Source organism: Urocampus carinirostris, chromosome 20 (assembly GCF_059441175.1).
Source record: "Urocampus carinirostris isolate Australia breed hairy pipefish chromosome 20, RoL_Ucar_1.0, whole genome shotgun sequence".
Taxonomy (NCBI): Eukaryota; Metazoa; Chordata; class Actinopteri; order Syngnathiformes; family Syngnathidae; genus Urocampus; species Urocampus carinirostris.
The window spans coordinates 23,451,048-23,509,675 of NC_142368.1; the positions used below are offsets into that span (position 1 = coordinate 23,451,048).

Here is a 58,628-nt window from a genome sequence, read left to right on the forward strand (position 1 = left end):
AGTAATACTACAGAAAATACTGCATATATACTATAAATAATACTATGGATATACTACAAAAAATATATCAGCAGAAATATTACAAAAATACTATAAAAATAAAACTACTGTAATACTTTAAGACTACAGAAATACTACAAAAATACAAATGAACCATTGTAAGGCAGAGTATTTCCGACGCTGTGTTGTTCATATTTTTGCTTCTAAAAAACTATTGAGCTTTTTTTATAATATGAAGGAAAAGGGAGTTTTATAAATGCTATAATTTAGTGGGATGCTTGGGTTTGATTTTAGGGTGCAAAATGAAGCTGGTGATGCCTATCGTTTTACTTTTATATTTTTAATCTAGCATTTTTCATCATATTTTAGCTGATCTTGTCTTTCATTAATGGAAATAGTTTTGAAAATTCTATAATATCCTGGTGGATTTAATTTGGGGGGTCCTTGAGCACCCCCCAAAATGGGCTGATTACACCCATGGACTGAACTATTTTGTTCTGTTTTCCTTTTTTTAACGCAGCCTTTTCAAAATAATTTTAGCCTATCTTTGTTCTTTATTAAGGAACATAGGGTTCCAAAAATGCTAACATTTTTGGGGCGTACTTGGGTTGAATTTGGGGGTGCTTAAGCACCCCCAAATACGGGCTGGCTACACCGATACGGTTTATAATCATACTTAAAAATGTGAAATGAGAAATACTGGACATAACATTAGGGACACATAAGCCATCCCTATGGTGGTGACGATTCAGTACGTATGCATTTAACTCTGATTCCCTTAACCCCGAGGGTCGTACGGGCACCATTTCCCGTGGCGCGTCTTGGGCAGGTACAACCTGGTGTCGCCCATCCCTCTCCAGGCCAACAAATGTTTCCACCCGATCTACTGGTAGTAAAAGTACAGTACTCATACTTGTGAAGCACTAGCGGCTCCTACTGTCTCAAACCTTACCTACTCATTTCAACCTTCTGTAAAAACATCGGCGAAAACTATTCTCCAACACTGAGACCTTGAACACACCTTTATACAAATATCTCAATTTCGTAACTATGACAAGTCGTGAGGTATACGTTACAAATTAGATGATCGTCGAAAATTGCAGTTGTTTGGTTGGAAAAATAGAGAAAGAAAACGCAAAATCCACATAACCCCCACCCCCACCCCGGCCGCAATGGCGCAGCGGTCACCATAGCAACAAAACAACCTCTGCTCTCCATTACCCGCCCCGTTCCTAATTTGGTCTCCGGACGCGGAACGCTGCTAACTCTGTGACGTCAGCGCTGCTGAAGTTGTCTAGAAAGCACAAAAATGCGATGTAATTGAGCTCCCACTCGTTTTTTCTTTTATTTCCTCATATCACCTGGCAGGGGAGATACCATGTCACCTGCAGTTCAAGATTGTGTACTAACTAGATTGTGTCCTAACTGTGATTCTGTCTATGAAGTAAACTACTTGGCCAAATTGCAGCAATGCTGTGCTGTAAGTTTGATTTTTGCAATCGGGAGATGGAATAAGAGCTTGCTCTGTCCACTCCACGCATCGGCCCGGTATTGCAGTACCTCCGGGAACGGTGCATTCGCAATGATCGCTGCATGGCTCTGTGGCTAGGACCTTGACTCAGCCTCTTGGCTGAGAGCAAGTGTCTCGGCCCCTTGGCTTTGTAGCGTATTATGATTTGACCGATAACGGATAATGGATAATTGATGAAGAATATAGAATAATAAACCTTACAAAATCCCCCCCCCCCCCCCCCCAAATAATTTAACACAAAACTATAAATATGACAAAGACCACTTCACGTGAAGTAGATTTCCATAAATCTTACATATATAATTCCATCCATCCATCCATTATCTGTACCGCTTTTCCTCAGTAGGGTCGCGGGGGTGCTGGAGCCCATCCCAGCCATATTCGAGCAGTAGGCAGGGGACACCCTGAACCGGCCAGTCAGGCATGCCAGCCAGTTGCTGGGCACACAGAGACATACTACAACTCACTCGCTCATTCACACCTAGGAGCAATTTGGACAAGCTAATTAACCTGACATGCATGTTTTTGGAATATGGGAGGAAACCGTAGGGTCGGAGGAAACCCACGCAAGCATGGGGAAAACATGCAAACTCAACACACGGTTAGTACGGTTTGATCTCATGACCTCAGAACTGTGCCGCACACGCTCTAACCACTGCGCTGCCGTGCTGCCTCGCATATAATTCGTATTTCTTTATTACATTAAATAGGTAATTATATTAGATATGAGTATTTTCATTCTCTACTAATTAAACTTTTTGTTTCGTGTATTTAAACACATTGCTTAAAGAGGGTATTTAATGTCCTTTATCTAAAAGAATACAATTTAAAAGTAGTCATAAGAATTATTATTTTAAAACAAACTATTTAACATAGTTAATCAGCATATTTTAAGCTTCTTTGCTTTTAACTCCATACACAAACAACCTGTTTTACATATCCTTAAACTAGAATATACAGATATTTAAAATTACACGTAAATAATGTGTTCATATAAACTATTTTGAATTGACATTAAATCATTGTGTTTTTTTTATCCCGAATAAACATATGAAATGTTATATACCCATCCATCCATCATCGGCACTGTTCATCCTCAGTAGGGTCGCAGGGGTGCTGGAGCACATCCCAGCTATCACGGGCAGTGGGCAGGGGACACCATGAACTGGTTGGCAGCCAGTCGCATGGCACACAGACACAGACAACTCACTTGCTCATTCACACCTAGGACAAATTGGACTGGTAAATAAACCTGATTTGCATGTTTTTGGAATGTGGGAGGAAACCGGAGTGCCCGAAGGAAACCCACGCAAGCACGGGGAGAACATTCAAACTCCACACAGGAAGGCTGTTGGATGACGTTGTTGCAGGAGGTCACAACATGATATGCTTTGGCAGCATGGGCAGGTGACCTTCACGAGATATCTCAACTTGATTTGAGGACACTATAATGATCTATGTTGAACGTCCCGAATGCAATGAAAAGCGTTCCCTTTTTGCGATATCTCCTCTCTGCGTATAGTTTGGGGCGACGCCCAACGACGTTCTCTCCAAAATAGATGCCTACATACTTATCATTAGTTATTTCCACGTTCCACAACAGTAGCTGGATTTAAAACCTTGACCTCAGAACTGTGCCGCGGACATGCTAACCAATCAGCTGCCGTGCCGTCGAATGTTATGTACATTCTAATTACAAATAATTGCTCTAGAAGGCCTTTTCAAATAAAAAAGGAGTTTTTATATATTTCCATATATATATATATATATATATATATATATATATATATATATATATATATATATATATATATATATATATATATATATATATATATATATATATACATTTTTTGCTTTCACATCTACAAACAGATTGACCGCCAGAACAATGAAATGCTTCAACAACATGTCACTTTTATTTCTTGCCCTTTGCATCAGAATACTTTTCCTGTATGTAAAAAAATAGACTATGTCATAAAATATGTCCCAGTAAAATAGAGATGGTGCAACATTCACATGGAAAAGTGACATCACATTACATTGCAAACGAAGCACTTTACACACATAAATGCTACATGTCTGTTACCCTGCTGTATTTTCGTATTCGTTACATCACAAGTTTGTGGACGGCAAATTACACAAACAGGTCCAGCATTACATTACAGTTAGAGGATACAACACAATTGCTATAAGTGAATTGCATGCATGTTATTTTGAAGTTCTCGTTTTGAAAAATAAAAATAAATGAATGGAAGAACTCAGCCCTGCTATATTGAATAGATATTTTATATATGCAACACAAATACATCACTAAAAACACAAAAGAACAGCGAACCTCAGATAAATCAGTTTTTCATGTTTAATGCATAATTACAGTATATATTTTGGAATACGATATACTATATAGTACAGAAAATAACTATATATTGTATAGCATATATAAGTACTCAACTTTTTCACAAATCAATGTGATTGGTTGGCGGATGTCGTCGATTTTCTTCCAAACAATTAAGTATTGAAAATAGTGAACAAAGGGATCAAATTCCCAACTGTATGAGAAGTATCATAAAACTCTTTTTTTTCATCTGTAGGGGCCATGCAGCATTACATCCCCTCAAGATTCAAAGTCCAGATGTGTGTTTTACAGTATAGCAATTGAAAAACAAGTCAGCTACATTTGGGTACGTCCGGTTTATTCAAAAGGTCTTTGTACAGCAAGCGCATGCAGATATCTTCCTACCTACTGATTCATCAGGTACGATTGATTATGCCTGCAAAAACATGGAGTTTGGAAAAATTACATAAAGGCTTTTTGATTGGGCAAGTGTGATATTTCAAACCATTAATGGGTTACATACATACTCATAGAGTGTGTGTTATTCGACTACTAGATGCCACTGTATTGTGTAGTGCAACAGAATACGAGTGTTAAAAAACACGAGTAGGAATCCAGACTATACAGACTCAAAGGTTCCAAACGGCACCATTTTTCTTCTTAATTTTTTGCCTAGTTTAACGCAATGTTCTTGGTAATTAAGGGTACCCATATGCAAAATGGCAGAAAATGATGTCAGCGAGGTGAGGCTCATGTTATGTAAAATGAATGCCAATTTCTGCGTGTAAAAATATTTCAAGAAAAAACATTGTACTCATAGGTGTTCAAATATGCATTGTTCAAATATGCATTACAGTAATCCCTCGGTTATCGCGGTTAATGGGGACCAAAACCACCCGCAAAAAGTGAAAATCCGCGAACTAGCGAAGCTCTGAAACCGTGAACGTGGAACCACGAAGTAGCGACGCCCCTTCAAAAATGCATTTTTTTTTTTATTATTTTATTTTATTTTATTATTATTAGCTTTTAGACCCGCAAACCTCTGAACCCGCGAACGTTGAACCGCAAAGTAGCAAGGTCCCACTGTATACAAATAGGCAATTGTGCATTCACATTTGATTTATCAGTCAGTTTTACAGGCTTTGATGAACGGCTTGAAGCAAACACTCTGCATCTCCCTTTTAGTGAACTGTGTGATCGATAAAGTGAAAACAGCCTCTGGTGATTAATTAAAAAAGTATTTTTGTGCATTTAAATAGGGCTTGAAGCGTTTGTAAAGTGTACTTTTTTCAAACATTATTTTCTCTGTGATCAAGGTTGTGAGTGGTCTGAAATAACCCTTCCCAACAATAGACTTAAGTGAACTGCATTTGAGAGTATTACCCAAGGGGGATTCTTTGCATAACATCTTTTATTTTTTCCGAATTTTGGATTCACAATTCCAGGAGCGTTGGCGAGTTCAGGCTGTCTTCCAAGTCGCTCCGGCCAACCTCTGCCATTGCGTCCATGTCAACCAAGTTGAAGGAAAAGATACCGTTGCGATAGTTGGTGCCGCACGAAGGGCTGGAAGATGTGGCCAGACAATCCAGGTCATCGGCCACTGACTTGTACAAGGTTTCCCAATCGGTTAGGCCAAGAGACCTGTCCAGGTCTGCGATGTCTGGGACGAAGGCCCCAGCCATCGCCTCACCGTGCCCCGACGTTTCAGCCTCCATCTCCAGACTGGGGACCAAATCGTCCAGCTCGTCCTTCAGGTCCTGCTCTCTGTCCTCTTCCATGCTGGCGCAAAGGAGGATGTTGGAGTTACCGAAGATGGCGGTGGTGGCGGCCGGCAGGCTAGGATCTTCAGCCATGGCGGGGCTCTCAGGCGACAGCATCGGGACCTCCTCATCTTCCTCACTGTCTTCTTTGTCTTCTTTGGCCAGTTTACATAAAGGCTCGTGGGAGGATAAAACCTGCTCCAGTCGCTGCTTCTCTTTCAGAAGCTCCTCGATCTCCGATTGCAAGTTGGACTTTTCTTCTTCCAGCTGGTCAGTTTCCTAGTGGAAAGACAGGGAAAAAAAATGCATTACCCATTTGCTCTGAAGGTTAATTTTCTTGCCCTCGCCCTTACAGCTTGCAGGGTGTCAATAAGCTCCCTCCGCCTGTTCCGGCACTTTGCCGCAGCTATTTTGTTCCGCTCCCGACGAACCCTCCTTCTCTCATCCTCTTCTTTGGAAGGCTGTAAATAATTTGACAAATGAAAACATTTGAATGGCCTCCATTCAACCTGTTATCAATGTACTTGAGTAGTTCTTAATACCAATACAGCAAGTCAATGTATATTTATTCTTAAAAAAGATGGCAGGTAACTTAGAACATGCCAATGTAACATAATTGATTTTGAATTTATATTCCTCTAGTTCAAGGAGCTTAAAGAGAAATAAGCCAACCCTTCTTTTGACAAACATTTTGAGTATACATATACCTTAAAAAAATGTCTGGTTATCGGCCCATTATCGACATATAGGATTGACACTCTCTCAAAACGTATGCAATTTTATTCAAGACAATGTAACATTCAAAAATCGAAAAAAGGTGTACTGGTTACCAATTTCCAGACTAACTTAATTTTAAGTGAGCCGTTCTAGCACGTTTTAAACACGTACAGGCGAAACATGCATTGAAAATCTGCCTTAATAAGAATATTGTTTCCTGCATTTACATAATATGCAAACAAAGATAACGTGAGCCCAAATACTTGGACTGTGTCTAATTTATCGTCCTCCCTTCCCTTTGGTTATTGGTAGTTAGAAAACCAACTAGATTGTGCATTAGCGCTACCAACCGATATTTGCAAGAAAATCGACGTCCTTTAAGGTGACCATTTGTTAGGCAGTCTTTTTTTGCCATCTAGCGGCGGGATTCTAAAGTGCACGCAGTTCTAATCGGGCTCTTATTCCCTGTCAGCAATTGACGGCCTGGATAGCTAATAGGATGATTTCATTAAATTGTAATGTTTTGAGACGAAAATGCCGTTATTGATTTTATATTGACTGCCCAAAAATGATTACACTTTTTCCAGGATTTTTAGGAGAAAGAGAACATTCAGTCCACGTCGTGAATGCTGATGTGAAGACGCTGCAGAGGAGGAGGATGCGTGCATGCACCACGTGCATTATCATGTACACGCTGTGCTTTACAGATATATTCCACATGTGTTTTAATCCCTCGCCTATACCTTATCTTTGTGGGGTTTCCTGCAGCTGGGGGCCTTTGTCTTATTGTTGGAAGGCACCTGGCCCTTGCCTTTGGGGGACGACGCGAGGGCCACCACGCGAGGCTTCCGCGCCAGCCTCCGAGCCGGTGACAGGGCAGGTGTGCTGGGGACGAGGCAGTCTGAAGCACCGCTGTCCGCGTTCTGAGAAAAAGGGAGGGTATTTTTATGATTAATTAATATCAACTATGATAATAATTGTGTGTGCATCTCTTTTTACCTGTTCATCGTCATTGACTGGTGACAGAGGATGCAGGCTGCAGACAAGGGTCTCCCCACAATGCGATGCTGTGCTACAGCTGGATGATGACGAGTCCGAGGAGTAATCCGGGTACATTTTTGTGTCTATCTGTATCTATAAAAAAAAATAGTCGTAAAACAAGAAACAATTCAAATAGTGCACCAAATGCTCACTTATCTTCCATTTGCCAGCCTTGATGGATGGTACAAAGTGCATCGAGTGGCGAGGAGGACCCGCGTTTTATAGTGAGCTGGATTTTTATGAATGAAGCGTGCGAGAGCGAACCATTCTGGGTGGTGGGGACAAACGCAACGGTGTTGATGTTTTTCTTTCCTTATTTTACATCTAATCTACCCAACATCCATTTTCATTAAATCTAATGAAAACACATACTTAAAAAGGCACACACTGGACGTAGAAAATGCTAATTTAAGACGGCACCCCCATATCTCCACATGAAAAGGGTGCCCCCATCGTCATGAATGAACGACGTCATTTCATGCGTGCAGATTCTGCATTGAACTTGCAACGTGACCAGTGCACTGTTTTTAGAATTGAAGTCATGCCTTGGTAAATATCAAGAATTTACAGAAAGGAGGAAATATAAAAAGGGGAAAAAATTCTTAGCACAGTCATTTTGTGCTATTGTCATTTTTCTTTTTTTGTTCTTGTGCGTTATGCAATAATGCACGGCAGTGTCGCATTTTTATCATTTAGAAAAATATTTTATTTTGATTTTTTAAAATAAAAAATTATACTCCATTTTTGTTTCTGATTACATCTACATGTATGAAAGAGCTATAAATACCCGAGCAAAAATGGGTCTTTCGCCCATATATGGCATTTCCGCTGAAGGGGCGCACAAACGCAGGCAGGGGGCGCTTGAGACGTCTCCAGACGCAACAATAGGCAGTGGGGAGAAACGGGGAGCATCTGGTTTTAATAATAACATCTTTAATTGGCTATATTGGTCCTGCATTTGGGTTTTGCGCACTAAATAAACACATATATAAATAGAAAACTGCAACCACAATTAAACAATTGGTGCAAGTTGGAGACAGAATGTACCGTTAAAATTTAATCATTGCTTTATAAAAGCAAAAAGTTTACAGCAAGGTATTTTCACAACAGTAAAGTCAAGTCAAAATTCAGGTTTCAGATTAGGGGATGTAGTCTGATTAATCAGTGTAAAAAACAAATCTGAGGCTTCAAATTCACAACTTGATATTGATATATATGTTGATATAAGATCTTCAAAAAGTTCGACCTCCGACAAAAGTTTGATTTTTTTTCGGTATGATATGAATATAACACTGTAAAAAATGTTGTGTATTATTTGACCACTAGATAATGGCTCCCTAGAGATATTTCAGAAATGTTTGAAAGTGGAAAAAGATAGGCGAGGGACATGTATATGTATGTTTCTGGTGATGATTTTCTTTAGGGCAGCACGGCAGCGCAGTGGTTAGTGCGGCACAGTTCTGAGGTTATGAGATCGAACCTTCCTGTGCGGAGTTTGCATGTTCTCCCCATGCTTGCGTGGGTTTCCTCCGGGCTCTACGGTTTCCTCCCACATTCCAAAAACATGAATTTCTGGTTAATTGGCGGGTCCAAATTGTCCCTTGGTGTGAATGAGCAAGTAAATTGTCTCTGTGTGCCCTGCGACTGGCTGGCAACTAGTTCAGGGTGTCCGCTGCCCACTGCCCGAAGATAGCTGGGATGGGCTCCAGCACCCCCGCGACCCTACTGAGGATAAGCGGTGCAGATAATGGATGGATGGACGAATGGATGGGTTTTCTTTAGAATAAGTATTGAATGTTGAATGACTAGCTTTTATGTATGAATCACCTTTTCTTTTCTTTTAGCTTCTGTAACGTTTTTATTTTTTGCCGCTCCTGACAGATTTTATTTTTGTTTTTGTGGTCCGGGGAGGCTCTTTCCAAATTTGGGGTTGCCGACCTCTGGTGTAGTGCAACTGAGAATAAGTGCTAAAAAACAAAAAGCAGAATGGAAACTACAAAGCCTCAAAAACACACCGTTTTTACTTTTTAATTTTTGCCCAGCCTTTTTGAAGTTTTTGGGTACCCGAGGTAGCAAGATGGTGGATGATAATGTCAGCTGCCTTTAGGTGAAGCTCATTTTAGAAAGGTAAATGCAAATTTCTTCACCCTAAAAATGTTTATTTGACAGTTCATGTATTTTTGCTTATCTTTATAAACCACTGTAGTTTTTTGAAAATTAATTTATACAAAAGGACAGGGGCCTCCAACCTTTTTGAAGCTGAGAGTTACTTTTTGTTTTTGTATTAATTAGCATAAAGGGAACCCTGTTTTATTTCCAGTATGACAACGAATCATATTATTATTACTGTATGTTGTCACTGTGTTATTGCCAGGTTAAATATTAGACGTAGGGTTAAATAGATTTAGTCAACCACAAAAAAAAAATAATAATTTTATGAGAAAATCACAATGAGCACTAGTGAGCTATTTCCAGAACAGGTCCGCGGGCACTTTAGCTGTCCTTAGAAGGCACTGCGTTGGAGACCCCTGCAATAAAAGGTGCTAAATAATACACACTGTACCTTTTAATCTGGACAGTTTTGCCTGCAGCGCACTCTCTTTCCTGTCAATAATTTGACATCCAATTGCCTCTCAGTCTTGCATTGCTGACGCCTAAGCTACCAGAAAAAAAGAAAACAGGTAAAAAAGGTAAAAAGAAAGACAAAGAGAGAAAAGGGACAGGTTTTTGTCTTTTGGCTGTACCTTAAGCAGCAAGATGGCGGACAATCATGTCAGCTCCCACTTAGTGAGCCTCATCTAATGTAAAATATATACAAATTTCTTAACCTATGAGTGTTTAAAAAAATGCATGTTTATATTTTAGTAAATGTCTTATTACAACAATCAAAATAAATATCCTTTTCTTCTTAATGAATGAATGCTTTTTTACCACTAGATGGCACGAAAAATTACACACGGTTCATGGATCTCCAACCACCAGGGCTATCAGGGCACCGCTTCCTGTGGTGTCCTGGGCAAGTACAGCCTGGCATCGTTTTTTTAAAGAAGTATGGGTCTGTTCCCCCACATGAAATAGTACTGGTTTCCATGGTTAACAGTTGCAGGAGAAGCCTCCTGGTTTGATTCAGATACAGCACCTTCATCATCTGGTCGCTGTTGTTTTTCAGTGTTGCACACTGTCCTTTAAAGTCAAGTCACTCTTAATGTTTGATTATTTTCATCTTTTGACCATCCTTCTGCGTCTATTGTACTTTGTGAACGTAATTTAACCCTAAATCAATCATCCCTTCAACTTTTTGGTCGGTATCTTAAGCAGCATGACAATATGTCAGTTCGTACATACCCTAAATCAGTCATCCTTTCATCTTTTTTTGCCATCAACATATTTTTTTTGCCTTCATTCCTTCGAATTGTTGTTTCTTTGCCTTTTACTTCCTTTTTTATTCTGTTATTTCCATCTTTATCGTCCCGCTTTCTTTTTCATAACAATCCCCAAAATATAGCCAAATGTATTTCCAAGTGTTCCCCTGACTTCACTAATGTGATTTCTACGTGCTATTTTTAGGGTCCCTGTGGCGTCACCGATCTATTGAAGTGAATGGGACGGCTTTTGGGTGGGCATCTAGTGGGGGGCAGGCGGCCATTGCGTAAAGAAAAAAATATAAAGGAGGCCTCTCCGATTTCCCGGCAGCCGTTGTATATATGCCAGGGAGGGCTGGGGCGGGAAGAGGTGTGTGTTAGGGATTGGGGGGTGTTTACTGGCACATCATTAGCTAGTCTGCTTCAGCTTCGGGGTTCATAGTTTAAATACCACGAGCCCAACCCCCACAGAAATAAAAAAATAAAAAAGTGTGAGAATGAACCTTGCACGAGTAAGCTATTTTTTAAAGTCCCATACTTAGACTTTAGACTTAAAAAAACAAAAACATGAAAGGCAATGTGTGTAATGGAAGATTAGTTATGCAGACTCTTGCCAACCAAGCGTCCGAAACAAAACAGGAGAAAATGGAAGCTTGGATTGTCTGTGCTGAGGTGTCTTCTTTCACCCGCAAAAGCTCACAGGCAGGATTTGTCGTATGATGTCTCACTCCGTCAGCTTTCTCGAAGCTTCCATGCGACGTCACTTAAGGATAGCCGAGGGCTAGTTGGGTTTTGTTTTTTTGAGTAAGCCCTCTTTGTTTACATAAACGATCTCCGTCACATCACGAAACAAATACGTCACTGCTGCGAAAGGGGCGGGAAGTTGCCATGGCGACCAGCATGCTTCAACAACAACAAGCAGCGCGGGGAAGAAAATACATGCGGTGTATTAAAAAAATAAAACAAGACGCTTTGACGTGATAACAATTAACAGACACAACAAATATTGAATTCTCTTTTTATCTGGTGAAAGTTATATTTATAGAATCTTGAACTAATTACAACAATATAGTCTAATTTTTCTGTCTGATCCCAAGTGTCTGGATAACACTGTAGTCAAGTCAAATTATTTTTATTTGTATAGCCCTTAATCACAAAGAGTCTGAAAGGGCTGCACAGGTTATTGCAAACCACAGACTATTATTGCAGACTGTTATTACACCATTCCCTGATCTAAAACCTACATGAGGGCAAGGAAAAACTCAAAAACCTTGAGAAGGGACAAAAACTGTACATGTAAATGTGGTTTCATATTCAGCCATTGGCAATACCAAAAAAACCTTAACAAAACAATAACAGTAAATGTGTATTGTTATAGCAGCAATAGTAGTTAGAATGACAAAGTAGTTTCAATTTTATTAATGTCTTTCACTGGACAAACATGTTTTTGTGTTTTGTACTAGAACTATATTACTAATAATTTATCAATATAAATCAATTTTACATTTCTAAATGACTAGCTGTACAATTCAAGTGAATACCCCCGAATAGAATGTATTTATTGATATTGTAACATGTCAAATGCACTGGAATTAAAAAGTGCAACTACATAAAATACCACTGTTTACAGTAACGGGTTAAAGGTAGAAGTATAAAAAATACTAATATTTCATGCAGATTTAATCAAAGGATCTTGTAATGGTCTGTAAAGCCCTTAGTGACTTTTTGTGATTAGGGGTTTTGGAAATAAATGAGACTTGACTTAACTTGGCTTGCTTACAGTATTTACAAATGTTTATGATAGTAATTTAAAAATAACTTTTTATTGTGATTTACTTTTTACATTAGCTTTTAGCAAACAAGTATGTCATTAGATATACCTTAAATTGTATGAAATACGGTATAATTCTGTTTTCTTGATTTTTATAACCATTAATATTTATTAAAGTGATGGATTAGCAGTAATAGTATGAACACGTTTTCATTGTTTGTCACCACTGACTGGAAAAAATGTTTGCAAATGGACCATACATTCTTATTGGGATAACGCCACAGTTATTTGTCTGTCTCAGCTCAAACATAAAACAAAATAATAATTTCAAATTCTCTAGATGCCAATCTATTACATCAACCTTTAGTATCCTGATCAAAAATACAAGAAGCACAAATAAGAAACGTCATAAATTAGAAAAAGTGAACTACTTTTACGCTGGTAGTAGTGTTGTAATTCTGTGATTTCGCAAGATTTGACTTCCGAAGAAGTTCAAAAGAATGAACAGCGCAACAGCAAATTATTTGCGGTTGTCGGATCACAATGTCTTCATTTCGACCTGTTCCGGAAGCAGGTTACAAGGGGAGAGGTCAGAGGACTCCCTCTCGCCCTTCAGAGGGAACACCTTTTGTGCAACTGCACAGGACATGGGAAAAGTACATAACACAGGTCTATCTTGTTCTGCCAGTTCGACACTCCTGTTTAGAAGGAAGGTACGAGCACCGCCTCGGGCCCTGCTGCACGTTAACGTACGTAAATCTAGGTAAACGGACGGCGTGCTTTGCATGACAGTTCGTGGTTAAATACCAGAACATGACATCAATAGATATGATTGCCAGATAAATTTGCTAGCTTAAAAAGGGAAAGTGCCGTGGACAGACGAAAGATAAGCAGTCACGATCTGTATGTAGACCGATGAAATATGAATATTCCCAGTCCTATATTATGTAAAATGCCCAAAACAATTTGTGGCTATTCTTCCTCTAGTTTTGTAGGAGAGTGTTCCACTGACCCAGTGGTCAAGCTTGACAATGCAAAAATAGCAGCGCAAAGAATCAAAATACTGCTGCTCAACATGATCTCTCATCTCATCTCATTCGCTGCACCGCTTATCCTCAGTAGGGCCGCGGGGGTGCTGGAGCCTATCCCAGCAATCATCGGGTAGTGGGCAGGGGACACCCTGGACTGGTTGCCAGCCAATCGCAGGGCACACAGGGACAGACAACTCGCTCGCTCATTCACACCTAGGGACAATTTAGACCGGCCAATCCACCTGAAATGCATGTCTTTGGAATGTGGGAGGAAACCGGAGTGCCCGGAGGAAACCCACGCAAGCACGGGGAGAACATACAAACTCCGCACAGTAAGTCCGGTAGCTGGATTTGAACCCACACAGGAGGTTCCCAAGACCTTAGAACCGTGCCGCACACGCGCTAACCACTGCACCGCCGTGCTGCTCAACATGATGTGCATGTATAATTGTCTTGTTGTTTTAAAGGGAAAGTGTGTACTATTTGACTGCTACATATTGCTGTATTTGTCATGATTACTCATTACACTCACCTGTGCCTCGTTTGGCGCCAGCTGCTGCTGGTTACCTGATTGGTTCCCAATCCTACTTAAGCTCAGTCCTTTCACTCACCTGTTGTCAGTCCATCAGCAAACCTCTGTTTTCACAAGGCGAGCATTTTTGTCACCCGTTTTCCACTCGTCCATTTCTGATTTCCCCGTTTGTCTCCTGCTACGACCTATTTTTTTACCCCGACCATGTTTTGATCTACCGTCCCTGGTAACGACCTGTTTTTCCATCTAACTACGCTACAATTTCCCGTTCCAGAAGATCCACTTCCGCATTTGGAACATGTTCCCATCCCAAGAGCCGCTGTTTCCCGCGTCCAGCGAGCACCGGATCGCTGGCGCTGCCTTTCTTCTATATTTCAATAAACTTGTGAGTAACGTTACGCTTCTGGGTCCTACTTCTGTTCTGGTCGTGACAGTATTCTGTCATGCAACCGAAAATGAGTGCTTAAAAACCACCAGGAAGAAGACAAACTACGAAGACTCAAAATGACCAAAACGCACCATTTTACTTCTAGTTTTCTCACCCCTGTAGCATTAAGAATGCGAACGATTGTGTTAGCCCCCTTTATTTATAGATTTAAAAAAAAAAAATCACATTACTGCAAGCAAAATTAGCATGAATTAGTCAACCAACACTACAACATTAACTGTTTTCAACTGAACAGTAGATGCTACAGAACTACATATAAACTAAAGAGAAATAATTTTTAGGACCTGTTTAACAATGAGGGGAGCTCCTTAAGTTTATTATTGACCAGGGGTCTCCAAAGTGCTATCTGCAGGCGCCAGGTAGCCCCCTAAGAACACTTGAGTAGCCCACGGACTGGTTTTGGAAATATATGACGTGTCTTTTTTAACCTCCAATGATTACAAACTGGGAATAAGATAATAATCACACAGTAAAAACTTTGGAATAACATGATATTTTTGTAGCTCTGTGCTAATCATTTAAAAAAAGTAGCTCTCAACTTTGAAAGGGTTGGCGACCCATTTTATTGACTATGTTTACATTTGAAATGGTAATTATATATCAAGATTTAACTCTTAACCTACCTGTAGGTGACTCCCATGTTATGTACAATCATTGTTAATTTCTCGACATAAGAGTGTTTCAAAAATTCATGTTTGAACGATAGTTTGTGTGTTTTTGCCTATTATTTAATCAATATAGGTTGTGGTTCAAGCCTCGGCCGAGTCATACCTAAGACTTAAACATTGGTACCCGTTGCCTCCCTGCTTGGCGTTCAGCATTAGGGGTTGGAATTGGGGGGTTTGGTCAATAATGACTCCCAACACCTCAGTTGGGTTGAGCGAGGGGGCTGGGAATCCCCTCCTCTAAACCAATTGCCCAAAAAGAGTCAGAAATGACTCTAGCCACCTTCCACTAGGGGGATATGGCTGTGGGATAGATTATTATTTTGTATAATGTACAATATTTTTGTGAACTGAAAAATCTCAAGTGATAACTGCTTTGTATTACCAATAAACTGTGATGATTAAAACTGAATGAAAATATAGATTAATGTAATTATTTCAGCAATATTATTTTGTATAATGTACAATATTGTTGTGAACTGAAAAATCTTGAAGTGATAACTGATTTGTATTACCAATAAACTGTGATGATTAAAACTGAATGAATATATAGATTTATATCATATATTTGTCGCCGATTTACAATTTCAACCCCGATAACACTAAATTTTCGGGACCCATAGATCTCTGTTGGGACCCATAGATTTTTGAGCATGCGAGTTCCCGGGACCCATCACTTTTCACAGGTAAAATGAACACTGCCTTTATGAGACGCTAAATAATACATAATATAATACACAATCTCCCTTTAATACTAATCACCATGAACTACAAATTATTAAGAGTATGTTTCATCACATCAATTAATAGAAAACAAGCCTAAAGTTTGTAGTCACGTTTGTGACATAATTTGAACGGCTTTATTAAAGAAGGTCACACCTTTAGAAAGCAAGTTGTTCGAAAGTCTATTGTTGTGTTTCAATACCCCGTGTTGCGGGCGTGTCATTGTGTCCTTGAGGTTTTGGCGTTATCAGCTTTGGTAGTTGAGGAGTTTTCACAACACAATTTACTGTTTTGTTGTCTTACGTAACGTCACACCGACCAGCTTCGGATTTACCAGCAGAGCCCGCCCCTTTTTACAGGATGCGCCATATTTGGAAAATGACGTACAGGGGTTCCCTGTCGGAATCTTCCATTCCTTGAAAGCGGGAGAAACACTATTGAAAAAATACGTTTTTTTGTTATTACTGTGTCTTTGTTGCTGTTTTATGTTGAAATTTTTGAGCGTTACATGTATTTTAAAGCACACTCTAGCCTGAAAGTGTATGCTTTTTCCAGGTTTCTGACGTTCTCTCTGAGTGTCTACCTCCCCGCCCCTGTTGACGTCATTCGAGCGGCCCGCTCTCAGGCTATAAAGAGCCGCCAGTGGACTCAGCCTGCAGATCACTCTCAAGACAATTCACTAGGAAACAAGAAGAGCTTTTGGAACTTGAACCTTTTCTGATTTCATTTCACGAAGGGATTTCCTCACATTTTTACTTTGTAAACTTGGATCTTCCTTGTGGAGCGATGATGTTTAATATGTTCAACCCAGAGTGCGACTCCTCCTCCCGGTGCAGCAGCGCTTCTCCGGCGACCGACAGCAACGGCAACATCGGCTGCTACCAACCGTCGCCGGCCGGGTCTTATTGCAGCATGGGGTCGCCACAATCTCAGGTAGGGTTTGCCATCGAAATAGTGTGTTTGCAGCAAATTTTTCTATTTAATGGTATAAAGTATTGAACTGATAAGAAACATAAAGATGATTTCAAACACTGGGCTTAATTAATCAAGAACGGGATGTTGACTGCACAGATATTACATTTGTTCTTCAATGCTTTAGAACAGTGTTTCTCAACTCGTGTGGCGTGTGCTTTGGCAAAATAATGCTCAATAAAAGAACAATATCTGAGGTTCTTTACACCCCTTAACAGTGGATGGCGATAATAAGAAAAAACATGCTCCGTTACCCCATTCATTTTTACAAACTCAAGTTGGTGTTAAAGCTAATGTGGGAATAAGTACTGATAATTTGTGGATGAAAACTTCTGCAGTAGAAATAGATTTTTTCCACCCATAGTGCAGTGTTGATCGTTTAGGTTCAGTGTGTGAGGTTTCTCTGCTAAAAGTAGATTGTTTGAGTACTTTTGAAATAGTGTGTATATATATATATATATATATATATATATATATATATATCTTTTTTTTAAGTATGAACATATTCTACTATTAGGTTCAAACTAATCAATCTTTTCATCCATTAAATTTGAAAAGTGAAATATCTAGGTCGGGACTCTTCATTAGTGTGGGATGGTGGCTCCTGAAGTCAGACAAGTTGAGAAACAATGCAAAACAAAATAATAATATAACTACACTGTTACTTTTGAAACGGTGCACCACAATACAATAACTTGCAAACAACATTTGGAATACATGTTGTTGCATTCATTCTTGATCGTTAACAAATGTTTTATTTCCTCAACTGCAGGATTTCACTGATCTGACCTCCGTGAGTGCCTCATTCGTCCCTACGGTTACTGCTATCTCCAGCAGCCCCGACCTACAGTGGCTGGTGCAGCCCCTCATCTCCTCAGTTGCACCCTCTCACCGGACCTTCACCTCGAGGCCCAGCCCGGCGTACCCCAGAGGCGCCGTCAAGATGTCTGCATCCCGTCCTCACAGCACCACCAAAAGAAGCAGAGTGGAACAGGTGTGTTTGGGTTTTGTTTGCGCTTATCTGTGTGATTTTCACTGGGCAATGTGAGTTCAATGTTTTCTTTGTTTGCTAGATTTCACCTGAGGAAGAAGCTAAAAGGAAAATCCGCCGAGAGCGAAACAAGGAGGCGGCCGCTAAATGCCGCAACAGGAGGAGAGAGCTGACCGACACTCTCCAGGCTGTAAGTATCTCATTTTTGGCTACAGTGGTACAAATTTAAAGTCATTATTTAGCACAGGGGTCGGGAACCTTTTTGACTCAAAGAGACACTAAAGCAAGATTTTGAGAATATTTTGTCAGTGAGGGAGCCACACTGTTAATTTTAAGACCAAATTAAGCAAAAGTGACTTATCTCTGAGTCAGATATACTTATGAAAAGAACCACACCTGTCTGGCAAGCCATACGTTCCAGACCCCAGAGTTCGCAGCTCACACGTAGCAGCTCACACGTAGCAGCTCACACGTAGCAGCTCACACTTAGCCGCTCACACTTAGCCGCTCACACAACTCCCAACAGTGTGGCTTATCCCTCTCCTCGTTTTGTTCCGACAGCAAACAGATCAGCTTGAAGATGAGAAATCCAACCTCCAGAATGACATTGCCAACCTCCTGAAGGAAAAGGAACGGCTGGAGTTCATCCTGGCCGCCCACCGGCCTGTCTGCAAAGTCCCTGCTGAGCTGGACTCCGACTTTACGCCGGCCTCGGTCTCGCCAGCCCGCTCGTCCGAGCCTGCCACCTCCAACTCACTCTTTTCCGGCTTGCCATCATCGTCCCCCTCCACTGCAGTCAAATTGAGCGATCTAGATACCTCGGTGCTCGAACAGTCCCTGGACCTCCTGACCAAGACGGAAATGGAGCGCTCGGTGCCCGAGGTGGACCTCTCTGCCCCGTTTAGCGGCGCTCAAGACTGGGAGCACCTGCACCCTTCGGTGACCAGCGGGGACTTTGAGCCGCCACTGTGCACGCCGGTGGTCACTTGCACGCCAGCCGCCACCACCTTCACGTCCTCCTTCGTCTTCAGCTTTCCAGAGGCCGATGCTTTCCCCGGCTGCGGCGTGGCCCACAGACGGGAAAGCAGTGGAAACGAGCAGTCGTGTGACTCGCTCAACTCACCCACGCTGCTGGCCCTTTGAGAAAGAGGACTACTCCAAAGCCCCATATCACCTGTCATTGCTACTTGACTTACAAACGTGCTCCGAGGGCTACGCACACCATTCGCCCTGCCTTTTAATATTGTAGCATGTTGCAACTAATACCACCAAGTAATCTACAATTTCTTACACGTTTTTTTTTTTCATGGTGCTGTATAACCGAGAATCGTTGTCATTGTAGTTTTTGTGTCCACCGTTAGGAGCAATAGTTTTCCGGTTGTGTGAATGTGGAAATAACTGACAGTTATACCGTTGGCCCAGGTTGGCTATCCTTAACTTTATATGAATGAAGGTTTTCTGTGAAAACACTAGTTTCTATTTTATTTTTTGTAATTAATTTATGAGAGTTGACTTTATTTTTTTACAATGGAAGCAAACAACTCAATGTGACTGAGATGTGAATGTTGATAGAAATAAACATAGCGATATTTCAATTGGAAAAACTTTGGTCTTTTGGTGTTTTTTAATGTCTGTGCTTACACACTGCTTGCACATCTTTAGAACAGCTCAAATTCTATTAGACAGATTGTAAACTATAAGGTAATATTAGTCTGTTTCCTGAACAATATCAGTTGTATTAATTAGAACTTTCACAATTTTTGATACAGGATAAAGATTTCAGTATTGGGTTTAAGTGTCTCCAGAATATTACAAAAACAAACTACTGCTTGTTTAAATCTGAAGTGGCAAACTTTCACCAAAACAGATATTGAATTCCATTGTTGGAGCGGTATTTTGAATTCAATTGTCTTTGTGATTGATATCAACGTTGTGAAATATTGTACGCAACAAGATTGGAAATGGCAGTCCAGGGTAAACATGTAATAAAGTCTTTAAAAGGTAATAGACTCAGGATGAAAGTCAGCACAAAACATATTTCAATGCAGTGCTTAAAGACAGGTCTAAGTTATAATAAAAGTGCAATTTTCATGAATGAAAAAGAATAGTGTATCGTTACAATAGTGCAATGAAAAGAAGTGCATTTATCCATCCATCCATTATCTGCAACGCTTGTCCTCAGTAGGGTTGCGGGGTGCTGGAGCCCATCCCAGCTATCTTCGCGCAGTGGGCAGGGGACACCCTAAACTGGTTGCCAGCCAGTCGCAGGGCGCAATAACATTTCGCTGCAAAAAAAAAAAAAAATCACTAGTGATTTAGTGAAATTTTAATGAAATAACATTTAGCAGCAAATTCTATATATGTCGCAAGATATATTTTCACACTTGTGTGCACTTGTTTAGGGTGGGAAGGGCCTTTGAGAAGGGCCATTATTTGTTTTTTTTTATTCACACACAAAACTTAGCTTGCCTCAAAATTAAGCAACCATTGACCCAAAATGTGTTTAAATTTGAAAAAGCGGCACATTTAGAATTAAAAAAAAAAAACGGGTGGCGTTTTTAAGGGGAGAAAAGTGGTAGTCTAAGTTGAAAAGCCTTCGTGTTTGTTAGTGTGGGTAAAATCTCACAGTTGTACCCATGAATGATAATGGCTTTTCTAAAGTTTGTTTTGAATATCAAATTGTTTGGTACATATTTTTAAAACATAATTTAATGAGAACATTTCTTAACCCTTATGCCGTTTAAGGGTCTCCAGTGACCTAAATCAAGGTTATAAAATGTAATAATTGATGATACTTTCAAACTTATAAAATCAATTTACAATTAGAATATATGATTATGGAGGCATATAATGTTTGACCGGATGTTGTATGAATTATTCATCTATCCATTATCTGCACCGCTTATCCTCAGTAGGGTCGCGGTGGTGCTGGAGCCCATCCCAGCCATCCTCTGGCAGTGGGCAGGGGACACCCTGAACTGGTTGCCAGCAAGTCGTAGGGCACACAGAGGCGGACAACTCACTCGCTTATTCACACCTCGGGACAATTTGGACTGGCCAATTAACCTGACGTGCATGTTTTTTGTGGGGGGAATGTGGGAGGAAACCGGAGTGCAGGGGGAAACCCACGCAGGCACGGGGAGAACATGCAAACTCCACACGGGGAGGCTGCAGTTGCTGGACTTGAACCCTGAATCTCTGCACCGTGGACCTGCGCTAAACACCCAGCCTCCCTGATATTCCTTTCCTTTTGGTGGTCAGGACTGAGTTAGACCCACTAACAAAAGTTAGTGGTGCCAATTCCTAACACAACTTGAGGGTAAAGCATTTATTTATTTTATTTTTTTCATTCATCAAAGAATTGGTTTTCAGAAAAATAACAATTTAAAAGTACATTCAAAAACAACAAAACTGTACCTTTAGAAAAAGGTTGTTTCAAAGACTAGAACATCTAAAGGCGGTTCAGATTTGGAAAAAGGACAAAAAAGATAGTTTGGAACATTTCAGTTGCTCCAACTCGATAATTTATCATGTTATATCTGTTGCCAACTTTATCTGTGCCACAAGTCAAACAACTCTGACGTCAGCATTTTCCTTGACTCGCGCGTTGAGCGCAGCGTGATGACGTCACACTTCCGTGACCAAATGAAGAATTGCGACGAGCTGGTTTGGGCCAGCTTGCAAACATCCCGTTTGCTGCCTCAAAACGCATTCAAACGTGACTATTTCGGCCTTTTCGCCAAATCGTATCGAAATAAACATGGAAACGAAGCTCAAGAAGGTAACAGTGACGCGTCTTTTTTAGTGTGAGATGACGGCACGTTCGTGTCAAGTTGTGTAACAGATAAACAGGAGCCCGAATAGGCGTTACTTCTCGACCAAGCCAAAACGATTTTTTTTAAATCTCAAAACAAAGGAAAAACACCACTGGGCAAAAAAAAAGGTGCTTCATATTTTCTTACTATCGTTTTTCTCACTATTTTCCCATCGTGCCATTAAACATATCTCTTATTTATCCAATCAGTGCTACTATTTTATCTGACGTAACGCAAAGAGGAACTTTAAAGCGATGTACCAAAATATGTACTTCTTTTCCGTTACACAATACAAACTCAATAATTTTTTTCATGTCAGCAATGATTTGTTACGGGCACCTTAAAAAACAAGATCTGAATAATACAACATTTTCTATTCAAATGATAACTATATTGATTAGGTAACCTGTATAAATCGTGAATTAATTAACCTAAAAGTCTGGATGGATATAAATAAATTATCTACCTCCAGAAACCTGCTGGTATGACCCAAAGTTCATGACCATAGGTGAGGGTAGGAACGTAGATCGACCGGTAGATCGAGAGCTTTGCCTTTCGGCCCAGCTCCCTCTTCACCACGACGGACCGGTACAGGGTCCGAATGACGGCAGACGCTGCACCGACCCGTCCGTCTCTTTTTATCCTCCAAAAACGTTCAATTAGAACCATACACAGGGCAGGATACCAAGATCATACTCATATTTTATTCCTGCAGTCCAAATGATTAAAATTGGATGATTTAGTATTTTTTTTACTCCACAACAGCTACTTAAGTTCAACAAAAACACATTGCCAGAAAACATCCATAAATTATTCATTTGGAAAGAGGGAAATTATAACTTAAGGGGCTGTAGTAAATTCATAATCCCAAAAGGTGAGAACAACCAGGAAAAGTACGTGTGTGTCTGTGTGTGGAGTCAAACTTTGGAACAATTTACAAGACGAGATCAAACAATGTCCAACTATTCACTTGTCTCTTCTCCTCTCATTAGCTGCACCGTTTATCCTCAGTAGGGTCGCGGGGGTGCTGGAGCCCATCCCAGCAATCATCGGGCAGTGGGCAGGGGACACCCTGAACTGGTCGCCAGCCAATCACAGGGCACACAGGGACAGACAACTCGCTCGCTCATTCACACCTAGGGACAATTTTGACCGGTCAATCCACCTGAAATGCATGTCTTTGGAATGTGGGAGGAAACCGGAGTGCCCGGAGGAAACCCACACAAGTACGGGGAGAACATACAAACTCCACACAGGAAGTCCACACAGGAGGTTCCCAAGACCTCAGAACTGTGCCGCACACGCGCTAACCACTGTGCCGCCGTGCTGCCCCTATTCACTTGTTTGAATTTAAATCCAGAAAAACATTACTGGTGGAATACAGAGAAAAATACCTGAATGGTAAATGGTCTGAATTTATAATGCGCTTTTCAAGTCAATGAAGACCCCCCAAAGTGCTTTCCAATGTGCTTCACACTTATACCAATGTTATTTTCAACAAAAGAAAATCACAGGTCAAGAAATATCTATTTTTTTTTACTAAGTGTAATCGCTACCTAAGGTCGCCCTCAAGTTTGTTCATAATTTTGCTGCTACGCTGTGCTCTGTGGCACTCGCTTTCGTTTGCGTACAGTGTCATCTGGTCAAATATTACACAATGGGGCTTTTAGTCTTTTTAAACATTGTTTTTTTTTTAATGCCGAAGTTAAAGGGACACTGCGTATTATTTGACCAGTAGATTCTGCTGTATTATGTAGTGCAACTTAAAGTTAGTGCCTCAAATTACAAGGAAGAACACAAACTCGTTGGTGTCAGAAACTTTTAGGTTAGCATCACTTTATGTAAAATAAATACAAAGTTCTTGACATACAAATGCACGTTTATATACTGTTATAGTTAATGATTTTTTGCTAAGGATTCAAATCAATATTGTACTATTTGATAAATTAAGTTGTTTTTTTTTTTTTACTCATAGGAGGCGCTGAATACAAAGGCTCACACACAGCAATTAAAAAAATACAAATATGGCAAGGTAAAGAACAACCATGTGGGATAAGTGACCACATTGAATGGGGACCTCCAGCCAACCACACCCTACCAGAGCTGATTTTCCATAACTATATTTACAGAGCTACCAAATACTAAAAATATTTTAAAAAATACTAAAAAAATATATAGAAATATATACTATAATATAAGATTATAGCAAATTACTAAATATGCATTTTTTTTATAAATACGCTGAGTGTGACAAACATTAAACCATTATATTCCTAATTCTAAACCGTTATATTCCTACCAGAATCCTACAGTGTATTCATTAATTATTCCTATTTTGTTGTTGTTGTTTTAAATTATATTGATGACATTGAATAAGAACCACTATCAACCTAACATGCTGCTCTTTGTAACAAAAACGTTGCAAATCTGAAATGGCTCGTTATCCGTTCTGTAATATGAAAAAAAAATGTGTCAGTTCTGTATTTATATCACAGTGAACCCTCAGTATAACGCGGTTCACTTTTTGCAGTTTCGCTTTTCATTGATTTGCATCGTGCATTGTATTCAGCATTCTTATTGGCTAAATATAACTTTTTACCTGTTTAATAATTGGAAAAAAAAAATAAAGGTTTTTATTTCTCAAATTTCACCTATCACAGGTTTTTGGGGAAACGTTATCCCCGCAATGTACGAGGATTCACAGTATATGATGTTGGATTATATCGGAGCAAACCGACACAAACCCTTTTTTAACTGTTCAGGAAATCAATGTTTACAGCCAGCCCTCCATTTGCTGTTTCTTGTGTTCAAATATATTGACTATGTTTTTAAATTTGTTTTTGAAATGATTTAAAAAAAAAAAAAAAACTTTTGCGTGCCTTATTTGTATTTTATAGTAAATACACTTTGTAGAAGGTCTTTCAAACTCATGGACTCATGGGGCCAACTGCGACCTGCTGGATGACAGTTTAAAGAAGAAGTGTGTATTATGAAGAGCCATTAAACAAATATTGAGTAAAAAAATATATGAACTATGATATAAATGTGCATGGTTTAAGATACTCATAGGTCGAGAAATTATCATTTATTTTACGTTAACATGATCTAATTGTCTACAATTTTGCTACTAACAAAAAATCCTTTCCTATTTTTTTCCTTATTGGTCTTTTTGTTGTTTTTTTTGCTTCTTTTCTTATCCTTTTCCCTTGTTTCTTCTTTTTTGTATTTTTTTCCCTTTCTTTTCTATTTATTTTTTCCCTTTTTTCTTATCTTTGTTTCTTCTTCCTTCATAAAAAGGCTGGTAAAAAAATGAAAAGGAAAATAATGCAGTCTGATCCCTTTGAGTCTCCTTCCTTTTATTTTTCCTTGTTCTTTGTAGCATTCATTTCCGTTGCACTGCACCAAATACCAACATCTAGTGGTCAAATAATTCACACTGTTCCTTTAATGTAGCTGCAGCTCTGTAAATTATTGATTTATAAGTGATTGAATGTTTTTCATATTCTTTGTTTATTTTCAGATCGTATTTGGTGTAGGATTTTTTTTTATAAATTTGTGTGGATTTTTTTGTTGTTGGTGGTTTTCTTGCTGAAAAACTTGATTTGGCACGACCTCATCCAGCACCCGTGGTCCCCAAGTAAATTAAGTTTGAGAACACTGCTCTGAAACGTGGTAATTTCTGCCCGTTGCATCTTGTGATACATGTTAGCTTTAAGCTAATGGAAAAATCATTTGTGTGCGACTCAGAGAGGGAACATGACGCACATTAAAAAAAAAAAGTACAACTGATTGACAGCAAATGACGCAAGGCTTAATCTTCCCCGCCCTTCCATTCTGCGCAATTATCATGTATCCACTGCTTTGTGGAATCAACTCAACAGTGGCTTGCTAAATAAGGTGTGTGTGTGTGTGTTCAACATTTTTTATTTGCATATGTGAGGAATGTTATCACCAACAATAATGTGGTGTGGAAATTTCCAAAAATGACCCCGATTATTTAGTTTTTGCAATGATGCACTTGTCTAACCTCACTGTTGCATAAGGGCCGCACTGTGACTGTCTGCAAGTAAAGGTGCTCCTTGCCTAATAAGCAGTGTGGGGCACGTTACTTACCAATATGCATGAAATCACCTCAAAAGGGGGTAAAATAAAGAAAAAAAGACAGAATGGAAAAAAGAAACAAAAGTAAAAAATACAATAACAAAAGGGCAAAAAGAAGAAATTTTTCTATAAACACACCAACACTGAAAAACCCAGGAAATATGATTTAAACACTTAAAAATCTACCAAATAAAGATAAAGTACAAAACAATTTTACCTTAATATGCTCAACAAATTCAAAGTCAACAACACAGAATCCCCCCCAAAATGCCTATTGACCAATAACAAGAGAAAAAGGGTCTCTGAGGGAACCGGCTGTTGTTTGGTTGGAAGCCGGTTCCTTTCGTTCGCTTCTATGAGCCTGCTAAAAGAGACGTTTCATTCATAAACAACACAAGTCGGTTTTGCAAATAAGCCCCCGTTCGCCTGTTCATTCTTTGAATGGTGACATGATACGAAAAGAAGCGACGTAAACAACTCTGAAGAGAGCGTAAAACCGCCCTTCTGGAAAAGGCTTCAGGTTTGAAGGGGCATGCAGCCGTTTGTGTTCCGTAGCCAAAGTAATACACTGCTTTTGACCGTCTAACTGTAACGGCGGAAAAATAATTAGATAGATTACCGTTACTTGAAAAAAAGGCGGTTACATAACGGCGTTATTTCTAACGGTGTTATTTCCAAGCTGCTGATAAGCATCTATTAATACCTCCTCACAACCCCTGTGAGGATGGAAGGGATGCAGGAGCAGAAATAGCAGGTGCTTTTTTTACCACCCCCTCTTTCCTCCATAACATCAGCATCAACTGCAGTAAAATTAGACCACTATGACGCCAAAGACACGTCGGCTCGGCGGCCCAAAGGAGGGGTGAGGCAACCGAGGCGATGCAAGGAGGGGGGGAGGCTGATGATGTTGTGAGGTAGACTGAATCGCAATGATGGGGATGATGATGAAACAGGCAGGTTCACCCACATAGACAACCTGAGGTGCTTTGAATAGAACATTGAAAAGCACAGCTGGTGGAGGTAAAAAAGGACATAGCTAGGTACATCCTGTGCTCCTGTATCCATACATGGGCAAAAGAAGTACTGGTTTCAAAATGAAAACTAGATGATACATAAATAATTTAAAGCACGGATTTCAAACTCATAGCACAAGGGACATTTGCTGCCCTCAGGATAATACAGGGTTTGTACAGGTGCTTGAATTGTCTTGATTTTTAATGTTGTATTTTCAAGGTTTGAAATTTACCTGTAATCTGGGTGAAATACATGAACTTCTGAACAATTTATAGGATACCCTATGTTTATGACTACATTTTGTGTATTGTTACCCAATTCAACATCTCATTGCAGCCAGGTCATCCTAGAAGGGGGATTATCTCTTGTGCGGCCACTTCTCAAGGGTGTTTTTTGGCTCATGCTGAGGTTTTTTAGTTTTTCCATGCCCGCATGCCGGTTTCAGTTCAGGGGATGGTGTAATTGTGGTCCGTGATTAAAGCATGTACTGTACACATAAATATGACTTGACTTGAATGCTTGAAATTGTCCAAGTCTGCTTAGAAATGACGCAAGCACCGCTTTCTGGTGGCTTTACTTTGCCATTGCATTTCTTTCCTTGTGATTAGTGGCTGCTTGCACCTAAACAGGGCACTATTAAATTGTACGGTATCCTTTGGTTATTGCGGTTAATGGAGACCAGAAGCCCCAGTAAAATGTGAAAAACCCTATTTCGAGATGACGTCCTTATTGGCTGGCAACCAGTTCAGGGTGTCCCCTGCCCACTGCCCGAAGATGGCTGGGATGGGCTCTAGCGCCCCCGCGACCCTACTGAGGATAAGCGGTGCAGATGATGGTTGGATGGTTGGTCCTTACTGACTGAGGGCATACGACTAACAAAATTAACACCTGTAGATCCATATATAAAATTATTGCGGTTGAATGAATGGTCTTTATGGTCATTATAAAAAAAAGTACATCTAAAATCAAATGTCTTGATAAATGACCGCGCAAGATTAAAAATTGTATATGTAAACGGAACATATTTGTGGTTCTGAGAAATACATGATTCGCACCTGATTTGTTCTTTTAAGGGTAATTAAGAAATTGAAAAATTGTCTTTGAAAGTTCTTAAAAAATGCTTGAATGTGGACATGAAAAACCCTGTTAATATGACCTAAAATGAATGGCATTATGTAATTTATCTTATATTAAATTTCTTGTTCTTTCTGGGGGGCAGCTGATACTGGTGTCAGCCTTTATTGCAATTGCAGACACCTTAAAGGGATCTAAAAAATTGGGCTGGTGTTTGTATTCGTGCAGGTACCAGTCCGTTGCTCTAGTTTTTCGGCGTAGAGCATCATCCTGCTCTTTGGAGATTAGCCGGACCTCAGCATTGAAGCTAACTGTAAAGAATTCATCAGATTTCTTGTTTTTTTTTCTTCTCCATTCTGCAGCTGTTTCCCTTTAAGGTTAACAAAGGGTTTAACATGGTCAATGTGTTTTGCCCTGTATTAGCACACTTCAGTTTCCTTGAAGGTGTTTTTTTGTTTTGTTTAAAGTGGCTACCTCGTTTTGCAGGTGTTGTACGGCGACTTGAAATCCTTGAAAATGCTTAAATTTTAAAGTTGTGTTTTCAAGGTTTGAAAAGTGCTAGGACTTTGGGTGAAGTGCTTGAAAATTCTTATCTCTAGGTTAGGTGTCGTGTCTCTAGGTTGGTTGTTTGGCTAGGGTTTGAGCTTCAAATAAGGGTTTTAAACTTATTTTATGTTCTAAAATATAATCTTACCTAGGGTTAGAAACTAAGGTTTAGGCTCCTTATTAGGGGATTAAACTGAATTTAGGGTTCTGAAATAGGGTTCGGGCTTGTGTTGACAGCTAGAGTTAGGTGTAGGTTTAGGGTTAGGAACTAGGGTTTGATGTCCATATAAGGGTTCTAAATTGAATGTAGGTTCCAGAATAGGTTTAGGGCTAGGGTTACGGTTTGAAACAGGGTTAGCGCTAGGAAGTAGGGTTTGAGCTCCGTATTAGGGGACTAAATTTTATGTAGGATTCCAGAATAGGTTTTGTGCTAGGGTTATGGTTTGAAATATGGTTAGGGCTAGGAACTAGGGTTTGTGCTCTATGATAAGGTTTTAAACTGAATGTAGGGTTCCAGAATAGGTTTAGGGCCAGGGTTACGGTTTGATACGGGGTTAGGGCTCGGAACTAGGGTTTGAGCTCCATGTTAGTGTTCTAAAGTGAATGTAGGATTCCAAAATAGGTTTAGAGCTAGGGTTACAATTTGAAACTGGGTTAAAACTAGGGTTACAGCTAGGGTTAGATGTAGCGCTAGAGTTTGAGCTTCAAGTTAGGAGTTAGAACCAATTTTAGGGTTCCAAAAAAAAGGTTGGGGCTAGAGTTGGGTTTGAAACTAAGGTTTAGGCTTTTTCTTTTGATCTGTGCTGGATTTTTTTGTTTTAATGGTACTGGAAAAAATGGAAAATTCGCTTTGAAAGTCCTTAAAAAGTGCTTGAATTTGGCCATGAAAAAGGTTTACTAACCCCAGTATTGTACAGAATTTCACTGATCAAACATAGCAAAGTTGCCTGAGAACATTTTGATACCTGACAATCTACTTGGACAATGACTGGTTCAGATTGGAGATTGTGAAATAAACAAACTATTTGCTATGTCCTTCTAGGGAAATATACTTTATTAGAATACTTCTCAAGTCCCACCAGCGTCAGCAAACAATACTTTTCCACTCCAAAATAAACATTCATTCGGCTTGTCGTTACATGGTTTGTAGTTGTAGTACACAGTTTGGGAGGCGTTGATCTTTGTCAGAGATTGACAGCGTCAGGTACCAGGGCGTGTCTGCGCTCTGCGTCAGCCTTCAACATTCAAGGAATTTTTATCTTTGTGCTCTGGGAAAAATGGGTCACGTTTACACTGTGAAGATTTTAATTACATCCGACACTTAATCGGAAATCTACACAAGGGCCCGCTGCCAGGGAGCAAGTTTTTACCTTCAAGCTGCTTTTTAGCAGAGAAGGACTCACAATTCGGACTTCTGAGACTCATAAAAGATTTCCAACTTATTTTTAAAGGGATTTCCAAATTCTAAAACATACAAAATGTGAGAAAATAGCACGTTTTTATCAAAATATCTATATACTGTATATGCCATTGTTATGTTCCAATTATTTTCCGAAAAAATGCATTTTGAAGGCAGTCTCTCTCGTTTTTGACTTCCTAAGCTCTGACATCATGTGAAGCACACCAGCCCCCGAGCAAACCAGTCATCCTATTGGGTCACATGTTAACTAGCATATGGGTGCAGCAAATGGCAAGCAGCCAAAATCGGGTGAACTGGCAAAAATAACTCACCCAGAGCTAACAGGAGCTGAACTAGCTGGGGCAGGCTGCCATAGAGGACGGACCGGGACCGATCTCCCGAAAAAAGAGGAGTTTGGCTGACAGAAAAAATGGAACCAAGAGCAAAATACTACCACGGCAATAAACAAACTCATCTTGGATTATTTGGTAAATGGTTCAAGACCTGACTTGTTCTTAGGACCCCCGATATTTGACGTTGACATGTGAGTCAATGACTTAAGACTTTGAACCAACAGACTTGGACTCAACAAAGACTTGTGAGTGATTTGCTGAAGACGTCACTTGGAAGGTAAAGACTTTGACTGACTTTTGTGTCAATTACCTGAGATGCAACTAGGACACCGAACATCAGAATTTACACTTGTGGGTCATTTACTTAAGACTTGACTTAGTCTTGAAGAGAAGTGCCACTTTCGCGTCCCGGGCGACCTGCTCCCCACAACTAACGATCACTGGATCGTGGGTGCCTGCTTTTATCTCCTGCTCAATAAAACTAAGAAACTAACGCAATTGGGTTCTGTCTCCGTTCCTGGTGCCTGACAAGGTCTAAACCTGGACTTTGACCGTTAAGACTTTAACTCAGGTGGATTAGTCGGTCATTGGTTTGATACTTAACTTGTTCTTAAAACTTTGAAGACTTTAACCTGACCTTGACATGTGGGTCAATGATTTAACATTTGACCAAAACATGGAACAAAAAGACTTTGACTCAGCGCAGTATTGTGCTTGGAGCTTAGTGACTTGGATTTATTTGCATGTCAATTACCTGGAACATCAAGAATTGTGGTTCATTGACTTGAGCCCTGAGTAGGCCTGAAAGCCTAAAGTCATAGGCTCAATTTGGAATATGAACTTTAAGATTTGGACTCAGCTTGGGCAAGTGGGTCAATAACTTGAGACTTGACTTGGAACCGAAAGGCTCGTACCGGATGGTGACTTGTTTGTCGAATACCTTAGACTTGACTCTTACGTGGATCCTAATGGACTTGTACTTGTGGGTCATTAACTTAATGTGGACTTGAAACCTAAAGTCTTGGATTCAACTGGGACAATGAATTTAAAGATTTTGACTCACTTTTAACTGAAACTTGATTTGGACTTTGTCTTAGAGACCTGTCCCCATCTGTCACAAAAATATCAAAGGTCAAGAAAAAAATATATTCACATGCATGATCTTTTTTTTACTAAGTAGCTGGAAAAAAAACTTTCTTTGTTAAATTATTTTTTTTATAATAGAAAGTGTGTGTTGATACGAATGCAAAAACAACCTCTGACCTGACTTATACAAATGAAGCCACCCACCAAAAAAAAAAAGAATCCTATGAGGCTTACTTCGCTTCGAAAGTGAGACGCATTTGCTGACGTCTGCCATCTTTTTCCGGAAAATCGTAGCACTTTTTTCTATGTGTGATGTCTGAAGTCTATACAATTTTCAGAAGGCTTGAGGTGGTGCCGAGGAGGTTGCTATTCTTAGAAGCCATTTGACGCACCGAGCGGAGGCACCGGAGGGATTTCTCCGTCCAATAATTGTCGTTCTTGCGCCAGACCCACCGCTTGGTATCCCCGCCTCGCCTGCTGGCCTCAAGAACAAGGATGTCTCCCTGGAAACTGGAGCTTTTTTTAAATGTAAGCGGCAAACCTGTGAGCAGCCACCAGCGGGGAAACAATCGTTCATTGCAGCATGCTTTTTACAGCGTGATACCTGTGATTCTTGCGACAATTAGCGACTGATAACAGATTTATAGTTGGTGGAAAATGTCATTGACCCAGATGGAGTAAATATTTAACAGGCCAACTTTTATATACTGCCAACTAAGTGCAAACGGGCACCGACCCACTGAACTCTTTTTAAGAGACTGATCCATTTTAAAATACAGAGAATGAACATACTTTTTATCCTACATTGTAAGAAAATAAAATAGTGAATTCCATATGGTACAATTTATTTTATATAGCATGTTTTTGATTCAAACACTAAGACAGGGTTCCCGCGGATCCATGAAAAATCTTAAAAGACATTGAATTCATGATTCTGAAAATGTCCTTAATTGGAATTAAAATGTTTTGGATCCAATTTAGAAAGTCTTAAAATGTGAACCCATGAATACGGTTTATATTTGTTTGAACTAAAAAGGTTTGGTAAAATGTATCACTTTTATTTTTCTAATAGATAGATTGACAGATACTTCATTCATCTCCCTAGGGGAATTCACATTTCCAGCAGTATCCTCAATTTGAAAAATAAAATAGGAGATATAGAATACAAAAATACACAATATAACATGTAGAGTAAAAAACATTTAAATAATGTTCCAAATAATAGACACTGTAATAAAAATGACGGTTTATGTTGAGTTTAAAAAGATATAAACCCACGGCTAACCAAGGAATTCAGGCAGAGGCAGGAAATAACGTTTAAAAGGACTAATGTAGCAGGAGAGAGATCTGCCAACGTGGCCTGTTAGGTTGTCCGAATCTCTCTGACCACTTCCGGTTCAGTAGCGCGTATTCATTGAAAAGTCACATGCGCATTACATACAATGGAGTCACGCATGTGCATTACATTACATACAATGGAAAAAGACTGAAATGCGTGGATTTTTGAACGAGACTATGAGTGTGTGTGAATGATTACGTGTGTATTAAAGTAGAAAAACAGGTTAATTTCATAGCAAGTTAATTTTGGGTCATAGGAGTCTGAGAAATACACAATAACTAAAAGTAGCTCACTTTACAGTTTAATGTGGGCTTTTACTCCCCCGGGTGGAGTTTGAGGCGTCTTTGTTGTCATGCACTTTTCAACATGTTACCTAGTGTTCTCTTTTATTTATATTTACTATGCTTGTGTACTGTGACCCAATGCTAAATCTATTTCACCCTGGTCATCGATGAAGGGGGATTACTACTTGTGAGGCCCCTTTTCAAGGTTTCTTTTTTCCTTACGCTGAGGTTTTGAGTTCTTCCCTGCCCGCATGTGGGTTTAAGATCAGGCGATGGTGTCATTGTAATCCTGCACAGTCCTTTGAGACATTTTTGTAATTACGGGCTGTACAAATAAATGTGACTTGACTTGACTTAAAGAGCCTCATTTCATGAGGGAGAAATGATCTCCTCAGTCTTTCCGTGGAACAAGACAGCAACGACAGCAGTCTGTCACTGAAGCTGCTCTTCTGTCTGGAGATGATGCTGTCTGTGTAGTAGGTGTATTTTAATTTAATTCAATTTTAACAATTCACCCATTTACTTAAGTGACAACATTGTGTGACCTCAATAATGGAACTTTCGAAACGGTGCAGACACATGTCTTAGGTCTGCACTTACACACACACATATATACATATATATCTCATCTCATTAGCCGTACCGCTTATCCTCATTAGGGTCACGGGGGGGCTGGAGCCCATCCCAGCCATCACCGGGCAGTGACAGGGGACACCCTGAGCTGGTTGCCAGCCAGTCGCAGGGCACACAGGGACAGACAGCTCATTCGCACCTAGGGACAATTTAGACCGGCCAATTCACCTGAAATGCATGTTTTTGGAACGTGGGAGGAAACCGGAGTGCCCGGAGGAAACCCACGCAAGCACGGGGAGAACATACAAACTCCACACAGGAACTCTGGGGCTGGATTTGAACCCACGACAGGTTCCCGAGACATGAACTGTACCGCACAAGCGCTAACCACTGCGCCGCCGTGCTGCCCATACATATATATATATATATATATATATATATATATATATATATATATATATATATATATATATATATATATATATATATATATATATATACTTATACATATATAGATACTTATACATATATATATATATATATATATATATATATATATATATATATATATATATATATATATATATATACTTATACATATATATATACTTATACATATATATATATATATATATATATATATATATATATATATATATACTTATACATATATATATACTTATACATATATATATATATATATATATATATATATATATATATATATATATATATATATATACAGTGTTCATTTTACCTTTGAAAAGTGATGGGTCCCAGGGACTCGCATGCTCAAAAATCTATGGGTCCCAACAGAGATCTATGGTGTTGTGTATGTAGTAGGGTTGCAGTCGGATTCAGAGACAGGCGTGGACGGTACATTCATAGAGTGTTTACTTAACTTCTTCTTCGGTAGTTCTCAAGCACAAGTACAAGGCTGCGCATTAGTATACAGCGACACCGCAGGAAGGGGAGTGTATTACACGACACCACATATTCCCTTTTTGTTAGAATAGGACACAACAGTAGCATTAATCTAAAATACGCAATAACTCTTCGGTAAGTATGATCTTATAGAAAACATACATTTCAATATTCATTACCAGATTAGAGGTAAATATTTATCAAAGGTAAGCATTATTTTGTTTGTTTGTTTGTTTGTACATGATTCAATTGTTTGTTTGTTTGTACATGATTCAAATTGAATCTTTTCTTCCGGCGCCGTCACGAATGGCAGCCACTCCAGCAGCTCCAGTGTTATTTTCGATTGTTCTCGATTGTTCTCAGCTCAGGGATGCTGCTGGAAATGTGAATTTCCCTTCGGGGATGAACAAAGTATCTATCTATCTATCTATCTATCTATCTATCTATCTATCTATCTATCTATCTATCTAATGTAAGGAACTATACTGTCAATATCGGTAAGCAAAAGTGTGTAAACCTTGTAAACTTAAGCAGACTGTATGAAGATCACATCATAAACAAACATGACAAATTTTTTTTAACAATGAACATTCATCATGTCTTTTTTTTTTTTTTTTTTTAAACATCACCACATCTTTTCTGTATTTTTTTTTTTTTTAAGTCACATAATCTTGAAGCCATGCAGGAGCATGTCGTATTCTCGGTGCACTAGGAGAGTGATGTGGTGAGGGCACAGTTTCAGGTTCAGGTGGCTCAGCACCTTGGTCGCTTGGCAGGAGGCAAGCATCATTATCAGGAGGCTGTGGCGCTGAAACAGCAGCACAGGTGGAAGCATGGGCAAGGTGGAAAGCATTCCACACCTTTCCATCAGACAGCAGATAAGTGGCAGGACCCTTTTGGGCTACCACTGTCAGTGGCTTGGTGAACTTTGAGTGTCCTTTGGCAATGATTCCAGGTTTGCGGATGCGAACCGCAGAGCCAATCTGGAAGCTGGGTGATTTTGCACCGCGACGTTTGTCGGTGTATCGTTTGGACTTCCGTTGTTTGTTTTGTATGTTTTGTAGCATGTTGCTTTTGTCAGCAGTGGGACGCATGGAGTGAAGACCTGTGATGTGAAGCTTTGTATTCAGTGGTCTACCATGCAAAAGTTCAGCGGGGGATACTGAAGTCACGGCATGTGGTGTAGCTCTGTAAGTCTGTAAAAACTCAGTGAAGAAGGCTTTCAGTGGTTTACCTTCGATGTTGGCTGTTTGTAGACAGTCCTTGAAGACTCTGTTGAAACGCTCAATTTCACCGTTGGCTTGTTGGTAGTACACAGAGCTGCGACGGTGTGTGATGTTCCTGTCACTAAGGAATGCTTCAAACTCGGTCGACACGAACTGAGGGCCATTATCAGTAACCATTTCCTGTGGATTACCTTCTCTGCTAAACACAATGGAAAGAAAAGTCATAACAGAGGCAGAAGTAACATTTGAGCAGAAGGCAATCTCAGGCCATCGGCTGTAATAGTCAATGAGGGTGATGGCGAAGCGGCAATCAGCAGGCGCAGAGTGAATATCACCAACAATGTCCACAGCAACCTTTTCCCAGGCAGCAGTTGGGGTAGGCACAGGCTGTAATGGTGCAGTACGTGTGGTTGCGGTTTTGTCATGCTGCAAGCAGGTGGTGCATGATTTGATGGCGAGCTCAACGTGAGAATCCATTCCAGGCCACCAGTACAAGTCTCTCAGTCTTTGTTTTGTGCGAACTATCCCTTGGTGTGTAGCATGAGCAAGTTGGATCATTTTTTCCTGTAGCTGTTGTGGTATCACAACACGATGAGTGCCACGCACAATGACACTGTTCTGCAAGGCAAGCTCATTTTGCACACGGAAGTATGGCACGATGAGGGGGTCAAGGCCTTTTGCAGTACGAGGCCATCCCTTCTGCATGTAGTGTCGCACCTTCTTTAGCACTGGACATTCCTCACATGCACTGGAGAGCTCATCAGCAGTGACTGCAGCAAAATCAGGAGACACAGCAGCCACCATCTCCATGATGCCATCATTTTCCAGTTTCGTCAGCTCCTCCGACACCTTGTCACGCACGGCATATGGGAGTCTGCGTAGCTTTTGCTGGACTGGAGGGACGTCTGCACGCACTTTAAATTTGTGTAGAAAACCTGTAGCAACGCCTAGAGCATTTGTAGTGTTGACAGAGTGACTCATCTCCGATGCAGCAGGTGTTGTAATCTGCCCATCTTGTATGTGGAGGCGAAGTGCAGTGAACAGGTCCATTCCCAGTAGTGGAGTACCGTCAGGAACTATGTAGAAGTCAGTATGTGCACTCTGGTTGCAGTATGTAGCAGTAAGTTGAAGACAGCCCAACACTGGAATTGGCTTCTTCATGTAGGTCACCAGACGTACAGTAGGCTTTGAGAGCGGCAAGTGCATGAATGATTGACTGTAAATTCTCTCTGGCAGAATTGAGACTGCTGAACCAGTGTCCACAAGCAGGTCAGTAGTAATAGACTGTTCATCATTCGCATGGAGAGCAACTGTACACGTAAGGCGCTTTGGGACTGCAGCTGTAGGGGCTACATGACACACAGTAAGTTCTGGGACAGTAACTTCTCTTACTGATCGAGTAGGAATTGCGCTGCGGCACACTTTACTAAAATGTCCAATTTTTTCACATTGGTTGCATTTTGCATTTTTAGCAGGGCAATTGGGGTCATTTGCTAGATGAGAGTTGGAGCCACAACGGTAGCAGGTTTTGTGTTGATTCCTTTTATCTCTCAAACGCTGTGTATGTGTACTGCTCTGATTCCTTTTATCTCTTTGTTGCACGAACTTCACAGGAGCGTCGGACACGTGCACATGAGCAATAGCATTAGCTTCTGAAATAGCAGATTCGATTTGTGTAGCAATAGCGATCGCTTTGTCAAGCTTTAAGTCCGTTTCCAACAGCAAGCGTTCTCTGATTCTCGAAGAGGACATCTTCTCAATGAATTGATCCCTAATCATATCATCAGCAAACGTGCCAAAGTCACAGTTAGCAATTAATTCCCTCAATGCGGCAATGAACTGAGCAGTGGTCTCGCCCGGTCTCTGAGTACGCCGACGGAACTTGGTACGCTGAGCAACGACATTAATCTTCGGTACAAAGAAGATTTCTAGCGCATCACAGGCGGATTTGTAAGAAGTGCCAGTGTTGGGAAGGGAAAGAAAAATTCTCTGCCCTTCTGTGCCTAAACAGTGCAGCAGTAGTGCGCGTTTTTGTTTGTCCGGCATTTCGTTAGCAGTCAATGCTAGCAGGTAATTTTCGAACATCTGAATCCACGTGATGTACAAATTTGTAGGCTCACCCGGGGTTTCAAGCAAAGCAAGGGGTTGTGAAATTCCGATCCAAGTCATCCTCGTCGCCAATATGTTGTGTATGTAGTAGGGTTGCAGTCGGATTCAGAGACAGGCACGGACGGTACATTCATAGAGTGTTTACTTAACTTCTTCTTCGGTAGTTCTCAAGCACAAGTACAAGGCTGCGCATTAGTATACAGCAACACCGCAGGAAGGAGAGTGTATTACACGACACCACATATGGGTCCTCAAAATTTAGTGTTATCGGGGTTGAAATTGTAAATCGGTGACAAATATAGAATATAAATCTATATATTCATTCAGTCTTAATCAACACAGTTTATTGGTAATACAAATCAGTTATCACTTCAAGATTTTTCAGTTCACAACAATATTGTACATTATACAAAATATTATTGCTGAAATAATTATATTAATCTATATTTTCATTCAGTTTTAATCATCACAGTTAATTGGTAATACATAGCAGTTATCACTTCAATTTTTTCAGTTGATATGTTCTTCGTGGTTTGCTGTCCCGCCATGGTTGTAATGCCTTCTCAAGGTCCAATCCATTATCATCCTCCTCATAGCGTCACCAGGAATATAATTTAGTCCATTTTGGCAGAAAAGTCCTTTTCTTGCTCGGAGTATTCTTTTGTTTATTTTCTTTCGTCGAATCGTTTGCTTCAAAACACGTGTTTTCCTTGCCTTCGCGGTCTTCTGAAGAATTTCTCCGCCGTTTTTTCGTGTCGGAATTAATGCCGTTGTTACCACTTTCTGTGTTTTGTTTCGACTTATTACCGATACTGAAGAAATTACCATTTTTTTGTCGATTTGCACCTAATACCAACTGTTTTTTCGGAGGCATACTTCTCTTTCACTCGACAACCGCCACAACAATGACGTCATCTCGAAACAACGAGATCTCGTTTACCGAAATCGGCGCGAGACCAAAACAACAATGGCGGATGGTGGATCTGCCTGACGAAAAGTTTGGAGTGCGGTAAATCTTTATTAAATTTTAAAAAAAGGAATCGTGTAATAATGATTTTGGTGTCAAAAACGTTGACGCCCGTGGACGCACAATGATTTGACCCAATGCGTCCCCAGCAAAAATGATGCGTCTAGGACGCGGGCAAACGAGAACACTGTGTATATATATATATATATATATATATATATATATATATATATATATATATATATATATATATATGTATATATATATGTATATATATACCAGGTAATGTGAACGAAGCATGGTGTAACTAGAAATATCTGTGTTTTTTTTGTTTTTGATTTTGTTTGGATTGTGTTGTTGTTGGGTGTTTTTTGGTCAACTTGTGAATGTAATTGAACGGTAATGCACACCGTATGGAAATCACTTTTGAGAACTGTTATGCACTCTGCCATAAAGCTTATCACGTCTCCCGCAAGCCCTGAACGCTTCCTTATATAAAGAACTAAAACAAATGTTCTGGGGTTTCCTGTTCTGTTCTGGGTTCCTGATACCTTTAAGCTATAGGAACCCTGTTAGTACAATTTACCCGGTTTGGATTTGTAACATGGAATTTATGAGTTCTGATACCATCCGTGCAGATACCAGCCTATTTCAAGAGACATGCACTCACATTGGTAGCCAAAACTAGCAACTGCTGTCTTCTGGCGGCCATTTAAAAGAGAGGAACCTGAAAATAAACGAATGCTAAATAAACATTTAATTTAAGTGCAATACCAAAGTGTATTTATTTTTACAGTATCTACTGTATTTGAAAATATAAGTAATATATTTATTTTGTAGAGGGCAGGTAATTTTATGTACTTATGGTGTGGGTATGTCATGTCCTGCACGGTTGCCATGGCGCCTAGCTGGCCCCGCCCCTTGACACCGGCTGATCTGCATTTTCCTGATTACTCCTATGGGTACCTAAACCAGCCTTTTGGAACTGCCCTTGGCCAGATCATTGTTTACCCTTGTTGAAAACCTGTTCATGCCTGTTTGATACCTGTTTATTCTTGTTTTGCTTGTTGGACTTTGTTGCACTTCGGTGTAACATTCTGAGAGATTCCTGCAAGTTCTGTTTAATCCCGTTAAATGCCTAGTCTGTAGTTTTGCCTCCATTTGAGCCTGCCTTGTTTTGTTTTTGGTCCGTTTGTGTGTTGGACAACTTTTCTTTCTCAATTAAAGTGACAGATCGTCTACGCAAATGAGTTCTTACTTCCTGCTTCCCGACCCGTTTCAAGACAGTCCCGTTCTGTTTCATGACAGGGTATGTGGTATTGGTATCGATGTCTACCCAAGACCATCTGTATCAATATTGGTCTGAACAAATACCACTAATGTTTTTGGTTTTGTTTTTCGATACATAATCAATCGGGATTACATTGGAAAAATGATTAACCGAAAAAAAAACATTAACCATTATAAATGTATTACAGTACAATAAACAGTAATAGTATTATATTTCTGTCATACATACGCACCACCACTACAACTTTAGGTGTTAAACTACTGCTTTTATTCCCTTAAAAACGCTAAACAACAAACCATGACTCAAGACTAATATTATGAAGCATTTGTGCATGAATAAACCCCTCCAGCAAACATATTCGACTGCCATGCGGGCAAAAGTTTGCCACTTCCTGTTTTATACTCGACCCTTGTGAGGATAAACGGTGCAGAAAACGAAAGGATGGATGTGGTTTTATTGTCTTTAAGATTCTGGAGATGGACTGTGTTACGTGCGTACAACTAGAGTGCACGATAAAATCTACTGCCTTTTAAAAGAGCTGTACGGAATTTGGTCAGTTCGTTTATGATAGGCGTGCAAGTATGTGCTTGAGATGCTCTCGAATCAACTCTTCTTTTTTCATCTTTTTGGGGATTTGTGTTGGCGTTGGGACTTTATTTGTAGCAGGCCTTTTCTTTCTTTAACTTTATTCTATACACTGATTAATAGAAAAGCAAAACTATGGGGATGAGCATGATGTCACTCCAGCACTCCCCCAACCCCTCACTCCTCCTATCTAATGTGTTCTGCCCTGAACAGCTTTGTTAAAAGTAAGAAAAGCAGACAGGCGCAGTGGAAAATAGAGCATAAGGGCTCTTTGAACTCAGTTGGGCATTGATAACACATACTTAATCGAGAAAAATGATCAACTTTCAACTTTTTAAGGACACCTTAAATATTGTCAAAAGGTTGCCATGTATAGTAATGTCCACTTCATGTTGCCTCCCCTATTATTTTCTGTTCTTTGTGACATTCTCAACTCCATTTATTCTTGTTTCTTGACGTAACGTATGAATACGTTTTTAGAAGCAAGTGCCAAAACGTAAAAATACTTTTATTTCTTAATTATAAAAAACGATTCTAAACTGTTTGGTGGTGCTGATCATTAAGTTTCAGGCCTCTGGGAATGATACCAGTGTGATAAAAAAATATCAGATGGCAGAAGTGGCTTTGATAGAGGAAACCTACTGCGAATTTGTGTGTGTGGGTGCCCCAATATGGCAAGTAGACAGAAGCTATTCCTTTAAAAAAAAAAAGATGATGAAGTTCCATCGTCATTGTCTGGTCATGGAGGGATGACGTTTAGTGCATGTCCGCAGGAACGCATTCACTCTAAGGAAACGCGATCGCCAATCTGAAATGAATTGTCTGATTACTTCGCTGGAAACATCAGGTACTGAAAATTTCTTCCAAATTCCATGCATTGTTCATGCATAAGTTCAGTGTTCTCGTAAGAAAATGTTATTTAGTCCTTGTGTTCATGGAAAGCATTGTTTAGATAATAAAGGTACCAAAAATGAATTACAAAAGCACCAGAGTGAGACTTATGCTTGAAATGCAGCCTTTCACCAAAAGCTGTTTTTCTCAGACATTTTCTTGAAAACGAGTATTTTTAAAAAACTTAGCAATCTTCAACTGTTGTTTGTTAAACAATAGTAAGATAGAAACATATTGTTTACCTAATGAAAGATGAGGTTAAAGCTTTCTTTTCTTCCTTTTCTGAATACCTTCAAAAATGTGTAAAAATGGCAAAAATTGTCTCACACAGGCTCTTACAATTTGAGAAAAACATCTGAGTTTCGGGCCAGGTTTGGGCATAGACTGTCAATCATGAAGTCGCCTGCTGTTTTTTTTTTTAATTAATTATCCACTCGTCATGTTTTCTATGTTTCTTTTTCTATGTAGAGGAGCTGCATGACACGCACGCTACCCTGACGACAAGCCGTTCATTGTCAGAAATGGGAAATATCACGTTTTCGAGTTAGTCAGTGTAGCGTGCATGCTGTGCACCTTGGTGCCTGGCTTTACTTGGTTGGAGACGCCCAAAATCACCTTTCCTCCCCTCATATAAAATGTAAAAATTCAGGGTTTTGTCGGGCTGGGTCGCTCAAATCAAGCTACTCTGTTGGACTCGGGCTGGTTTGGGCTTTTACACCCTCGGGCCCGGTCAAGTCGGGCTGGATTTTTTTTAATACCTCCAGTTAAAGTGATCACTATTTCATACCTGTCAACCTCCACGGCTCCATGCCCGTACAAACTGTCGTATTTCCCTTTACAAAATACAAAATAAATTTACACCATATTTTTTTTTTTTCGGAATGATGCATGATGGGAAATCCCTGGGCGGCACACGCATGCACACAGTAGCATCAAACTGCTCGCTTCGTTTGCAACGAGAAAAACGATACCAAGATAGAGGCTACCGCGGCGAACTGGTTAGACTTGATTGATTTGCCGTTTCGTGATAGTCGGTGTCTACCGGATGGTACCCATAATTGATAAATTTGCGAACAGATTTTCTTGGACGTCGTACACGTCTTAAAATCCTTTATAAACGTACTTTGTACGGCAAAAACGTACAGGGTGACAGCAGTGTTCCCTCCAAGCTGTGCGCGTGCGCAATCGCGCACTGCCTGCACATTCCCAGCGCACAAGAAAATCTATCCAGCGCAATGTTCCCTCTAAACTGCGTATGTGAGTTTTTAAAGTTTTTTGAGAACCGGCTTCTTCGGCTCGGCTCACTAAAAGGAACCGGCTCTTTCGGGTCCTAAACGGCTCTTCAGGTTGTTTTTGCTTCTTTCATCCCTATATGACCAAATATTATGTAAAATTATGCAAAATGACTTAAAAGAAGGGGGAATAGAACAAAAAAGAAAAAAATACCAAAATAAAAAAGTAGTGTAAAGCTGAGAAAAAAAAACAAAAGGAAGAGAAAAAAGAAGGGAAATTTCAGGAAAAAAAGCAAAAAAAAGAAAATAGAGAACCAAAAGAAAAAGTAACAGCTAGGAAAAAATAAACACAATGAGTTTTTTTTAAAAGGGATTAAAAAAATGAAAAAAAAAAAAAACAGGGAAAAAGAAGAAAAAGTTTGTGTTGCATTCAAATAATTTCCAATTATACCAAGTCAATCTTGTTGCCAACATTGTACTTCCACTAAAAAAATGTGATTAAATACAGTTCTGTATCGTGCAACTGACTAAATAAGCCCCCCAAAAATGTTAGTAGTATGGCACAAAAGATACCAGGAAAAAAAAATGAAAATCTTGTGAAAGAATTGTTGTAAAAACAAATGACGTTTGTAGGCCGTACAACCTTTGCAATAATACATTAGTCAATTCATTCAAAAGTGAATTTTTTTTGCATTGCCGGAAACTCAGCAAAATGTAACTTGATGTCAAGTTTTGGACACGTTTGATAATGACTCAGTTGCCACACTTGGGATCGCTGTTGCTCACTGTTGTTTCAAGCATTGCTCACCGACTTTGTGTGAATGCTCAGACCCGTGCAAAATTAGAAGGAACATTGGGTGACAGGTATGCTATTTCAATACCTACTTTTGATGTCGAAATATTCGCAATCATGAAACGCGAGATGGCGAGGGATACATAATGCAGTTTCTTCTTCCGAACTCGCAGCGCCGCTGCGCCACCAGAGAAGTGATTATTTGTTGCCGAGGCAGGAAGTTGTTACGCAGGCTAGCTGGCAGTGGCTGGTTGGTCGCTCGCTGCCTCGGTTTGACAGTCTTTCCGTCATGGCTCGGCTTGCGGCTCTCCTTCTCTTACCGGTTCTCGTCGAATTGGTCTCGGCCATCTCCTTCTATTTGCCCGTGAACTCGCGGAAGTGTCTGCGGGAGGAGATTCACAAAGACGTCCTCGTCACTGGGGAGTACGTGATAAGCGAGCCAACGAACACGAAAACCAACCTGAAGGTTAGTACAGTTGCCGGTTCGGGTGAAGGCCCCAAACACAATTGAAAATATAACCCCCCAAAATGATAACATACAGTAACATGTTTAAGAAAGTCTTGGCTATCAAATAAATAAGCTACATGATGCCTGCTAGCTGCCTATAAGACTGACTTAAGTCGTGGGCCCATTTCGTCTACTTCCTGGTATAATAAGCTAATTTGTTTAAGCTAACTGGCGTCAACGCTCGCCTTAATCACATTGGTGTTACTAAATGTGTTTAGGGAGAGGTAATATGAAAATATATAACATTTCACGTGTAGGCATGAATGTTTTGCATGGACGGGCTGTTACACGTCACTCTTAATGCGTCTTGCACAAATGGCAGCTGTTAGCTTTAGCATGTTAGCCACCAAAATACACGTCAACTTGGAATGTGATGTCGCTCTAACTAAAACGTAAATCTTGTCCAAATGTACCAGGACTTGAACACATTAAAATTCTCAAATGTGCATGTAAATGTCAAATGTAATACAATGTACATTTATTGAGGACCTTCTTTCTTATTGGTGATTAAAACTAAATCAGGTGTTGGAATGAAACTTTGGCTTGCAATTTGGTAAATTGCACATTTTTCAAGGAATCTTTAATATTGGTGCTTTACATTTTGAAGGTGGAAGTATTCGACCTCTCCAACCAATAATTATTGTAATAATATATAATTGTCTATTGTCCCTAATGACAACGTAAGGAGCATTGTTTACAAGAAAATTAGACAAAGCACACCAGGATTATCATGTAAAGACTTTAAAAAAAGAAAACGAAAATAAGAAAAAACAATGCGAAGATAAATCACATATTAGGTAGTGCCTGGAGACTGCCATAGCTTGTAAGTGCATCAGAACAATTGTGCAATTATCATAGTGCATAATAATCTTGTAGAAAATTTAATCTGCAACAAAATTCCAAAAGATTTCACTCTCCTGTACACTAGAAACGGTCTCTAAACCTTGCTAGTGCTTGTTTTAAGGGACCTGTAGCGTCTATCAAAGGTCAAAATAGGTGGTCGGGGTGAGAGGTATCACTTATAAGGTTGTTGGCTCTGCAAGCTGCTAATGTACTCCAGATGGGCAGCATGCTGCCAATGATGTTCCTGGCTGTGTTGATGTCTTTCTGCGTGGTTTTCTTGTCTGCAGGTGTTCTCCCACCAGACCACACCGTAATGTAAATATTTTGGGGAAAAGTGATTCAATTACAGCTCATTTTCTTGGGCGAGTCAGTAACTGCAAATTGTCTTATACCATTTTTATATGAACCAATTTTCGCTTTAATAAATGCACTCTCCCAAATGAATAAAGTTGTAGTCCGATTATTCCATCTACCGAGAAATGAGCAGGTTAATTGAATATCTAAATAACATTTTGTTGCACTGTATTCTAATCGACTTTAAAATGGTTGTTGTATTTCCAAAATCAGTTTTAAAGCCAGGGCAGATTATATATTTCCTTTTGGACTATGTCTTTCCTGTTAAAATAAAAATACTGTACTCTCTTCCTGTCATAGATCACAGATTCTGCCGGCCATCTTCTTTACAGCAAAGATGATGCGACAAAAGGAAAGTTTGCGTTTACCACGGAGGACTATGAAATGTTTGAGGTGTGCTTTGAGAGCAAGTCCCCTATGGGTAAGTTTGAGCTAATTAAATCAAATAATTCAATGATGGAACCAATTGTATATACATCGATACATTTCTGTTTAAAGGAACTGGAAGAGTGCAGGATCAATTGGTCAAACTGGATATGAAACATGGCGTGGAGGCCAAAAACTATGAAGAGGTAAGCGAGGTTTATGAAACAATTTAGCAAAAAAATATAAGCAATTTATTGAGAAGTACCAACATCAACTTTTTAATTGTTTTAAGAAGTGCATCTACTAACCAGCTCAGTAGCCTAGATGGTAAGGCGCCCGCTTTGAGACTGGGAGGTCGGTGGTTCGCGCCCCGGCCGAGTCATTCCTAAGACTTAAAAAGTGGTCGGCGGCGCCCTCTGTTGGCTGCGGCTGCATCGGCTCGCTACAACGGGTCAGGTGCAATCGACATTTCGTTCTGTGTACATTGTTACACAGAATGACAATACAAGGAAATTATTATTATTATTATTATTTAATATTCACAAATTCAGTATTGTCATTGGTCATTTTCAAATTCAGTGAAAGAATAATACATTTATAAAGGGCTGCTTTACATTTAATGTTACATTTAATTTAATATAACCAATAGTGACTTTTTTAGGACTCTACAAGTTAATCAGTTACTAAAACAAATTGTGCTAGCCCTTATAAATTAGGCTTTATCCATTTTAAAATGACAAATAAAACATTTGTACATGCAGTTATACTGTTAAATGTTTGTTATTTGCTATGTAAGTATAATTACCTGATAAGGTGCACCTCAACCTATCCTGTTATGAAATCTTTTCACAGTTAAGTCTCACCGGACTATGACACATGAAATTGAAACTACAGTGAGAGGGACAAAAGGCTATCTGGTTTTATTACTAAATTGACTAGATTTACTTATAGATGGTCACCATATGTGATACTAACTGTGAATTTCCTAATTGATTTACTATATTTTCGGTCTATAAGGCACACTCTCCAACTTAGGGTAAATCCTTTTTTAGGTGCACCTTATAGTCTGGATAATAGAGTAACACATCAACTAAAGGTACAAATTACATGCTCCCATCAAATTATTGCTTTCATAAGTATTTTGGTAACTGATATGATTGTGTTGTAATAAATTCACAACCAATGACAAATCAGACCTGAGGCACACGAGCACATATGCAATATCTAGGTTCACACCCATTGCAATAGGATTTTTTTTTTTTTGCTCAGATGCGACCTGTATCTGATCTGATAAAGTCTGTCTGAGTGGAACATATCCAACTTTTTTCGCATGTGGTCCTAAATCCGTTACGTGTCTGATCTTTTCGAATGTGACTTCTTTCTGAATGGTCAAGGCGCATTAAAGCAGCCTGCACGTTATCGATAAACCACAGACGTCACTATTCTGCCTTCAACCAGGCGGGAGCAAGAAGAGTATTCAACAACCACCGGGACAAGAACACATAGTATTATGACTTCACACATTCATAGAAAATGAACATTTGTTAATTTTGTATCTCACGGAATAGCAAACATCCTATCACATACAACTGCTCGACGTTACAGCTTTGAACAACAGTGGCGCTCATAAAGCGATAGTATCCTCTAGTGGTAGGTAACAATTTTTACATATAAATCACACCACACAGACAGCATTCAATAGGGGTAAAAGCGAGGTTTAGATTGAAACCAATGTTTTGGGGCTGTCAACGTCCACGAGTACTTCCGCAAACATGAGCGCATTGCGTGTGACATCATGTGACTTCTTCCGCACCAGTTGTGGCGAATTTAGTTGGAAATGTGAACGATCTCATTAAAACATTGGATTTCACCCGAAAAATCGGAATTGAGCATTAAGCTCTGCATTATGAACCTAGCCAATAAGTGGACGGATTTTGTCCAAGATACTTGGTCTGACACCTCCTGGATGAAATCTGCAATAACCATTTCACTGTTTTCATTGTATGTTGTGTGTGCAATATGACTCCAGATTGCCAAGGTGGAGAAGCTGAAGCCTCTGGAGGTGGAGCTGCGACGGCTGGAGGACCTTTCAGAGTCCATCGTTAACGACTTTGCTTACATGAAGAAGCGAGAGGAGGAGATGAGGGACACTAACGGTACATCCGGCACTTAAATGCTTTTGATTCCAGTTTGTCTTTTTTATCGAGCGTGTCTTTTCCATCAGAGTCCACAAACACGCGCGTGCTGTACTTCAGCATCTTCTCCATGTGCTGCCTGATTGGTTTGGCTACGTGGCAGGTCTTCTACCTGCGTCGCTTCTTCAAGGCCAAGAAACTGATTGAGTAGGAACGGGTGGTAAACATCATTGCCTATCCAGCACGTCCTAACATCCGTACTCCTTGGATGGGCAGCGAGAAGGATTCCTAAAATTGTATTTTTTCCAAAGATGCCCGATTAACGTATTGTTCCAAAACACAAAACCGATCACGGGTTCTGTAACATAAGCGCTGTAGGGGGCATCCGCACCAATCAGGAGCTCATTTTTCTTTGGGGCAAACATGCCATGGGACTGTTGCCAAGGAGACCCTCTCTCAAAGTGAAGGCTATTTGAAAGTGTGCTTTTTGTCATTGTCGTTCTGTGTTGAAATTGCTCCATTTTGAAAATATGCTTGAGTTGTCTTTGGGTTATCATACAGTAAATTCATCAATAAATTTTCATGTTAACCTATTTTGGGGGGAAGGGGGTGAGAGGGAAGATGGTTGTATTGTAATACCCATACAAATTCAGTCGCTTTCTTTTATGTTTAGGATTTAGAAAGGCTGCCAACACACATAACTTCCAAAAAGCATTTGTAAATCACATTGAGGAATTAGTTCTACAACATGAATTGTGCACTTCGACAGCATTTGTTTACACTCTGCAAAATTGAACATTTGACAGCAGCAAGCAACTTCGAGATCCATCCAATGTACTTAGTTTGTTTTTCTTTTTTTGGGGATACTAGGGAGTTTTGGTTACATGGGCTTATGGGTTAGTAATGAAAGCATCTGTCATAAGTTTTCTTTTCTGAAGAGATTGAGAATTTTATGTTGACAGGTGTATTTTGTAAATTTGTTTGGACTTTTATTCAATAAAAAATTGGATGGATATGTCATTTTAATACACGTACCGTGTAGAAGCAAAAACACAATATTTAATTAAAAAAAAAATATATATATATAATGCTAGCATGCATTATCTGCACCGCTTAAACTCAGTAAAGTTGTGGGGATGCTGGAGCCCATCTCGGCTATCTTCAGGCAGTGGGTAGGGGACACCCTGGATTGGTTGCCAGCCAGTTGCAAGGCACACAGTCAACTAACTTGCTCACTCACACCAAGGGACAATATGAACTGGCCAGTTAACCTGGCATGCATGATTTTGGAATGTGGGAGAAACCCACGCAGCAGAGGGAGAACATGCAAACTCCACACAGGGAGGCTGCCTATATATATAGAGAGAGAGAAAGACTTATGCGATATTGTAAGTCCACATACCAACAATGAAAATATTAACGCAACAGAATTTGACCAATATATGCAAGATTAAGAGACAGCAATTTTAATGATGATTTAACGACGGTCTATAAATGTGTATCCCCAGTGGATAATATTTGACCACTAGATGGCACTGTATTTTCTTATGAATGAAAACCAGTGCCACAGAGTGCAGCATAGCAGCAAGATGGCTGACACACATGGCGACAACCTCTATTTGGGGATTTCACTATGAATAAGAAATACAAATTTCTCTACCTTTGATGATTTCTTATGATTAAAGATTGGTGTGATAGTTCATACGTTTTACATAGTATCCAAAGCAATGTTTCTTTATTGAATGAAAGCTTTTGGTACCACTGGGAGGCACTACATTTCACACACTTTCCCTTAAACAGGACTTGAATCAGGGGTTTCAAACTCATTTTTACTCGGGGGGGCCACACAATTGAACAAACATTCTGTCTGGGGCCGGACTAGAAGAGCAACAAAGGAAGAGAAAAAGAGACACAGAGAGTGAAAGACAGATGTGGGAGAAAAGGGGTGGAAAAGAAATAAATAAATACAAGTACAGTGTCTTTATGAGAGGCAACCCTGGCTTTGGCAACATCAAGTTGACATATTTCAACCTGCAGCTTGTTTTTCTCTTGCGCTTCTCTGAGTGTTGTCTCGCGGGCAGGGGTTCAATCCCTTAGCGGGCCTGATCCGGCCCGCGGGCCGCCTTATTGTACCTGTGACTTGTATGATGCAACGTACACATTTCCGCGTTCTCTACAAATCAGGAGTCACGGTAGCCACGGTCAGCCGGATGTACACCAAAACACTTCCTGGTTCTGAAATGGACGCTTTACTAGGCAAACTCACGAGATACTTTGTTTAATTTTTCTCATCAAATTATTGTCAAAATGCCGGGTGGTGTCAAAGAAACGGAGTTGACGGAGCGAATTGAAGCTTTTTTGTCGGACTTAAAACGAGGCGGGAGCGGTACCGGACCTCTGCGGGGTTCGGCGGAGATGGCCCGAGAAACGACCTCCTTGCTCCGAAGAATTACGTCGCAGGCTCGCTGGAGCAACGCAGGTGCAATATGGAAGCCGAATATTTTATCCATTTCTTTTTTTGTTATTGCGCTAGCTAACCGGGAAAATAAGCTTTTAAATTGTCGGACAAGAAAGTGTAAATGAAGGAAAAATATTGCAGACTCTTTGTAGTATTTTTAATCTCTCCATTGATAGGTAACACCTTGTTTTTTATTTTTGTGTATTTCCCAGGTGACCTCATGGAAATAATTCGAAAGGAGGGCAGGCGGATGGTCGCTGCCCAACCATCAGAGACCACCGTCGGGAACATGATCAGACGTGTGCTTAAAATTATCAGAGAGGAGTATGCAAGGCGAGTCAATCAACAAATAAATTGTCTTCCTTATTACAGTAGTATTAAAGTTGTTTGTAGGCGAGTCAACAGACCCAGTGTACGAAGGGAAGGCCGCAGTTACTGTGGGTAATAGTTCTTTTAAAGCTAATGCCGTTGCAGGGCGGATATTGCGACTACTAAAGCCTAAATTTTCCTTATCACAGTAAACATTAAATAGCACCTCACACTTAACAAGTTCGTGATCAGAGATGGCATTACAATACAGTAACACTGTAACATTTAAGGCTACTACACCCCGGGTCAGAACAAGATCTAGAGTGTTCCCATCTTTATGAGTGGGCACATTAACTATTTGATTAAAACCAAATGTATCAATCAGTGACTTAAAAACAATCACAAGTGAATTTTATGGGGAGTTTATGTGATCATTAAAATCACCAATGATTACAAAATTGTCCGCATAAGTTACTAAGTCTGTTAACAGTTCCGAAAATTAATCCCAAAAATTTGAATATGGTCCAGGTGGGCGATACACAACAACCACATAAGTTGGTGTTGACATTAAAGACCTCATAACAAGTGCTTCAAACGTTTGAAAAACAGTTTTTGCATGGTCGTGTCAAGTGCAAACTCACAAAGCTAAGGGGAGAAGCCTAATTTAGCACTACAAACTCATTCGGTTTCAATCAGGTCTCACAAAGGCCAATAAAGTTAAGATTGTGCTCATTAATAAGGTCATTGACAAGTAAAGCTTTGGAGGCTATTGATCTAATATTCCGAAGGCCAGGCTTTAGCACTGTGGACAGAGCTGAACCTTTTCCCGAGTTTTTTATGGACTTTCTGGACTAGTTTACAGGCTTGGGGCGTCGTTGCTGTCGGACACTTTCCGGATAAATTTCAACATCTTACCTAGTGTTCTCTTTTATTGATGTTGCCGACGCTCGAGCGCAAAGAGGCAAGATGGGCCACCAGACACTCTACTGGAGTCACCCGAGAAAATTTGGACAGGGATCCCGCTCTTGCCGGGTTTGCTCCAACAAACATTGCTTGATCCGTAAATACGGACTCAACATGTGCCGCCAGTGCTTCCAGCAGTACGCAAATGACATCGGCTACGTCAAGCTGAATTAAATTTCACGTTTGGCAGCGATATCCGGCGAATGTCACCTAGAAGGACAGGATGAGTGGATAATAATGACGAGAACGTTAATAAGTGTTGTTTTTTTTCCCCAAATGTTTACTATGTTTGTGTACTGTAACTCAACTCTAAATCTATTCCACCCTGGTCATCCTGGTAGGGGGATTACAACTTGTGAGGCCCTTTCTCATGTTTTGTTTTTTCCTCCCGCTGAGGTTTTGAGTTTTTCCTCGCCCGCATGTTGGTTTAAGATCAGGCGATGGTGTAATTGTAATCCTGTGCAGTCGTTTGTGATTAAGGGCTATATAAATAAATGTGACTTGACTTGACCGTAGTGCCGTTTCCTCTAGGGCTTCAACTATCGACTATTTTAATAATCAACGAGTCAGACTATTTGAATGATTAGTCAGATTACCATTACAATTAGCGTGCAGTTGATAACTCATGAATTATGAACAGAAAAGTTTCATTGATTATGAAAATTATAATAAACACAAAAAATGTTGAATTCGTACAAAAATGTAAAACCAATTAGGCACAGTGCTTGGTCAGTAGGAGTGGTAATATCTTAGGCCCAAACGAAATTTGGGTCTGGCCTAAAATGCCAATCGTTATTTCAGGTTAGGGCTGGCGGCCCTCTCTCGGTGACTTTTTTTAGTATCCACGTGTCATTTTTTCTGTGTTATACTTTTCTTTGTACAGGAACGGCGCAATGTAAAATGCTTGTTTGCTGGCACCCTTTCTATTTCCTCCTGGGTCCTCTCAAATATCAAAATGTAGTCAGATGTTTATTTATTTTTTCAAATAAAGTTTTTTTGTCGGGCTCGAACTTGGTCGGGCTGTAATACACATTGGCCGTCTGGCTGGATTTTTTTAGGCCCGATCTTTCCTCTATTAGTTAGTAGACACATAAATCCACAAATAAACCTCTGTCCATTTTTTAGGGACAGCCAAATAAATAATTAATTAAAATAGAGTAAACAACTGGCTAGCCACCGGTTCAGGATGTCCCCTGTCCACTGCCCAAACAAGGCTGGAATGGGCTCCTGCACCCTTCGTGACCCTGCTGGGAATAAGCGGTGCAGAAAATGGATGGATGGAGTAAACATTTTTTATCTCTGTAAACCACGAACAGGCTCATTAACAGAAATGGAATAGCAAATAAAACAAAGGTCTGCTTTGCAAATTTTGCAGAAAGTCTTTTTTTATTTGCCATATCCAAGCTATAATGCTCCCAAGCTTTAGAAGTTTTGATATGCATACTTGATGTTGGCGCCGTCATTTCTGTGTTGTCCTTTGAGACGCTATTGTGCATAAGCAACACTCAGCAGAGATGATGTTAATGCAGAAATGCCTCACTTTGTTGGAAAACGTGTTTTGCGCAAAAAGTCGACAATGGAATTCATTGTTGATTTCATCTAGAATCAATTTTTGTCGACTATTTTGCAGCATTCAAAAACCATCCTTAGTATTACACAAAATTGTAAAGTTTTTAAAAGCCATTGAATTCATTATTCTGAAAGTAAGGCCTTTGACAGCATTAAAATGTCTTCATTCCAATTTTCTAAAGTCTTAAAATGTGGACACGTTAATGAGATTTAATTTTGTTTGAAAATATATAATTAAAGTCATTCATCGTGATAAAAAGGCTTCGTGAATATAGCAGAAGAATTCTTTGGAATTAGTATGGTAGTTATCTGCCAGTTTTCACTGAGGAACCAAAATGTAATGTAAATATCCTTTTTATTTTATTTTTTCAATGACTTAAACTTTGGAGAGTGCTATAATTTAGATGGAAATATTTTCAAAATGACCAAAAAAAAACTTTTGTCCGAAATTGCCTTTAATTCGTGAGGTTTTTTTCTTTGTTTTGTTTTTGGTCTTGTTTGTTTCACCTGTGTATTTTTGTCGACTTGGTCTTAATTTTGACTTCAAAAGGCATTAAAGTCTGGAATTAAACTTTTATTGAGCTGGAGGAACCCTGTTATATCTACAGGTCTTGTGGCAGCAGTGAGGAACTGGACCAGCAAGAATCTCTCCACAAGCTTCTGACAACAGGAGCGCTCAGCGAGGAGAACTTTCGGCAACATTTCGCTCCCCTCAAATCCAACGTCATTGAGGCCATCAACGAGCTGCTGACTGAGCTCGGTCAGCCATTTATTTTAAACCAAATTTTCCATCTGTCCAGATTTTTATTGTTTTTGTACCTAAGATGGGACAGCGGACAACATTTCCATGCAGGCGCTGGAACACATCCACTCCAACGAGGTCATCATGACCATCGGCCGCTCTCGCACCGTGGAGGCCTTCCTCAAGGACGCAGCACGCAAGCGCAAGTTTCACGTCATTGTCGCCGAGTGTGCCCCCTTCTGCCAGGTAACATTGAAGGAGGAAGTGGCGGGCGCCCAGGCTTAGGAAGCACAAAGGAAAATGTATATACCGTATTTTCCGCACCACAAGGCGCACCTAAAAGCCTTTATTTTTTTCAAAAGCTGACCATGCGCCTTATAATACAGTGCGCCTTATATATGGATCAATAATCAGTCGCAAAGTCTTGCAACTAAGGTAAGCAGCCGCCGACTAGATTTTCCCCCGAAGGCGAAGTAGTGCGCGGTGTATGTTGGGATATATATACACCAGCATTTCATTTCCTAACCAATGTGTCAATCATCATTTGAATCAGTCACTATTGGCTCAAGTTATTCTGGGGTAAAGGAGGCTGATCCTTTTCATCATTTACAGGCTCGCATAGGCTAAAGCGGGGCAAAACAAAGCCTGCAATTGGCCGAAAAAGATGAATGTGAATTACATGTTGGGTTGCACTACAGCATAGAGAAAACATTTTTTACTAGTCTGTATTTGTAGATATTTTACACGGTTGGATTTACTACACTCACAGTTGTAAGAAGACCATGGTTGCGTCGCATTATTGAACGTGATGGCTTAGGTGAGCTATACGGCTTTATATTTTCCCAGTATCTTGTTTTAGAACGATCTTGATGTTTCTGTGATGAGTCTATTTTTAAACTAAATTCAACTCAAAGTGTTTATTGTCATATGCACAGTAAAGAACCCCGTTTCCCTGCACAATAAAATTCTTACTTTGCTGTCCACACAGTTACCAGCGAAAAATAAAATAGAAACTAAGAAATGGTTGGCATTTCTTGAATCCCAAGACTTTAATTTTCCGAATGATATGTTGAACGATGCATTTGAGTGATTGGTGACATCGTACAGACACTGTGTCCGTACATGTGTGAGACACGTATTTGCTTCTTTGCAAGCTTTCGGAATGTTAAGGGGGTAATAAGTTTGACTGAACTATCTGACTGTTTTGTCGACGTTCCCATTGTAGCGCCTCATAATCCGGTGAGCCTTATGTATGGAAAATAAAGGACCAAAAACTATTTTTGGGGGGTGCGCCCTATAACCCGTTGCGCTTTATAGTGCGGAAGATACGGTATGTATTTTATTTACATTTATCTATTTAATTCAGGATTATCTTTTTAAAGGTCCTGTCCAGAATTTGGAACTTTGTTGCCCTCTCCTGCCATCTACTGGCATAAAGTCATGATTATTTCATAGATTTGATCACATCGTCAAACATCACATAGTGAAATAAAATGTGCTAAAGACTTTTTAAGCACACCTCAAACAACACACTCTACCTTTAACTCTTTTATCTTGTTGGAAGTAAAAAAAAGATCAAAATAACTGTTTTTCTGAAGAAAAAATAAATGTTAATTGAACAAATATTTCTATATAATCATTTGTATGAAAAAGTTTGGGCGCGCCTGATCATTTAAGCTTTTCCATTATAAATCATTGGTTGTTTGGATCCGCAATTTCATTTAAATATATCATATATTACACAAACACAGTAATGTTTTCAATTGAAAAATGAAATCAAGTTGATAGGATTTACTCAAAGTGTGCAATAATTAGGGAAAGGTAAGCCAGTCACTAATTGTGAGCACCCTTCTTGTTTTATTGATATGAATACCTTTAGCACTCATTGTTGGAACACGTTAATTTTATTGACCCATGACCTAACATACAAAGAATAAGCCAATCAGGAGAAAGGGTATTTAACCCTTCTGTTGTCTTCAGGGCTAAATGAACAATCAAACTCAAACCTACAGGTAAGATCGGGCCTAAAAAAATCCAACCCTGCAAGTATTGACACCCGACACAAACCGAATAATTAACTTGATTGGCAGGACTGTGCCTGAAAAACTCCCAAATTTCACATTTTATTTGTGAAGACTCGGGATTTAGAAGTTTAAAGCACTTTACTTTATGAAAATGACATTGCCTGCAATTTTTAGTATCCCTTCATCCCAGTTTGTTTGAGCAAGCACTGCAGCGGGAGTGAAGCCCGGCCCGAACTATTGATCCTCATTTCAGGCCCAAACCTGAACCTAAATTAGGGTGGGTAAGGGTTTGTTTTTTTAAGATCTCAACCCACAGGCCAGCTTCAAAGACCTACCTCATGTGGTGTTGACTGATGAAACAATGTTTTTAAAGGAAAATCAACTGGAAGGTCCTGCGGAAAAATGTTTTGTCATCTTGCAGGGTCACAAGATGGCCACCAGCCTGTCGGAAGCCGGTATCGAGACAACCGTTATCGCCGATGCCGCCATATTTGCTGTCATCTCCCGCGTCAATAAGGTAATCAAGAAACGGCACTGGGTTTTTATAATGTTATAACCAAGAAGGTGCCGCCTTTCCTCCAGGTGATTATCGGGACGCAAACGGTTCTCGCCAACGGGGGTCTTCGGGCCGTCAACGGGACGCACACGCTAGCGTTAGCGGCCAAGCATCACTCAACGCCGCTCATTGTCTGCACGCCCATGTTCAAACTCTCACCACAGGTAACAAAACCAAACCGATTTCACGAACTCTGATTATGCTAACCCGCTAAAACTTCTTTTAGTTCCCTAATGAGGAGAACTCCTTCCATAAGTTTGTCTCGCCCCACCAAGTGCTTCCGTTCTCCGAAGGTAAACAAGTCACAATCGGTTAGCGTACTTTTGCATCTGTTTTGAACCATTTTTTGTTTCAGGGGAGATCCTGTCCAGGGTGAACGTGCACTGCCCTGTGTTTGACTACGTCCCGCCCGAGCTCATTACCCTCTTCATCTCCAACTTCGGCGGCCATGCGCCTTCATACATCTACCGCCTCATGAGCGAGCTCTACCATCCTGAGGATCACGAGTTGTAATCGGAGCAGACATTAATGTTTTCTCTAAACTGCGTGCGTACACAATCGCGCACCGCCCAGAACATTTAGGCCCACAAGGAAAGTGATCCTGCACATAAAAATCAGCTTGAAATTATTAAATTGATTCACTAGAAAATTCGGCTGGAATTGCAGTGCGTGCATGCAAAAACAATGCAGGTTCCCTCTGCAGTGTTTCAAGCGCTGTACTTTGAAGTCAATTTCATTTTTAGAAAAATAAATCAAGTGTGCATCTGAGCTTGAGTTTTTGCGAGAGAAAGGGTGTGGGGGTTGTGTTAGGAAGTTGCTAATAAAAAAAAACTTTTTTTTTTTAAATCAAAAAGACATTAAAATATAAAGGGACAAGTGTGGTCTACTTTAATTATCGCCTGCTACTTGACCTTTCTTACCTACGTGAGTACGTCAATGTTGCTGTGCAAGTTTCCGTCTTTTTAAAGAAGCGGCTCTTTTTGTCTCAGCTCACTAAAGAGTTCTTTCGGCACCCTAATGGTTATTAAGGTTGTTTTTGTTGCTTTTATCCACGTATTACAAATCATTATGTAGCATTAAACACAAAGTGACTTTAAAAAGAAACTAAAAGGAAAAGGAGAAAAAAGGAGGAGGAAAAATTAGTAAAAATCTAGGGAAAAGAAAGAACAAATAAAAGAAAAAACAACTAGTGAATAAAAGAAGAAATAAGGCAAAAAAAGGAACTACGAAAAAAAAAACGAGAGATAAAATATGAGAAAAATGAGGGGAAAAGCAGGGAAAATGACACGTTTTTCGGGGTCTCGTGTGTTGCATTCAAACAATTCGCAATTTATTTGAATGTACCAGTCAATCTCTTGCCAACATTGTACTTCCACTAACAGTTATTAAATACAGTGCAACCAACCAACTAAATAAATCCACAAAATCTTAGAATTGTGTAACAAAAGATACTTTTTTAAAAAATCGGAACTCTTATGTAATAGTAGTTGTAAAAACAATTGACGCGTGAGCCGTGCAACCTTTCCAATATTACAGTAGCCAATTCATTAATATTGAAAAAACTAAGTAGTGTTGCTGGAAATCCAGGAAAAATATACCTTGATTTGATCTCAGGTTTTGGACATGTTTAATCATCATTTGGTTTCCACTCTTGGGATTAATGTTGCTCCCCATTATTTTGAGCGACGCTCACAGACTTGAAGATTGCTCGGACCCGTGGAAGCCTAGAGGGATCATTGGTCTACATCGCGGTATTTGCCGTGGAAGCCTAGAGGGAACATTGGTCTATATCAGGGGTCGGGAACCTATGGCTCGCAAGCCATATATGGAGTACCTGTGGCTCAGAGACAAATTTGATAGCATGCAAATTTTCTCCATCTCGTTCAAAACTTGAGCCATTAATCCTGTTCAGATACATGCAAAGCCAAATCAAAACTGAATCACAAAGCAGTACTTCTCAGAATATATCGGGCACTTTTTTCACTACAATTTACAGTCAAGGTGTCACACCAAAAAATTAACTTGTTTTGGCTGAAGAATCCTTTATATAAAAGCTCACTATATAATCTGTGTTCAGTGTTCAGATGATATAATTCCACAGAACAAACTGTAAATACGCCAAAACACCGGAAGAGAATTTAGTTATTTGATTGGGTGAGTGGGAGGGATGGGTGGAGCTATGCAAAAAGTGCAAGCACTTCCTCCCATCTCTCGCCCTACGCCGTCTGCGCCAAAGGTAAGCACATCAGGCTCCCTGTTTGCAGAATGTTGTGACGTTTTTACAAAATAACTGCTTGCATCTGGTTTTGAAACCAAT

The 58,628-nt window shown here is 39.9% G+C and overlaps 4 protein-coding genes and 2 pseudogenes across 6 annotated transcripts; 5 read left to right on the top strand and 1 right to left on the bottom strand.

Annotated features, from left to right (window-relative positions):
• Positions 1–1,461: 1,461 nt before the first annotated feature.
• On the top strand, positions 1,462–1,582 carry LOC148346643 (U2 spliceosomal RNA; annotated as a pseudogene).
• Positions 1,583–3,428: 1,846 nt separating this feature from the next.
• On the bottom strand, positions 3,429–10,349 carry LOC148346644 (protein c-Fos-like). Of its 3 annotated transcripts, XM_088325252.1 has the most exons (6): positions 10,132–10,349; positions 9,951–10,046; positions 7,346–7,480; positions 7,090–7,269; positions 5,983–6,090; positions 3,429–5,908 (listed from the first exon to the last, which is right to left on the bottom strand). In XM_088325252.1, exons 3-6 carry the CDS (start codon positions 7,460–7,462, stop codon positions 5,303–5,305), a joined length of 1,011 nt encoding a protein of 336 aa, XP_088181378.1. In that variant the 5' UTR covers positions 7,463–7,480; positions 9,951–10,046; positions 10,132–10,349; the 3' UTR covers positions 3,429–5,302. The 3 variants fall into 3 exon arrangements, with proteins under 3 accessions (XP_088181378.1, XP_088181377.1, XP_088181376.1); XM_088325251.1 differs by lacking the exons at positions 9,951–10,046; positions 10,132–10,349 and adding an exon at positions 7,540–7,599; XM_088325250.1 differs by lacking the exons at positions 9,951–10,046; positions 10,132–10,349 and having other exon boundaries at positions 7,346–7,622.
• Positions 10,350–16,559: 6,210 nt separating this feature from the next.
• Positions 16,560–19,486, top strand: fosab (Fos proto-oncogene, AP-1 transcription factor subunit b). The gene is made up of 4 exons (XM_088325076.1): positions 16,560–16,852; positions 17,664–17,885; positions 17,965–18,072; positions 18,444–19,486. The coding sequence occupies exons 1-4, from the start codon at positions 16,706–16,708 to the stop codon at positions 19,023–19,025; spliced, it is 1,059 nt and encodes a 352-aa protein (XP_088181202.1). The 5' UTR covers positions 16,560–16,705; the 3' UTR covers positions 19,026–19,486.
• Positions 19,487–43,673: 24,187 nt separating this feature from the next.
• On the top strand, positions 43,674–48,703 carry tmed10 (transmembrane p24 trafficking protein 10). The gene is made up of 5 exons (XM_088325202.1): positions 43,674–43,950; positions 45,490–45,610; positions 45,688–45,761; positions 47,585–47,711; positions 47,780–48,703. The coding sequence occupies exons 1-5, from the start codon at positions 43,774–43,776 to the stop codon at positions 47,899–47,901; spliced, it is 621 nt and encodes a 206-aa protein (XP_088181328.1). The 5' UTR covers positions 43,674–43,773; the 3' UTR covers positions 47,902–48,703.
• Positions 48,704–49,870: 1,167 nt separating this feature from the next.
• Positions 49,871–57,079, top strand: eif2b2 (eukaryotic translation initiation factor 2B, subunit 2 beta). The gene is made up of 8 exons (XM_088325321.1): positions 49,871–50,169; positions 50,361–50,481; positions 53,598–53,749; positions 53,814–53,977; positions 56,177–56,272; positions 56,338–56,475; positions 56,538–56,604; positions 56,667–57,079. The coding sequence occupies exons 1-8, from the start codon at positions 49,998–50,000 to the stop codon at positions 56,822–56,824; spliced, it is 1,068 nt and encodes a 355-aa protein (XP_088181447.1). The 5' UTR covers positions 49,871–49,997; the 3' UTR covers positions 56,825–57,079.
• Positions 51,157–51,594, top strand: LOC148346648 (small ribosomal subunit protein uS14 pseudogene; annotated as a pseudogene).
• Positions 57,080–58,628: the final 1,549 nt, after the last annotated feature.

Bases quoted from the DNA above. Each gene is read 5' to 3' on its own strand.
- LOC148346644 (XM_088325252.1), bottom strand. From the start codon at position 7,462: ATGTACCCGGATTACTCCTCGGACTCGTCATCATCCAGCTGTAGCACA. The intron at 6,091-7,089 runs GTATAGGCGAGG...AATTATTTACAG, and splicing joins GGAAACCCCACAAAGATAAG to CCTTCCAAAGAAGAGGATGA. The intron at 5,909-5,982 runs GTAAGGGCGAGG...TCTTTCCACTAG, and splicing joins TTATTGACACCCTGCAAGCT to GAAACTGACCAGCTGGAAGA.
- fosab (XM_088325076.1), top strand. From the start codon at position 16,706: ATGATGTTTAATATGTTCAACCCAGAGTGCGACTCCTCCTCCCGGTGC. The intron at 16,853-17,663 runs GTAGGGTTTGCC...CCTCAACTGCAG, and splicing joins TGGGGTCGCCACAATCTCAG to GATTTCACTGATCTGACCTC. The intron at 17,886-17,964 runs GTGTGTTTGGGT...TTTGTTTGCTAG, and splicing joins AAAGAAGCAGAGTGGAACAG to ATTTCACCTGAGGAAGAAGC.
- tmed10 (XM_088325202.1), top strand. From the start codon at position 43,774: ATGGCTCGGCTTGCGGCTCTCCTTCTCTTACCGGTTCTCGTCGAATTG. The intron at 45,611-45,687 runs GTAAGTTTGAGC...TTCTGTTTAAAG, and splicing joins TGAGAGCAAGTCCCCTATGG to GAACTGGAAGAGTGCAGGAT. The intron at 45,762-47,584 runs GTAAGCGAGGTT...ATATGACTCCAG, and splicing joins AGGCCAAAAACTATGAAGAG to ATTGCCAAGGTGGAGAAGCT.
- eif2b2 (XM_088325321.1), top strand. From the start codon at position 49,998: ATGCCGGGTGGTGTCAAAGAAACGGAGTTGACGGAGCGAATTGAAGCT. The intron at 50,482-53,597 runs GCGAGTCAATCA...TTATATCTACAG, and splicing joins ATCAGAGAGGAGTATGCAAG to GTCTTGTGGCAGCAGTGAGG. The intron at 56,605-56,666 runs GTAAACAAGTCA...TTTTTGTTTCAG, and splicing joins AGTGCTTCCGTTCTCCGAAG to GGGAGATCCTGTCCAGGGTG.